Genomic DNA, 72,089 nt, shown 5'->3' with positions numbered 1-72,089 from the left:
GATGAAGAACTGGACTTTCATCACTGCTTTGGATACCTTAACTACAGTAGTGTCCTTACAATAAATAAATATTGTCTATTCTTCCAAGTGCTCCACGGAATCATTAATTATAAACATGAACTTTTAATCAGCAATCACAGCCGGGCTTCAAAGTTATTGTAAAAATACCTACTCCACAGGTGACGTGAATCAGCTTTGGATACTTAAAAATTCCAAAGATCTTTTAGGGTACATACAATCTAAGACTATATTTTAGCAATAATATTAATATATTTGACTTTTCCACACTATAGACAAGTATTCTTAATTCCAATCTTACAGACAAATTGAAAGACTTGCTCCTGTTTTCTTTCATAAAAAGGAATGGCCAACGAAGAAACAATTATCTTGTCTTACATGTCTTGGGAAGGAATAAATCCTACTTTGTAAAAATCTCTCTGATTGAAACTAACATTATTAAGATGCTTGATTTCTTTTGATTGACAATATATTTATAACGATAGGGGATGAGTTTTTTAACGATCAGCATTCCCATTGGAACCAACTGTACCCCTCTTCTTGTCCACTTTTTCGGGTATCATAAGGCTGGCATCATACAGGAACTTCTTAGTAAGAAATAAAAGAAGTAAGCAGTATCTTATAAGTCTACTTTCCGCTATATAAAAAATGTTCTCTTGCTAAATAATTAAAAAATTGGTGACTATTTTGAACGCAACTATCCCATCGAATTTGCGATACACGATACAACAGTTGAGTCTGCAACATATATTCTCTTTAAATCTTAAAATCGACAACTGGGAAATATACTCCGTATGCAGGCGCTGCTGATATGTTGCTACATAGAAAAGGAAAGTTCACAATTGGGTCGCTGAAATCATCACTTTGTTGGAAAGCTTTGTTTTGAACCGATCCTCGTCGTCAATTTCTAGATGCAGGACTAGATATGATACAGACTTAACTGCATCTGCTGTATCCTTTTTAATATTTTAATGAGACGACTGCGTTCAACATAGGCACTAAAATTTAAATTATTTAGTGCGAGAACATCACCTAAAAGCTGCAGGAGCTTCAAAAATCTTTATCAGGAAGACATTGGTGTTGACATAGTAAATGAAATTGATTCTTATGAAATTACAAACCAAACTGATGTTAATTATAATTAATGGTTAAATAGATTACCGTGCAAACAACTAGCACATTTTATAGACAAAGGTATCAGAAAAGCAATATACAAGAAGAGACAACTGTATTACACATACAATAAAAACAAATCAAAGCAAAACTCTGACAACGAAACCTTTTCTGAGCTTGTGGGGGTATTTTTTAATAAGATTAAAAATGTAAAACTGTAATAACTGATAGCAGAAAATAAGAATGATAAAAAGACCGATCAAAACGTTATTTAGCGTAAATATGTATTAAAAGATCAATTAAATATTGCGTTTTGAATACATTTCTTCTTTGCAAAACAAGCAATAATCAAAATATAGTGCATAAATAAGCAATTTGCTGTTTTAAATAATGAATTTTCAAACGGTTCGTCTTCTGACATTACTGATGCTGACGCATCGTCAGGTTGTTAAATATTTGTCCTCATGGTTTTATAAGGTCTACGTCTGATGTTTAACATGAACAATTTTAAATGATTCTGTATAGTGACTAGATCCAGCAGTACGATTCCACCTGAGATACCAATGAAGATGAATAAAGCTACAGTCCTGATCGCCTCCCCTCCTGGAGCCTCTCTGGTCGATCGCTTAGGTAAGTTGGAAAATAGTTATCAAAGGTAGTCTTCAGTTTTTTTACAATTTCTTTGACCTTTCATCAATCTCGTGAAGCACAATTTGAGTCTGTTTCTGAGTATTCGTTTTTATTTTGACAGTAGTTGACCTTGTTTGACGTTGATCTTTCATAGCTGATAAACTGTTCGTTGATAGTGATTCTTCCGACAGTATAATGTATGTCTTTTCGTCAGACAAAGTTGTTAACTGCAAAATCTTTATATCTTTTGTAAAAACAAACAAATTTGCATATTTTTTTATATTCATATCTCGCGTAAAACATCAATGAGACATATTGGTCAAAATGTTATCACGGAGTTCAGTCAAAACACTTACTACCACAGGCATAGATTACCTTAGCTGAATTTGGCAACACTTTTAGGAATTTTGTTCCTCAATGCTTTTCAGCTTCGTACTTTATTTGGCCTTTTTAACTTTTTTGGATTCGAGCGTCAGTTACAGATACGTTAACAGTAAATTTGGAGCGGGAATCCCTTATGTGTTCGAGGAAGTCGTAACTATTGTTGGTAGTGACGATGTGCTATATTTAAGTTTTGTAAGTTTCTAGCCTTAGAATAAGTCAATTCAAGTCTTATCAGAACGTGATCGAAAGTAGATACTTCTAAAACAAAACTTAGTATTTGTGCTATTTATGCAATTTATATATGGATCATACACCTCGAAAACCTCACTACCAGCGTTAGATGAACGTTATAGAAGGATCGCATCCTGGAAACACTAAGTACAAGTGGTTAATTAATTTTATCTAGGATTCATACAACTCGAATAACTCAGGACCAGTGGGATATGAACGTTATCTAGATGTAATACACTTTCTAACAATATCAAACTGAGACACAAGTATGCTTTATTAAGTAACATTAAGTGGGAACACGTATGATTGTCCAAGTAACATCAAGTAGGGACGCACGTGATAGATGCTTACTAAATGAGATTCCCCTTTTGCGCTCTCAGTTGTCACATTTTGTTACTTGGACTTTTAAGAAATCGTGAAACTTTATTTGTACGTTTTGGAAAGATCTAGTCCTTAAAAAAGTTAATTCAAGTCTTAGTTTCAATGTTGTATGCACGTTATCTAGGTTTCATATCCCTTGAGAAACTCAGGACCAGTGTTTTATGAACGTTATCTAGGGATCATACTACTTGTAAAACACAGTACCAGTGTTACAGGAACGTTATATAGTGGTCATACACCTCAAATAACTAAGTCCCAGTGTTGAAAAACGTTATTTAGGGGTCACATCCCTTGAAAAACTAAGTATCGGTGGTATATAAATTTTATTTAGGGGTCATGAAGAAAACCTCGAAAAGCTCAAAAACAGTGTTATATGGTCTTTAATGAGGGATCATGGTCCTAGGCAAATTAGAACCCGTGTTATATGAACTCTATTTAGTGGTCAAATCCATTGAAAAGCACATGGTCACTGTTATATCAATGTTATCAAATGATCATATCCCCGTATAACTCAGTAACAGTGTTTTTAAAGAACTTTATCTAGAGATCATGTCTATGGAAAAGGTTTCAGAAGCAGCGTTATATGAACGTTATCTAGGGGTCATTTTTATTGATAAGATCAGAAGCAGTATCGTATAAACTTAATGATTTTGCCATGTGATTATGGACTTTCCGATTAGATTTTCCTCAAAGTTCAGTTTTTTTGTGATTTTACTTTTTATAAACGTTATCTAAGGATCATACCTCTCCTCAAATAACTCAGTGTCAGTGTTTAAGAAAATTATGTAGTGAAATGCAATCCAAATAAAATTAACTAGACAATCATTAGCATTTATTATTCAGATAACTTTTATGCTCTTCATACTAGCACAGAAATAGATAAATAATGTGCAAATTGGGGGGGGGGGGAATGCTATTTTTGTAAACAATGTATTCCGCATTATAATTGATGTTACTTTGAAAAGTGTAAAAACTGTCAAACGGATAACATTGATTACGCCATTAATGTTTTGTGTCATGGATGAGCCTGATATATTCAGGTTAGAGTAAAATGATAGGTAACGTTATTTTAGACACACAACATAAAGAACACAACTGTTTTTGGTCACATCCATATGATAATAGCTTTATCGTTATTTTTTTGATATTTGATTTGATTAATTATTCGTAATCGTGTTCATATGAAACACCCTTTTTTACCCTTCCTCCCTGAAAAAAAAACCAAAAACTTAAAGTACGAAACCCTTACATAACCTTTGATAAGGAACAGGCGAGCTCGTGTATATGGCTTTAATTTCACAGATACTTTTAAACTGTAAAATTAAACGAGGTTCAAGTGTCCTCATTTAAATGACCCATCCAACTTTAGATCAAAAGACCTGACAGAACAATATATATATATATATCAATCGTAAAAATAAAAAATTATTTAATCTTAACGGGTCTGATTTCATGATTGTAATGATGATATTTCGACATTACTTATAACTCTTCAGTTTAAATCAACAACAAACAAAAGAAATCAATCATTACATCGTCATTTGAAAAAGAAATGCATTGCATTAATCCTGACATCACAACTAATGCAACGACGTACACAAAGTGTTTGCTGCTACATGCTGCTATATGTGTTAGGTCATATCCATTCCAATTCAATTACTCGACCACCCTGAAGGAGAAATATATTGAACGCTTAGAAGTAAATAACGTATAAGGAAAGTACCAAATTTAAGTAAGCCATAACAAAACTTAAAAACAAATTATGGTCGGGTCTCTTTGACACATTACCCATTTCCATTCTCAATTATATTTTATATAAAGTAATGTTAATTTTTTAACATAAGCTAACGAAGACTTGTATTGTTAATCGCGTAATTAAAATCACTAAGATAAGGCTCCAGCTTGTTTAGGGGGAACTAAAAAAATTCAATAACAAACACTAAACTTATAACGTAAAAAAGCTGATAAAACAAAATAGAATCAAAGTATAGATGAAATTTGAACAAGGAAAATGTGTTTTGCTCGAAGATTTTACCATTCTCAATGTAAGATGATTTCAAAAGCGTCAAATCAGCACATAAGGAGCTAGAAGCTCTAAAGAGCCTGCGTCGCTCACCTTGGTCATTGTGCATATTAAACAAAGGACACAGATGGATTAATGACTAAATTGTGTTTTGGTGATGGTGATGTGTTTTTAGATCTTATTTTACTGAACATTCTTGCTGCTTATAATTATCTCTATCTATAATGAACTCGGCCCAGTGGTTACAGTGGAAAACATTGTGTAAAAATTTGCAAAAAAGTAGTGATATAATGGTTAGCAAGACTAGCAAATATTATTAAAACTTCATTTATAAATTCTTTGAAATTATCATATGCTGATGTTTTATTTTGAAAGCATCTGACGAGAACCACAGAAGTGTTGGCTAATAAAAGAGAGGTAAACAATACCAAAGTGACATAAGAAATCATACTTCGAAAATTAACTGACAACGCCATAACAAAAAAAGAAAAATAAGACGAACAATAGTATACAAAACTCAAGCCTATCCACATTCTGCAAGTTATCTCAAGTGTTATGGACAAGTAACAACTCCTTTAAGTAAATTAGGACAATAATATCTTTTGCGTTTTTTATTATCAAATAGTTATCAAAGGTACCAGGATTATAATTTAGTACGCCAGACGCGCGTTTCGTCTACATAAGACTCATCAGTGACGCTCATATCAAACATTGTGGAAAATTGATTGATCATCGAATTCATATCTTAAAGCTTAAGGGATTCACGTGTCTTTATCTAATGGTTGTTAGAAATTGTTACCTACACATACAGATTTTATAAAGAGTTAAATGTTTTTAGGTTAAATGTTTTATTGAATATTTTTTAAATAACAACTTACTTTTTTCACATATGAATCTGAGTTTGTTGCTACATAAGTCATCCCCCCATTTGAAGTCTAAGTGTATCGTGATGCGAATGCAATTTTCTCCTGTATAGTTGCTTGGTTCTGTTGAATACCAATCAGTAAATGTAAATTTAGTCAGACTACTGACCCACATCCAAGTACCCTCATTCTGTATGTCACTTCCATCTAACCAGTAAGCTACAAAAGAGGGACGAAAGATACCAAAGGGACAGTAAAACTCATAGATCGAAAATAAACTGACAACGCCATGGGTAAAAATAAAAAGACAAGCAGACAAATAATAGTACAGAAGGCACAACATAGAAAACTAAACACTAAAAGTTATTCAAAGTTAATGCATGTAGAAAACAACAAACTATTTTCATATTATGTAGATTTATAAAGATGCAATTTAAATGCGATAAACATGATCAAGAACAATCAATGGCCACCTTTGTATGGTATTCTTATAATCAATGCAGATAAACAATTACAAGAAACGATGCGTATAAATTTTATTAGCGTATGAATACATATTTATTTATCGGATATTCATATCCGTACACTGCAGCTGAGCCAAACTGTTGTCACCATGTGTAGGAAAATACATGATTAATTATCATCAATCAATATTCGTTTTACCAAAATGTTTTAGCTTTTGAAAAAAAAAATGTTTTAGTTAGTTTGATTTATTTAAATTAGATTTATGCAAATGTAACAAATCTGGAATGGTCTTACAGTATGTGAAAAAAAAATAAGACCTTTACCGTTACTTCCTTTTGTGATTTGCATACACATGACCTTGCAATATATCTGGTGTATAAAAAAAATATTGACACCTTATGTTTGTGGCATAAAATCTTTGCCGCAAGTTTATTGTTTTCTGTTTAGTATTAAGATCCATTTTATTACATCGTGTGATCAATGTTTTTTGGCAATCGCCAATGACAGTCAGCAGGGTTAAAGAACATCAGTTGTTCGACCTGTTAGTCAAATGCGTTTTGTTTAAATATACTTTTTCACTTTTTTGTTTTTTTGGAAAATGTTGTTTGTTCTGTATTTAAACCCTTCTACGATGAAATTTGTTTTACGTGCACACGTATAAAAATTGCGGTTTTTATCCAACGCAATCATAGGTTTGAACGTAGTTTTCAATTTAGTTTATATATATATATATATAAATGTATGTATTCCTATTTACAAATGTCATGTCAAGTACATTGCATTCAATATACATACAATTGCCATATACAGCTGCTGTCATCTTCAAAAAGTCGTTTTCACAACTAGAACCGACTTCAACTAGCCTACTTCCATCATACTCGCACGTCAGCTATAATAACAAACATCAAATGGTATTACGATATTTCACTGGTCATTCACATCGCTTTATTTCATGTCAAGATTAGAATTTACATGCTTTCAAAAAACGTGCCAAACTATAAAATATAAAACAGTATAGTTAAATGCATTGTATACGTGAAGTGTGAATCCAAACATCGCCTTTCTTGTAGTTTCTAAGGGGACGACCATCATTTGATATTCTGGGGGGGGGGGGGGGGGGTGCAGGAGAATTTTAATAAAAAATAAATAACTCAGCCTTGATAATCACAAAAATAAATGGTTTGTTCTGTGGTAGTTTGAAAATAAATACCTGACTTGCAATGTATTGAAAATAAATAACTCAGCAGGTCTTATCAAAAGTATGAGATGGCACAAGATTCTTCATAAATGCATCCCTTTTCCCCAAACAATCTGGAAACACTTTCCAAATCTTTTAATGATAAAAGTATAAATATCATTTAAATATACTTGAAATGTCTGAAAAATTGGCTTCATTTAACTTGAGGTATATTATTTCAGGAATACTTACTTCACTTTTATTACAGGGCCGTAACTACATTGAGGCAAATTCCTCATGTAGGAAATTTTAAAACCAAACGCTTGTCTCCATATCAAATTGTGTTCAACGTGAGTGCCTTGCAAGAAGCAAGTTCTGTTTTTCCTCAGACGTAGTCCCTGATTTTTCGAGATCAATGTTTCTTATTTATTTGTCTTTTGTTCATTATTTGCCCTTCTGTAATCTGTTAGTGTTGCATTCATTTTGTAATTAGTGATTTTGTTATTAACTTGATCATGAGCAGCCACAGTTAACTACATGTATATGTGAATTACATTTTTGCTTTATCTTGCATATTGGTCTGATGATGTTGTCCCTAGAAACATAAGTCTTACATTGAATCTATACATTTTGCTTTGTCAAAAATTATTAAAACAGAAATTGTATTTTCAGATTAAGAAAGGGTCTGGGGAACATCCATAAAGCATGATTTTCATCATTTGTTCTATAGCTTCTTGTGCCTTTAGCAGTTCCAAAACTGTCCTCTTAGTTTACAAAACTAAATAACCCCTCCCAAGAATATCAAATGGTCGTCCCCTAAAGCGCGTTAGATATATTTTATATTTTCCTACACTATTGAGAATGTATTGTATAGGGAATGGTAATTGCATGTAAGAAAGTGAAAAGGTAAATGCATATTATTATTTTCCAGCTTACTCCCAAAACTATGATGCAATCAGTGCAATTACAAACTTCATTCCGTTTAGTGTTTTTTTATAAAGTTATCTGAAACAAAAATGATGTTAACTGCTAGTCGGCAATAGACACCATTGTGTTGACACATTTCAATTCGATAAAAAAAAATAAAATTATCATAGTTTTGATTTGGTCTGTTTTCGTCCCCGAGGGTACCACCCGCCCAGTAGTCAGCACTTCGGTGTTGATATGAATATCAATTATATGGTCATTTTAATAAATTTCCGGTTTACAAAACTATGTATTTTTCGAAAAACTATTGATTTTCTTATACCAGACATAGACTACCAGGGTCGTATTTGGCACAACTTTTTGGAATTTTGACCTCATTGCTCTTCAACATTGTACTTGTTTGCCTTTATAACTATTTTGATCTGAACGTCACTGATGAGTCTTATGCAGACGAAACGCGCGTCTGGTGTTTTAGATTGTAATCCTGGTACTATTAATTTGGTCTATTATGAAAGATCTGGTGTTCTGTATAACTTTTGTCTTAATTTATTTGTATTTGTCCACGGGAACAAAGGTTAATAATGAAATCATTGGATCAAAAAATGAGGTTTAAATTGATAACTATAATTTAAATATTCGATTGGTGCATTTTTTTTTTTTTTTTTTTTTTGCTTATTTGTTTCATCACTGGCAATCACTGGTAGGCGGTGTATTGAAACCTTGCAAACATATCAAACATACAACGTTTACGAATAATTGGTTACACGTTTACTTAGTTTAATATAAACTAGAAATTAAATATTATATTGTATGCATGTCTGATGTATATAAGTCTCATATTTTCAATGTTTTTTTATAAATGAAACTACATTTTTCACATCTTTCAAAATACAATAATAATATGGGGTGTAACAATGTCAGTAGCAATCAAGTCCATAAAAAAGCATAATACAAACCCTAGCTTCGTCCCACGTTTTTTCCTCTTCGCTAAAGTAGTAACATTTATCTTCGTACTTTAACCATCTGTTTGGACAAGAGAATGAAACTGAAAGTAAAGATAAAATACCTAGAGAAACTTGATCAAATAACAGGACATCGGTCCCCAAACATTCGTACGATAATTCAGAGCTTACGTCAGTCAGATGTCTAATCGTAAGATTTATACCGTTTCATAAAAAATGGTAGGATTTTTTCGTAGATTCGATCGAAAAGTTACATCGTCGTATCTCAAATGGTAGTGGTTTAAGTTGTTGGTATTTTGTTAAAATAACAGTATTACATTATCGTACACAACATTGAAGTTCTGCAGGATGAACCTAAGACATATATCCATGTTATTTTGTTTCAATCATTTGTACCTGAAATTTTAAACACCTGAAATATACGCCAATACAATATTCCTATATAAAAGTGAATTTTAATTTAACAAAAACGAACATCTTGCTTCCAATATTCCTAGTCTTTGGCTATAAAAATCTAAAAGGTTGATAACATATTTTAGGTAAGTAGCCAATTTTTAAGCATTTAATTTATGATTTAACAACATTTTTTTCAAATACCTACCTAAGAAAGTTTTATATACTAAGGGAATTATTTATTTAAAAAGAAAAGCCTCCGGCTAACTCAAAATCCATTGATCTTGATAAAAGGTCATCAATTCCTGACTTGCCCACGTTAAATTTTGTGATTGAAAAGACATCAGCAAAAAGCTTTATGTATAAGATGATTTATGGTGAATGAGTATTTTGTTCCATAAATTAATCGTTAATTGAAATTGAATTACTCTTATAACAAGACAGAATATGAAAGTTTGTCATATAAAAGCTTTTCATCCAACACGATAGACATCAATTATATATTATAACATCACAAGACCTTAAAAGACAATCTGATAAATAAAGTTAAAGCAATCAATAAACAATGCCATTTAGTGCTTCTTTGTTACATATTTGTTTATTGTTTTAGTGGTTAAGATTGTGACACAATGCTGACTGCTTTACCCTATTTTGACATTTTTTCTGTTTGTTTTATTCACGCATCTTTGTCAATATAATAGAATTTGATGCGACTTTCATACAAATGAAAGGTATTGTTTCTATAAAAAAAAATTCAATCCACCATTTTCCACATGAAAATGCCTGTACAGTCGTTTGATGATTTTTATTTTGACATTTGATTAGGGACTTTCCGTTTGAATTTTCCTCGGAGTTTAGTATTTTGTTATTTTACTTTTTGGTACCGGGAACATCTGTGGCTTAACATTGTGGACTTTACTGGTATTACAATACTCTGCAAACTTACAAATAGAAATACAAATTGATTAATTGCTTTTGTTTATGGCTTAAACTTTTATAAAAATACATGTTTATTGATTTTCTATCTATTTTTGGCTTCTTTTCAAAGGCAACCACCGGAATTGTCAACATATTCACTGTGGATTCATTAATATTCGTTGGATACCAATTCAATTTTCGTTGATTTCGTTGGTTTAGGGGAACAACCAATTTAAATGTTTAACGAAATACAAATTTTCTGAATAAATGTATACAGACTTTGCCAAAATTATGAATTTAAATATCCACGAAAATGCAAGATTTCCTGAATCCACGAAAATTGGTACCAACGAAAATAAATGAATCCACAGTATACCTACATTTTCATCAAATCGTATTAAAAAAGGAGATTATAATTATCTCCATTTCAAGTAAAAATAACAAATTTACCTGTATTTTGCTTTATCATTAGTGAATCTATTGAAGACTCATTTTTTGGGCAACAAGATTTATCTAAGTAGCAGTGTTTGGTTTTCATGTCATAACTAGCATAGCAACAATCCTGTATGGAGCACAATGACGCACAAGCAGCTGGAGACAATGTTATTTGCTTTATTCCTGATGTACTGGTAGGAAAAATTCTTCTGTCTTTTGTAGTAACAAATGTATGTTTTTGAACATTGAGTTCTGCAATACCCGATGAAAACATTACACACAAAAACAAAATAGAAAAATCAACTTCCGTTTGCGACATCAACATGGTAAAGAATTGTCAGATTGTATGTAATGCTCATTAGAACTTAAATATATCCCCGAAAGAGCATTTTGAAAAAACAGACACTTAAATGGATAGCAACCACTATAATAAAAAATATGCATGCACATATAATTACAAATATTATTTACTAAATGAAACACAAATTTAAAATCAATTGGAATATTCTCATTTAACAGTTGGTTTAACACATTTATTATTAATTACTAAACACATTTATTATTAATAAACCAGTTGTTGGCATGACACAGGTTATATTCTTCTCATATATGTTATGATGGTATGATACAAAACCCCTCACGTGGAGGATTGTGCCTGATATTCATATGATGAAGACATAATTTTTCAATCAGTTTAATTGAAGTCCGGAGCTGGCATGTCAGTTAACTGCTAGTAGTCTGATGTTATTTGTGTATTATTGTCATTTTGTTTATTTTCTTTGGTTACATTTTCTGACATCATACTCGGACTTCTCTTGAACAGAATTTTACTATGCGTATTGTTATGCGTTTACTTTTCTGCATTGGCTAGAGGTATAGGGGGAGGGTTGAGATCTCACAAACATGTTTAACCCCGCCGCAGTTTTGCGCCTGTCCCAAGTCAGGAGTCTCTGGCCTTTGTTAGTCTTGTATTATTTTAACTTTTAGTTTCTTTTGTATAATTTGGAGTTTAGTATGGTGTTCATTATCACTGAACCAGTATATATTTGTTTAGGGGCCAGCTGAAGGACGCCTCCGGGTGAGAGAATTTCTCGTTGCATTGAAGACCTGTTGGTGACCTCCTGCTGTTGTCTGCTCTATGGTCGGGTTGTTGTCTCTTTAGCACATTCCCCATTTCCGTTCTCAATTTTATTAAATCTAAAATGCATGAGCTAGTTATATAATTTCGCCCATTTAGTAACCGTGAATGCATTCTCAACAAAGTTCGTAGGCTGTGTAGTGTATAATTATTATATAACCGAAACGTTCTTTTTTATTTGTTGAAGTCATTAGTTCAACTCCGTTTTTCATAATTATCTATTAATTTTAACAGTGTTAACATAAAGGATTACGTGATAAGTGTACAATGTAATGCATTTTGGAATAATGTAATTAAAATATTGAGCTCGACTCATTGAACGGGGAAGATTATTCAGAACTAATAATAAATATTTTAAATAATAACATTTTCAAACTTCCTGACGGACTTCATCGGATTTAGTCTGAAGAATAAAACAGAATACAAACAAAAGACGAACAGTTTATTTTTGAATTTTATTTTGTAGATTTAATCAAACAATTAGTTCCTATAATACACCAGTCACTTTGAGTTATGCCTATCTCATAAGATATATTTCTTGTTTCTTTTTATTATCAAGGTTATATGGGGAGGGGGTATGTTTTTCTTCGAAGACATTGCTCTCATTCCTCTGCATCAACTGGAAATTTCTATTAAAACTATTTGTGGATGTGGTGATCTTGTCATCAACTAAAAAATAACAGTAAAACATCGTAATGTTTAAGTCGCTTTTTGATTTACCCTTAAATCCTACTTCGAAAAATACTATATATAATAATATGTAAGCAGCAAAAATTGCAATTTTCAAGATGTGTCAGTTTCAGTTTCACATGAGAAACGCAAAGCACACACACACACACATTGTTTTAATCTGCCATGTGTTAATAAGAGAGGACCGTATCATAGTCCTTGGCTTAGAAAGATGAGGCTGTCATTGACAATTCGATATTTTCCTAACAAATACAATTTTATAAGCTATAACTAGTTATCTTCAGTAATTTAAGGTAGGACTGGTTACATAAAACTCATCAGAGTTGCTCATATCATTTAATTTGTATCAAGGAGAATCAATGACGACTTTTGGACTTACTTTGAATATGATGTAAGCATACAACTACTATGGTTGAACGGCATTGCTTTTGGTTTATGTACACCAAACGAGTTTTGGTGTACAATATTGTTATTCTGATATTTATAATGAGTTATTATTTAGCTTTTATTATGTAAATAAAACATCTGTCAAAATTTATGAATTTGACAGTTATTTTTTATTCTTTAATGCAGGTGTTTATATACTTATGTTGATTTAGTCTCTTTTTGAATCTGCAAGCTATTCAAAACATCTAAATAGCAAGCCAGATTCAAAATCTTCGTGTGTAGGATTTTGAAAATCTTCTTGATTCACACTGTATTGGAAGTCATGCATTGACCAATAGCTATTCGTTTTTTGTGTTATTTGTACATATCGTCGCTGGGCTTCTAAAATGTTGTAAATTACAAATTTTTCAAGAAAAAAATATCTCACAAACAGGCTTTGAAAATTTTGGCAAAATGCATGCTTCCAAAATGTCGTATGTAAACTTGAACATTTTTGTAAATATCAGTGAAAAAAAAACTTTGACATTTCTGGATTATCCAAGAACTTAAATTATTTTCACAGAAATAAAGAAATGTACAATTATTTTTTCCCAAAGCCATTCTACAACGATTTTCAAGTTTTCATACAACATTTTGGAAGCAAACTTTACAAACAACTGACATTGGCAATTTTGTAACATGTCTTATTTCACACATTTTTATTGGTCTAACTGCATGCTATTTTGTAATACCAAAGATTTCCTCCTGCCCAGACCATTGGTGTAAAAAAGTATTTTTAGCCAAAAAAGTCATATACGACATTTTAGAAGCCCAGCGACGATATATCACGTTTTCGTACTCACTGTTTGTGTCATTTCTGAATTGATTACATCTTTATATACATATACCTTTTTTTCTCTATTGAATCAACCAATGACCAAATATTTTAATTTCTATAGAATAACAGCCCCACACTTCATGATAGGGTTGGGTTGGGGTATATTATCTAATTCTGACAAAGTCCTCAGTTTTACTTCCATTCAAAGGTAAAATAAAATCAATAATTCTAAACAGCACTGGTGAAGAAAAAAAAATTGCAAATGAAAATGTCACGGAGAAAAAATCAATAGCAACATAAATCTCTCTTTCATACTCAAATTTCATAATAAATTATTTACAAATTGACTTGTATTGTTCATATACCATAACAATACATGTGTGCCTAGCTTCGCGGAGTTACACTTCTACTTCTATTTTAAATGATTAATGCTTGCTAAAATTTATCCCTAGATATATAAGGGAGTTTTATTTTATCCTACAACTGAGCCACAGGGTGTTTTTAAACGAGAACAGACCAGAAAAGAATATTATACTTTAGTATGGTCGATAAAATAGGATGAAAATCTTGAAAATAATTGCAAAATATAAAATTTTTGGACGGTATTTAAGTCAGATAATGCATAATTTAATGTTTTCGTGTTTTGTAACACACTTCAAGCAACACGACACATGTTGAGCAGGATCTGCTTACCCTTCCGGAGCACCTGAGATCACTCCTAGTTTTTTGGTAGGGTTCGTGTTGATTATTCTTTAGTTTTCTCTGTTGTGTCATGTGAACTTATGTTTGTCTGTTTGTCTTTTTTCATTTTTAGCCATGACGTTGTCAGTTTGGCTTAGATTTGTGAGTTTGACTGTCCCTCTTTGTCAAGGTGTCAGAATTACCAAAGTAAAATCTCCCCAAAGTTGGTCTTTCGTTTGATCAATCCTGACAGTGTTCGCTATTTATATGAAATACTCATTTGTGTGGCATATGTGGCATTCTTATTTGTCTTTTTCAGATTCAAATCATTCTAATTTTTTTAGTTTCAAGTTATAGTTAGAATAGTTATCAAAGGTACCAGGATTATAATTTAGTACGCCAGACGCGCGTTTCGTCTACATAAGACTCATCAGTGACGCTCATATCAAAATATTTATAAAGCCAAACAAGTACAAAGTTGAAGAGCATTGAGGATCCAAAATAAAAAACTAACTACTCAATTGTGCGTTTAAATTGGTTTGTATTATTGTTTAGTTTTGGTGTTGTTAGTATGTGGAATACGAGACCCGTTAAATATGAAAAACAAATACATAAACAAAATCCATCAATCTTAAATAAATATGGCTTAAATCATGTGTCACAGATACAACAACCCGACCAAAGAGCAGATAGTGTCCAGATTTGAACATACCACCCAACTAAGAACATGAAATTCAAATTTATAAATATTGAAAAATCTTACAGGATCGTGTTTTACAGAGTCACAAAAGAAAGAAATTTGAATATTTTTTAAATACATATACAAATGAGTGGTATTTCAATTTAGTCAAACCAACTGACTAATTTTACTTTTTTTCAAAAGCTACAAACAATTTTGCAACATTCAGCTGTGCAATATCTATTGAAAACATTACACACAAAAACACTTTAGAAAAAGCAATGTTCGTTTGCGAAATCAACATGGTAATGAATTTTAAGATTGTGTCTTATGTTGATAAGAACCTAAATATCACTCCAAGAGAACACTGAGACCTTTATCTATGTCATTTGTAAAATAAAAAAATCCACCCTTTGTATTCTCAATTGATGGTGTGGATGTATCAGTATATCTACATATCCTTATTGGTGGCTTTTAGGAAGAAAAAAAATTAGAAGATTTTTGTCAAACTCTTTTATTTAATTAATATGAGAACGAAACGATGCCGTCATGAATATTTTATTTAAATATGTTATTACTTTAATAAATAAATAATCACCAACTATGGAACCAAGAAATTATAATCTAAAGAATCAATGAATCATTTCCCTTGCTTTTTTAAATTCTCTCTATGTGTTATAAAGATGGTTCATGCACATGAATGGACAGCAAACAATAAGATAACAATAAGCATTAATCATTTAAAATCTAATTATCAATGATATTATTTGAACTTCATCAATGAGTTTTTCTCAGCATATCTTGCATTGCAGAATTGTACAATAATAATGACTCCGAAAATCCATGATCATTCAGGTATATAAGCAAAGGAGGCTATTTTTTATCTAGAATTTTGGTATTCTAGTGCACTTTCCTCAGTAATAAAGGTGCTTTATTTAGTTCAGATGCCTGCTTATTCTAAATACAGGTAAAGTTTACTCTTCAACTCCAGAAACGTGTTACCAGTGATTTCTTTCTAACCTTTCAAATATTTATGATATTGCACCTTCATCATGTTTATGTTGATATCCAATTTACTACAAATGAAGAAAATTTGAGTGACGTTATCGAAAGACTCACTCAGCTGTATGTCTTATTTACAGTTGATAATCTGGTTGTCGTTTCGGCCATTTGCTCCTCAAATCCGTTCTTTTTTGCCTTTTTTCACTTTTTATTTGAGCGATATTGCTGGGTCTTTTGTAGAAGTAATGTGCATCAGTCGTACACAATTTACATTCTGGTTTATATGATGAGTTGTGTACAGAGATTGGTTATTAGGTCTTTTTACGTAATAAGATGAATCCGTACTGGCACTGTACGTAGTATGGTGGAACATTATTCAATTAATATTGACATTTGCTTTATTACATCTTTCAATAAATCCGAAAAATCTTGCATCTTTTGTCTTTTCATATTTAATTTAGTTGGTTTTTATGTGTGTGTTGTGTGCTTTTCTAACGATTCAAATCATTTCAAGTTAATTTCATACAATGTGCTGATATGTCAGGTTCTTAAGAGGGCTCGCAGATCTAAATCATTTTTTTTTTCTAATATAGGAGTTAGCTTTATTTTTCTATAAATGAACTTTATCTTATACTTAAAAGAAAAAGAAAATAAAAAATTGAGGTCACCCCTCATTTACGCTCACAATCTGCCTTCGAAAGAAGCATACATTTTTATAAATGTACTTTTTTTCTGTTGAACTAATAGGAGAAATAGAGGTAATATCGAAATAAAAAAATAACCTAATTACAGAAATCGCTTAAATTTTACAAGTATTTAGTTTATGTATAGCTTATTGGAAAACAATAATAAAAAATATAGGTCACCGATGTGCTTAAAAAGATATTTCAACTTTAATGCCAAAAAATGACATTTTTGGACCAAAGGGAGATAATTTGGAGCTTTTTAAATGATATAAACATTTTAAGTCATCTATGGCAAACAGAATTGATTTTTTTGGTTGATTTTTGTACCATATCATAAAGTAATAACTGATAGTGTAAAAAATAAAATTTGTAATGAAAAAAACAAATGTTTATTTTTTTATTTTTTTTTTTTTTTTGCTGAAAATTTGAACCCGCGAACCTCCTTAACAAGATAATTGATTGATTGTTGGTTGCTTTACGCCGCATGAGCACAAAAAGGCTATATCGCGGCGACCTCAACACGATAAAGGTGTGTAGTTATTTACAAATACGTTAAATTCTGCATTATTATTTGTGTACGTGTCGGACATCAGGAACTTGTAATATGGTGTTTGTAGTCGATTGATATTTGTCATAATGTGATATTTTGGTTGAAAGTCTCATGGCAAATCTCACCACATCTCTTTATTCTTAAATATTGAATAGCAGTGTTTAAACAAATTACTTGCACTGGATTCAACGTATAAAGTTATCTGCAATTTTCATTCTTACTATTATATACGACTGTTTTCAAAATCTTAGATTAAAATGTTCTTTTTTAAATGGAATTTGAAAAAATATCTACACGTAAAACACATTTTAGGTTATTATTTCATGTGGGAAATATTGTGTTATAAACATAATCTACAATAAACATGTATGCACATATATATTTAGGATATGACAGTTGTTGCTTTTGATCTTGGTCTTGCATTTTCCACGGAAATTTTTCTGATTTTCTTCTTATTGTTCAAAAAATATATATGGTATTCCTTCTAAAAGGGTTTTACATTGTCAGAAGACCAGTGTTTCGCAGCATTTATTATCAATGATCAGATCTACTATAATTTAGCAATGTGCCTAAGATAAAAAAAAAATATATCACGTGTATGCTAGCCATAGTTAAAGATGTTTTTCTATGCTCTTTAATCTTACCAGATTTAGTAAAAAATTTCGAGTCACGAGTTAATTATTCTCATTTGTTGGAGTTGTGCATAGCTACATTCATACAAAATGGTCTTAAATGTGATATAATGTCGAAAATTTAAACATCCACAAGTCTCTACCCAAAAATTGAAGGACGATATTTAGTCACTCATTCATTCGCTTTATCAACGTACAGGATTTTCGGGACAAGATACTCTTCCAAATTTTAGAATGACAACGTATATTTGCGGCTTCACCTTTACGCAATGTATAAACAAGTTGTGCTCCTCGAAATTAAGTACTGTCATGTGTCAAGAATGGTGTAGTCAGAGTGGATGTTTGTAATTTATATCTTAAAGTAATAACGATTCACACACACACACACGTTATATTGTAAACATGAGCAGCTCAACCAAATATGAAAGTCCAAGCATCTGGAATCCTACAACTAATACCATATTTGGAATGATCAGAACAATTGGTGCCGCATTGCAAACTGCTTTGTATGGAATAAGTCGTATCGTGTTCCATAATTGCCAAAGTTCGTTATGATAACGGGACCGTTCCGTCATGGTTTCATCAAATACGGTTCGCAAGATCTAAATGCAATTTTGACCAAATCGGTGAGAAGCAGCAACGACAAATTTCTCCGGATCATGCCCTTTCCTCAGAACACCGTCTAGGAAACACAAAACATTGTTTTGATTTTCAAGTTTTTGATTCGATACAGCAGAATCTGTCACGTCGTATTCACAATTGTTATCCGACTAAACAGAATCGTCTAGGTATTCACGGATGTTGCACGACACACCTAAATGTCGGGGGGATTAGCCGACCTCTCCGAATCTTTTCAGATTTGTAAAGATCTGTTACGAACGTTTACGACTGCATTCAGATAATGATATGACATTTTGGCTCTAGCTGAACTCTAATGGGAGCCATAGTCGGCACTGTGTTAACGCCACCCTACTGTACACTGCCGATCAACTCGAAGATTAAGATTGACAAAATGACAGAGTGTAATCAAATTCTTGATCGGACTTGGTTCCGACTTCTACTCGATGGCTATCCGACCGTACAAGACTCCAACTCGCATATTCACGACTCCTTAACATCTACTTCAGATCTTCAACCCAACTAATTGAACATTCATTCGATTATCTCGACCAATTCACTATCTTTTGAATGTGAATTCACATTACTATTAGACGTGTCACGGTACTTATCTATCCCAAATTCATGTATTTGGTTTTGATGTTATATTTGTTATTCTCATAGGATTTTGTCGTTGTTCTCCTCTTATATTTAATGCGTTTCCCTCAGTTTTAGTTTGTTACCCCGATTTTGTTTTTTGTCCATGAATTTATGAGTTTTGAACAGCGGTATACTACTGTTGCCTTTATTTACACGATCTTTACTCTACTAGCATGACTAGATGAACTACATTTATGTATATTTGGTTTTAATTCTATCTCGACCAGAAATTACGGTGACCTATAGTAGTTAATGTCTGTGTCATTTTGATCTTTTGTGGACAGTTGTCTAGTTGGCAATCATACCACATCTTCTTTTTTATATACAGACCACAACGATTTAATCGTAAAGGGGTTTAGGGATAATCGGATATTGGTCGAGTCTGTTTAATTTCAGTAAACAAACATCAATGTATTGAGGTTAATTATTTTGTCGGATTTTAGTTTTCAGCGTTGTCTTAATTGGACTGTTGTTTGTCTTATCGTCTTTTTATTTTTTTGCCATGGCTGTGTCAGTTTGTGTTCACACTTTATGTTTTATTGTTCTTTAGATTTCTTTTGTATCTCTTTTTAAAAAATTAACTCTCCTTGTATAAGACGGTCAATCTTTCAATTGTTTGTACAGTTTGACGTTATCTAGGGGTCGGCAATAGTCGAGTTTTTTTTTTTATATTTGATAAGTATAGCTATAGGATTGACCAATACATTATCCGATCTCTACTCGACCACCTTTGAACAATTTTTTATCTCTATTTGGTCAAGACACGAGTTCATATTACTGATACAAGATTCTATAGAATAATAACACTCATTACTTGCTTAAACACAGGTATCAATCAAATCTGTGTATTATTATCTCCAATATCTAGGATGCTCAAAAAGGTATGAAGGAGTAAATATTTATTCGGAGATAAATTGAATCTTCTATTGAGAAAATAATGTCTTCTTTTCAAAACAAGCCATGAACAATATATAGTGTATAAATGGGCAATTTCCTGGTTTATAATTATTTTTCAAACTGTTCGTCGATATGTTTCTTCTGACATTGCTGATGCCGACAAATCGTCCGGTTGTTCAATATTCTTTTTCTTGGCTTTATAAGGTCTACGTCTGATGTTCCGCATGAACAATTTCAGATGATTCTGTATAGTGACTAGATCCAGCAGGACAATTCCACCTAAAATACCAATGAGGATAAACAAAGCTACAGCCCCGATCGCCTCCCCTCCTGGAGCCTCTCTGGCCGATCGCTTAGGTAAGTTGTAAATCTTAAGATTTTTAACAATTTCTTGGACCTTTTCGTCGATCTCGTGTGGTAAAAGTGGAGCCGGTTTCTTTGTTGACGTTTTTATATTGACAGTAGTTGACGTTGTTTGGGGTTTATCTTTCTTGGATGACAAGCTGTTTGTTGATAGTTCTTCTTCCGACAATATGTTATCCGTCGTTCCGTGAGATAAAGTTGTTTGTTGTGAATTTTTCATATCTTCTGTAAACACAAACAAATTTGCGTATTTATGAAATTCATATTTTGGGATCGGAAAGATGAATCAAAATTTTATCAGAAAGTCGGGTCAAAACAGAACATACAGAACAAACTAATAGTATTCATTAATGGTGTAAATAAAAAAAAGTTACAGCATTTCATACGTAAGATAAATCCAGGTGCACGAACGAAGATGTTAAGTGTATAATGATTTGATTTATCTATATCAATTGTCTTAAAAATCCAAAGCCGAAAATAAAACAACACGCTCATCAGCCAAGTAGTCAGCACTTCTGTGTTGTTCAGGTCAAAAACATTAATTACTCTTTTAAACAAACAATATTTTTTTTAAATAATAGGGACTTTCTACACAAGGAATAGAACTTAGCTGTATTCTGGCAATACCTTTTAGAATTTTGGGACTCCAATGTTCTTTAACTGATATTTATGATTGATTTATATACGAGATTAGAAAACAATGAATATATGCTTCCAGGTTTTTTTTCTAGGATTTTTTGAAAATCTTGAATCTGATGAGAAGCCATCCGATGAACTGTTTTAGAGCAAATATCATGCTACAATAATTATACCTTCAGTGGATTTCTGTAAAGTTGGAGTTATTTGCTTAGAAGTTCTTCGTGTTGAATCCGTTGTAAGTTGGTCACTGGTATATTCTTGGTTGGTGCTTTTCCCTTCAGATTCAGTTGTTTGTCCGTTACCAGTAAATTGGGAGCGGGAATGTGTGATGGTATTCGATGAAGTCGTAACTATTGTTGTTGGTAATGGCGATGTTGTGATACACATCTGACTTGAATTAACAGCTAAAATATATGTAAAAGATGCATACACTTTTATAGGGTCTATGAATTTTGAATTTTTCTTTCTCTTTCTAAATACAAATATACAAATAAAGGTGTATTAAGAAGATTAGAACTAAATATACCTTTAACTGAGATGATTTTCATGAGCATGAATGTTTACTACACGTGAAACATCATTTATACAGAGGTATGGCAGTTTTCCAGATTTAGTGTTTTAATCTAGACTGGAATGATAATTTCATAGCCCAATGTGCAAATCCCTAAGAATTTAATAATACAATCAATAAATGTCTGAAGGAAATCTAAAATTAACATTTTGCCTGATTTTAGCAAATTCTGAATGTAATGTCTTTCGGGTACAAATTGCTGGCAATTCATTTTGTTCAGCGATGTCATTCGATGAAAACAAATTGACAAAAACATTTTAAATTTGCAATTGTGTACATGTATCAACAGCCCCCTGAAACACCAAACAGCAATTTTAGTTTATCAATTTGTTATTACCATTGAGTACTTTTATATTTTAATCATGTCTGTGAAACAAATACAAGGAAAATTGACCTTTTTTCTTTTCTGTGAGAAACTAAGGTTATAAAGGCGATTTTTTTTACACTAAAACATTAAATGTAAGTTTTTTTTATTCAATCTAGTTTTTCAATTGATTTCGAAATATGGAAAACATCTATTATTTTTGTTTCTCTATTAACTACTTATGACCAAAAAAATACTAGATAAGTGTTTGAGGATCATTCAAGGGTTCCATCTGTTACAGTAGTTGTTGACGTTCACAACTGGGTAGGTTTTTCTAGGAGTCTAGATCCAACAGTAAATATTTTTTTAATGTACTTACCAATTCTCTTGCACACAAAATGTAGAGAATTATCACAGTCTCCCTCATACCAGTTATAGTACACATATACACACGCAACTGAAACAATATAAACAAAAGTTTGAAAAGAAATATGTAGATATGACTATAGGAAAAAGTTGGGTTTCAAACATCAAACAGGCAACTGTACACGACTGGGGACATTCAAAATGTGGAGAATCACGACTCACTCAAGTTTTATGAATATAATGCCTTTAATGATAACAACAAGTATAAATTGAAAACAACGTTCAAACATATGATTGAGTTGGATAAAAACCGCAATTTTTATACCATGTATACGTGTGCATACAAAACATTTTTTTTATGTAAAAACTGATGTTCTTCAATCCTGTAGTCAGCTATTGCCAAATAAACGGATCACCAGATGTAACAAAATGAATCTTATTTTTGATTTATACCAAACAGAAAACAATAAACCTGCGTAAAAGATGGTATACCTCAAAGATAAGGTGCAAAACTGTGTACACCATATCCGGATTTCGACAATTAATTTCTCTTCAGTGATATATGGAAACGGAACGGTATTTGGATGGCCATATGATTTACTATGTATCTATACAAATAAAGTTCCCATTCAAGATTATTGTATTATTTTGTTGTTAGTCTAACTGTCAAACTTCTGCTTTCATTGTTACCAACACAACTAAAACTGTTACAATGTTTTCTAACATTGATTTCTTTATGTTATTTGGTCTCTTGTTTCCTTTCTAACACATCATAAAGAACTAGTTTGCTTTATTTGTTAATTGATCGGGTATTTTATAAACGACCGTTAGTAATATCGTGCTTTGGAATTTAAGCCCAGTTTGCTTTTTGTATTCTTTACAATGAATTTGTCTTTGAAGTTGAATTGAATAAAATGAACCCGCGCTTATATGAAAGACAAGAAAATTGTTCATATTTCTTTGGCACTGTCGATATTGATGTTGGAAAAAAGGGAGTATAAATAAAACTCCTATTCAAAATATTTACCTGTACCTTATGATAGGATTTGAGCAAAGGTAAAAATAATGGTGTCATAGTCGTTTTGATTAGAGTAGCATAAATTGTTATCAAGAAAGGGGTGTTGCATGTATGCGGAGGCAATGACATTGTTTGTCGTGCTATTTCAGTATCATTACCTTCTAATGGAAAAGTAATCCTCTCTATTTTCGGCAAATAATCAATAGGAGTTTCGTCTGACCAAATATGAACTAAACCTATTCCGAAACTTCGCATACCAATCCAAACTGGGACTCCAGCATATTGTTGTCTGAAGAATAAATATCAAACTCAATACATGATGCAATATAATTATGACAGTGTATGTTTACTAAATGAAAGATACGATAATAAATATTCTCAATTTATGAGTTACAATTTATGACAAAAATAAGCAAAGACCCATCAAAACAACATCTGATAAACAAATTTAATAATACTTTTAGATATTTGGATGATATTTTGGCTCTCAATAATGACGACTTCAGTATGTATATTAATGAAATTTATCCTGCTGAACTTACTTTAAATAAAGCTAATACTAACAATGACCACTGCCCTTTCCTCGATCTTGATATCTATATCACTAACGGAAAGCTGAATACTAAAATTTATGATAAAAGGGATGATTTTTCATTTCCTATCGTTAATTACCCGTTTTTAGATGGTGACGTTCCCTTGTCACCATCTTACGGTGTTTATATATCTCAACTTGTACGATTCGCTCGTGTATGTAACAATGTTTTAGATTTTAACGAGAGAAATTTATGTATTACTGAAAAATTATTACACCAGGGTTTTCGATATCACAAACTAGTCAAAACATTTACTAAATTTTATCATCGGTATAAAGACATCATTCGTAAATATAGCTCAACATGCAGACTTCTTATACGTTCAGGTATTTCACATCCAATTTTTTATGGAAATATTCTTTATAAAGCACAAAGGTGTCAGTATTCACCTCAGAAACTTAAAAAACCTTTGAATAGACTTATTAAGAAGGGATATAATTACGATACTGTTGTCAAGTCATTAAAGATTGCATATTTTGGCGTTAATATTGAGTCACTGATAAGGTCTTTGCGTCGGAACTAAACACATTTATTCTAAAAACAGTTGTTGGCATGACACGGGTTATGTTCTTCTCATATATGTTATGATGGTATGATACTAAACCCCTAACGGGAAGGATTGTGCCTGATGTACATATGATGAAATCATAATCTTTCAGTCAGTTTAATTGAAGTCTGGAGCTGGCATGTCAGTTAACTGCTAGTAGTCTGTTGTTATTTATGTATTATTGTCATTTTGTTTATTTTCTTTGGTTACATCTTCTGACATCAGACTCGGACTTCTCTTGAACTGAATTTTAATGTACGTATTGTTATGCGTTTACTTTTCTACATTGGTTAGAGGTATAGGGGGGGGGTTGAGATCTCACAAACATGTTTAACCCCGCCGCATTTTTGCGCCTGTCCCAAGTCAGGAGCCTCTGGCCTTTGTTAGTCTTGTATTATTTTAATTTTAGTTTCTTGTGTACAATTTGGAAATTAGTATGGCGTTCATTATCACTGAACTAGTATATATTTGTTTAGGGGCCAGCTGAAGGACGCCTCCGGGTGCGGGAATTTCTCGCTACATTGAAGACCTGTTGGTGACCTTCTGCTGTTGTTTTTTATTTGGTCGGGTTGTTGTCTCTTTGACACATTCCCCATTTCCATTCTCAATTTTATCTCAATTATAAGATGTACGAAACTGTTGATTATATACTGCTGTAAATATCTTTAAAAGTAGTACAGGTTTCCTTCATGCTGCACATTCAAAAAAACCACATGATTTTAGCATGGTCACTGTAAAATCTTTTCAACTCATAAATAGATCTAAAAACATTTTTTAATTATCTGGATATCATTAAATGAACGTATACATAACGACTGAAAGACCCTTATCATTCTGTAATTGCGTCATTGTAATTTTCAGCAAGATTAATTGATTGATAGATTGATTAATTAATTGATTGATTGAATGGTGTTAAATGCCACTTTCATCACTATTCTTCTATTTCTTTTTAGTCAGATTAATGGGTTAAAGCAGCCGTGGTGTCCAAACAAAACCACCTGCCAATTAATAGTCTTGCGCACCTGCCACCCGCGGGATTCAAACTGAGTGAACACTCGGCCACTGAGACCGCTGATAAGCATATATATGAAAAATGTAACAGGTTCGATAATAGTAATAGCATACGGGGTACACTTGTACAAACTGCTCAAAATTTCAGTCTAGATGTTATCAAAATGTTAGGATGTGCTCTTCCCTGTTCTTTGTCTGAACTTAAAGCGATCATTAATGTGTTCCAACTAATTTTGTAAAATAGATTTCAATCTTTTATTTCACCGTCTTATAACGAAATTTATACGATCGCGATATGCCGTAAATTCAGGTGGTATAAGTCTTTATATGCAAGGACAATATATTCTATTTGACAACAAGTACCTTAAATTATCTATATATTTGTCTTCGTCCTTGCTATGGATGCTGACAAGTGAAGCATTCAACCCCTGACAGATCCCAATGGCTCTTTCATAGTCTGCTCCGCCTTGGTTTGTCATTATAATGTATTCACTTTCACCATTAATAGACCAACAGTCCATTTCTAAGAAAAAAATATTTTTGGTCATTAATATACCTTATACTAGACTGAAAGAATATTTTATTAAAGATTTTTGTAATTTTAAACATTAGATATCGCTTTAATTTCAGTTTATTCAGAAAAAAAACAATGTAACTTTTGGACTATTTTAAATCGCGGTCTATTTCTGAAATTAATTCTTACATACTTTTAATTGTTTAACCCTGTATGATAACATTGCCCATGTGAAATTTTAAAATTGTTCGTATAAACATTGAACGACAAGAATATATGACGTATAAAATTTTCTGACGTCAGAAACGCGAATCAATGAATGTGTTTGTAGATAGATGTTTGTGTGTTCTGTTAAATTGTTCCTTTTCAAATTGTTACACGATGATGACTTCTGTACCCATATTTTGACAATTTTATTTATTATGTGTGTTTAGTTCACGCATCATTATAAATATAACGGAATGTGATGAGACTGTAAACAAAGTGAGAGGTTTAGCGCTATAAAACCAGGTTTAATTCACCATTTTCTACATTTGAAAATGCCTGTACCAAATCAGGAATATGACAGTTCTTGTCCATTCGTTTTTTATGTGTTTTGTCATTTGATTTTGCCATGTGATTATGGACTCTCCGATTAGATTTTCCTCTGAGTTCAGTATTTTTATGATTTTACTTTTTACCAGAACGAGAATAGTTTATGAAATATTCTTGAGCAGAATGTTTCCTCTGTTAGATAAAAATTCATTCACCAAATTATCTCTTAAGTTTTCGTCCGATTTATTTGCTCATATTGCTAATATTTTCTAGTGTGTAATATAATAAATATGAAAATCTTACCACATTTTGCAAAACTCCATGCACACAAAATTAAAATTGTAATCCTTATACATTCAATCATCTCAAAGACAAAGCTCCATAGCTTCTAATTGATGCAACTAACAACAACTATAATTTACTGTATTGAATTAGAAGGACGCGTTAGCATCCAATTATTGTTCGGTTGGATGTTGTTTTATTTTTAATAGTCAATTTAACCCTCCCATATTCTGCTTATATGCTTATCCAAATCAAGATTTTGTAATTCAGAAACTATAAATATTTGTTTTGTGTTCGTGTTTTGTATTTATATCAGGCTGTTTGTTTTTCTCTTACATTGTTTTTTAGGTAAGTTTTCAATAAAGGTATATGACATTAATCCTTTCAATATATCTGTCGGTAATTGAATCAAGCAATTTTATTATATTACGCATACAAGTACATGTAATCACAAAACTGGCATACTTGGCCAATATGTAATGTTTCTCAAAACCTGAGGGAACAGACACACTTTGCCAATTCAAAAATTAAAATCGAGAACACCCTTGCATTTTTCACAGCCTCGTTGTCAAATCTTAGATAAGATTACTATTTTAAATTGTCCGTAAAATTAACTCCGTATAATTGTTTGAAATTTATGTACATGTATTTATATTCCTTTTGACAAAAACTTGTAATCAATACAATATCGGAAATGCCAACAATTATTATTACAATTTTATGATGTTCTAAAAAATTCCATGCCGTGATTTTCAGCTGTTGAATTGAGAAAAACGATAAACATATTCTTTATTCTGTTTTAAAGGTGTTCAGCCAGAGAAGAAATACAAAGTTCCTATTTCCAACGCACAGAGGTGTCTCTTCACGTGTCGATCATTTATAGACACGCAGTTCTTGAGTACGACGGAAAGGACAGCACAACTGAAAACTCAAATATTATTAAGGAACATTTCTTTGTAGTTAGTAATGATGATAAGCACGATCATCATTTTTGTCCATGAAGTCCAAAATCAGATAAAAGAATACTTGAATTCCATATCCTATAATGTGTCAACAATGCACGAATATACTGATGGTTGCCAATGTCAATATAAATCAAGGCACTGTATGGGTGATGTGTCAAATGGACAGCAAGATTTTGGATACGACAGACTAATAAGGAATTATTTTGAGACTTCACACGCTAAAGGTAAATCAAAGATATCTTAATGATTTATCTATAGGTTTGTTCCCTAAGAGATAGAAAACTCATTCAACACGTATTGCACTCAGGTAGTGGACGCACAATAATTATAAAAATAAGGAGATGTGGTATGATTGCCAATACTCACTTTCGTCACCACGGTACACAGTTTTTATCATTGTGGGATTCCGGAAATAAAACATCCATCTTCGCCAGATTAGCTTACAATCTTTGGAGTCGAACGCACCTTGTAATGAGTGAGATTCTAACTCGCATCCATGAGCGGATTACTAGAGGTGCGCGCCGCCCGCTTACCTTCAAATCTGTTAAACATGAAAAACTATCCGAATTTCAACACAATATATAAAGAAATCATACAATAAGGTCAATTATACTGAATTTTACGCCGTGAAAAGACCCCCCTTTCCAACCCTTTCAAAATTCTGGATCCCCACACCGAACACATCTGAAAAAAATTCCAAACGTGTCGCTTCTGTAATCTTCTTAACATTTGCAGTTAGTGTATTTCCAATACTTGTTTATGCCATAGTATTTACAATATATGATCTAAATATTTATATTTTTCACTGTAGGGCCTCAAGATGCTGCGGGTGGATATGTTAAAAGACAAGCTGACTTAGCGATTTTAAGGAGGAAAGCAACAATTCAAACAGCTCATGATTTTTATAAATTTGCAAATGAAAACCTACAGGAAACTATAGAGATTCGTCAGTTTGTTTAAGGCGTGTTTTCAGATTCATAGACAACATAGATCGGAATCGCGACAGGTACTTTAAGTCCATACCTCAGAACAGAAATATTCATCAAATCATTTCAGAACGAGAAGGCTTACTTTCGGTAAGAAATTTGTCATGCTACAGCTGTGATAGCTGCTTGCTCAACATGGCTCATTCCTGTCAACATACAGAACTTGTCGGCTTAGTAAAAAATATACAAACAGAAAAGGAACGCGGGTGTGCAATTGTTGAAGATATCTCCTCAGATGACGATTTCGAGGTAGTTGATATGATCCGAAAAGGAAGTTTAGTTGCCTTATATACAGACGATGAAGGAGAAGACTTTTATCTAATGAAGGCAGGATCATGTCTAGAAAAACTGAAAAGTTCGGAAACTGACGATTGGCAGGGTCAGTACCCAGAAGGAACTACCGTTATTCGTGGATTATATTACAGAAAAACAGGACCTTTATCGTACAGTTTAATTAAACGTAAAAATGTAATTGTGAGTGTCAAATCTGTCTTATATGTAACAAATGATATTTTGACGGACTCCGTAATTGATTTGTCCTTGGCCATTCACGAAGAAATAATTGGACTGGCAGAGCAAAGCAGTTTATAACAGACTATTCTGAATAAAATTGAACGAGTTATTTTGTCTTTGAATTGCTCTTATATTTTGTATATTTCTTAAAAAGTAAACAAACAAACATTAAAAAAAGACAAACTAAAGAAACAATTAACGTAAACTGAAAGGGAAATAAACAAAACAAACATACAATCGAATTAAAAAACATCAAATTCAGTCTTTCAATGCCGTCGTTTTTCAACGTTTCATTTTTCCATGTAGAAAACGTCGTAATTCGACGTTACGTTTGGTGACACCAGTATCGTGCGTAACGTCTTAGCATTCTGCAATGTCGGAACTTTTTTATATCTTGGTATTTGAATACTAGTATTCGAATTTGACATGCACGGTCATCTCAGTATACCAGAATCTATGGCAAACGCGACGATTTGAATTTTGAAAATATCAATGTCCCCAATTTAGTACCAATATACCAACTTCCCCTGCACGTGGGATAAACATTTCCCAATTGATTCGGTATTCAAGAGCATACAGCAACTACTGAGACTTTTTAAAACGTCACCAGTGTCTGAGTAGAAAGTTGATGAACCAGGGGTTTGTCAAAAGTTCAATGGACCTTGTTGATAAATATTCCGTATCAATGCAAGTTCACAATATTACACGATAGTATTGAAGTATAGATTCTGAATACTGACGTTGTTTATCATTTTAATAACGTGTGGTAGAATTCCTTTTGTGTGTTTATGGAGATTGCTTTTGCTGTTAGGTCTGTTTTCGGTTGTATCACTTTAACGTGGCTCTGTACTTATACATCCCGTCATTGTGTTCTTGTTCTGTGATAATTTTGTATTTTAGCCTTTCATTTTTGCTTATATGCTTTTTATATAAGCCTTTTTGTGTTTTTGCATAAGATAAGATTGGGCAATACGAACGCTAAACAAATGGGAGTGAACTTAGGCGATCTTACACAGTTAGCAGTTAGTGTTTTTTCTAGTGATACGCGTTGTGTTGTTTATAAAAAGTAAAAATGAGGTGATAAATTACGTTCGAGGAATTTAAGATTGCAGCAACGACAAATGTGACATGTTTATAGTCATCTGTGATACCGATTTTCTGTTAAGGTCAATCAAATAATGTTGGCCCCGATGGAGTAATTCCACATTTCACATCTGTCCTATTAGGAACCGTTTGTTACATAAATCTTTGTAGGTAACTACCCTCTATCAAGGAAATCGCAATAAGAAAAACAAGCCCTGGAGTATTTCACCAGCGGGTAGCTTTATACACCACATACAGGCATGTCAAACATGTACCAAGACGTTGAAGGGTAAGCAGATTCAGCACAGCAAATGACCAATTACCATGCTTTACCTGCATTTAATAAAAGAACAGGTCAATAGTTACATTACATGTGTGTTTCATTATAACTCGTTATTATGATTAGCTAACTTCAATCTATGAAATCAACCTTTATTTCAAAATGAATGTAACTTTCATGATGACACGTGCTTCCACTATAAAGTGCATAAGTAAATAAAAGAAATACTTGAAATCGATTGTTCATGGTCCTAGCAAAAAAAATGTAATTATAAGTATTGAATAATAAGTAATTTGATAGGGTTGTAAATTAAGCGTTGACCATGCACATATTTTTAGAATGAAGCGCGTTTGCGCTTCATACAAAGCGTATTTCGGTCCACACTTTTACACTCCCATAAAACAAAAAGAAGCATCAATTTTTAATTGATGGGGAAATAAGGACGAGTCAGATTATATCTCTAATAGTTATCAGACCAAACAACATCAATTTTGACAGTATTTGTGTACGGACTGTATTTTAAACTATATCTTTCGATTATAGTATCACCATTAAATGTAATAAAGATTATTGACTTTTTTACTACCGTTTTATGATTGGTTAATTGTACCATAAACCAAAATTGAAAATTTATTGCAATTCCAACACACAGTACAGCATTGATATTCGATTAAGAATCGGTATTTTATATTTTCGTGTTTTCCATGTTATCGCTCTTTCTTTCTTATTATGCTAGTTTTGTGCATAAAACACAAAACGTTATAAATAAATGCAATTGCTAATGGTATAATGATTTTGAATCATCTTTGATTAATTCAAACTCAGACAGTGAAACGAAATAAGTAAGATATTTTACGCATGTTATATGCGCCTCTGGGTGCAGGAATTTCTCGCTATGATGAAGACCTATTGGTGGCCTTTGTTCCCATAAACACAGACGGTACTTGTTAAAAGTTCAATGTTTATAATATATACATACATAGAGAGAGAGAGACACTCATGTTTTATTGCAAGTATCACAATGATAACTATTTACAACCCCTTTATATACCAAGTTAGGTCACTGCAGGTCTGTGTAATGTGCAATGTATAATATTTTAGTTTTAAAAACCGCAATATATTTTTTTGCTTTTGCGACATTAGTTCTCATCAGCCAGTAACAAAAGGAACAATTTGATTATTTATAATTGTTAATTGTAACACATATCATTTGCGTCTATATAAATAATACACGATCATACACCGGTACAAATTATTTGTTTGTTCATTCAATGCAATGAGAACGCGGAGTGAGTTATCCTGCTTGGATGGCTCGACTAGAAATGCAACACCGCTCAGAGCAGTCTTTTCGTAATGAGTGTACATCAACAAAAATCAGGTACAACAACTTTCAAATAATACTCCTCTTCAGAAGAATAGCGCATGGTTGTCATGGTTGCATCATCATCTCCTTCCGGTTCCAATGTACACAAGAAACAGTACGCCATTTACAGTATACACAATGGCGGCAATGCACATCATCGCAAAAGAAAAACTCAGATGACTTTTTACTTCTCCTCCAAATATGGCAACAGTAATTATTATCAATGCTCCTGAAAAATCAGACAAGAATATATACTGTAAATCATTCAAGATCATTCAAATTGATATTTTTCTTATTCATTAATTTAACAAATTCGTCACGTCGATTTACAATGTCTTAGCTTAAAATTTACTGTATATACCCTGATGATTTTGTTTTATTTTATTTTTATCGAAATGTGTCTATATATAGCCTAACTTATTACTAATAAATAACAATGAGGTCTTAATGAGGAACATATAGGGTATGTTTACTTTTCTAATCGGTTTTTTATAAGTATCATCACTGCTTGGTGTCCACGGCATTTTAAAAAAAAGATACCACTTTAAAATGACTACCTTGCACGTATCTATAATACTAAAATTACGAGGTCCAATTTGTCAGCCGTCATCACGTAAAAACGACGAATCAAAGAATTCAACTTTATATATAACTAATATAGTACAAAGGTGTAGATTAAAAATTACACCACTCCAGGCCCTTTTGTTTTCCACGTAATTAATATTGCCAATAATTAAGAAGTTCCGGGTCGAGTCCGATACCGATACCAATAGTATATTCACCTGTTACCTATTACCTTATCTGTACGTTCCGCATCTGACAGGCGCACCAACAAACGGTGTATTCAGGATTAATATGCTATATACACGGGTTATATAATCTAATTAAGTCACGGACCCGCGATATCACGGGTATGTTCTAGTGCTATTTAAAAATCGCTTAGGTGTGGGGAAAACAAGTTAAATAAAGGCAAATAAATTGGCATATTGATTTTGTTTCATGGGTGGATACACCATATTTTACTTTCTTTTCTTTGATAATTTATTCACTGGACATCTTTAAATCATTGTAAATTTCAAAAAGAGGCCCCAGGCTTCAATAAAACCTCTCTGATATCATCCGGTATTTATATACGCAGCAGCTTTTAGTGCTTTGTCTAACTAGGTCCGTGAAAAAATGAAATTTGCAATGAATAACATACTGATAATTTATCTTTTTTATCATGTCAATCATCAAATACATGACAGCTGCGAATGTTTTTGATAACGTTATTTTAGCGAGCGTTTGACGAAAACCGAATTGAATTTCAGTTATTGCCATTTTGGTAAATTCCTTCTGGTACCTCACGGCGTCGATCTGCGGTCATTCTGTCCAGTGCAAAAGAAGTCATGTCATTGTTTTTCAACGGATGGTACGGTAAAAAAAAAAACAAATACTAGTATATGTTATGGACATGATAACAACAATTTTAACATGGCAACGAGTATTCATATTTTTAAACATGTTAAATGTAAATAAAGACACTATTTTGGATTTATGTAAAATGCATAAAAGTTTTTAAATAATTTGATTTGTAAATTTATATATTCTCTTGCTTGGGTATTTATGTTTTATGTCCTTTAGTGATCAGTTGGAACCCGTATTTGACTGTGATTTTTTTTTCAGAAAAAAATGATATATAACAAACTGACTTCGTGGTTTATCAACATGTAATAACTTTAAACATACCAGTAACAAAAGACATTATCATCGACAGCATGAGAAGTCGTCCATTATCAGTTTTAGATACACAGGCAAACCAAAACACCATAGCGATGCCAACAAACGATGCAATTAGGCTGAAACATGCAAATACTCTGGAAGCTATTAAAAATCCTGAAAAAAAAAGAAAAATTGAAAGACGGATTAACTTTAAAAATAAGATATCATGATGGTTCATTGATTGGCAATGGTAAGAAACTCTCCACAAGATACCAAATGGCATAGAAGTTGACTATGATCCAATATTGAAATACAGAATAGAATAGAATATTTTTATTCACCAAATCAAGGCCCAAGGAACAAGCATGCAAAAAATATCATTATAAACAGTAACATAATTATGCAATTCAGAGACAAGACAAGTAGATATGTAACATGTGTAATAAAAAAGGCTACAGGAAACACACACAAGAAAATAATAGCAATAATAAATTAAAGTTCAATTCTTCTTGAATAATTGATAGGTCTTTCCTTCCATTTTCTTTTAATTATACTGTCATAAATAAATATATCATATATATATTGATTGATAAATTTATTGATTAGTTGGTTGGTTGGTTGGTTTATTAGTTAAACACTTGATATAGGGTCTCTTGAAACAAGCGAAAAAAAAGAGACCTTGGATTCCGTATTAAACACATGAAACGGAAACATGTATTGAATGATTGATTGATTGATTGATTGATTGATTGATTGGTTGGTTGGTTGGTTGGTTGGTTAAACACGTTGGTTAAACATGCTGGTTAAACACGTTGGTTGGTTAAACACGTTTAATAGGCTCAATTAAAACAAGCGAACAAAAAACACCTTGGATCCCTTATGAAACACATTAAACGGAAACATTGATTGATTGATTGATTGATTGATTGATTGATTAATTGATTGAATGATTGATTGATTGGTTGGTTGGTTGGTTGGTTGGTTGGGATCCAAACACACATAAAACTGTTTAAATAGTGCCAAAACCACATAATGTGATGACCTTGACCTTTGACCTTGTGACCTTCGTCAAGGTCATTGCTCCACAAGGTCATTGCAAAAGACCCTATGGGTCAAGGACCTTTTGTTTAAGAGTTTTGCCTAAAAATGGCTTTTTAAAAACCATTAGTGGGAGTTATGTCCCTTACATGATGGTAAAATCAATATAGTCATAATGTAAAAAAAGTTGCGTCTTGAAGTACTCATCATTTTTCACTGCTTAAATTTTCTGTATCTATAACCGTTCAATAGTTATAGGGAAATGAAAAACTTTTGAAAATCTAAAATATGACCTTGACCTTTGACCTTGACCTATATTTTCAAGTTTTGGACCAATGAACTCAAATCTGAACACCCGCAGTCTTTACGACTTACGGTTCATGAGATTTATATGCATATCGAAAATTTAAATATTCAAGGGGAAATAACTCCTATAATAGGTCACTGGATCGCTTCGGTTCAAATTATTTGAAGCTGTAACTTTTGGCAAGGAACATTTAAAAAAAAACATTTGCCGCTAAGTCTTATATTTTATGAGGAGTAGTCGGATGTGATAGTATAATTTAAAACTATAATGCAGCTATTACGATATACTTAGTGCCTAAGTACAGAAACGCAACACATTGCACAATCTCGTGTACACCTTTTAATGAAAATACCTCGAAACATTCTTGGAAGTGTAAAAAATGAAAAATGTTGTCCTGTCGTTTTCTTTCTCACTCTACTCGGTCCTGCCTTTTTTATTGGTTTATCCGTCTGACTTATTTTTTTTAAGAGTAAAAATGAAATGATATTTATCTCCCTTATGACTAAATTTTATTTCACATTCTGTATTACATTTTTTTGTTGCTAACATTCTTTTACAGTAAAGATCGCTTATATTCAATTCTAAAAATCCATATTTTATATCTTATCTGGTTTTTAAAAATATCATTAATGTAGTGTGCGAGAGAATTAATCAATGTAAAATCTCGGTATTCAATATAATTTTATATTGACCAACGAAGCTGAGGATTTACAGTCATGACAGTAAACACACAGGTGCGTCAAGTTGGGTGTATGATACAGATTTTTTTTTTTTTTTTTGATTTTTTTTTTTTGCTGATTAAAATAATCAATGTTCTATATTTATAATACATATCTATCAATTCTGTGCATGTCTCACCTAGTTTCGAGTGATTTAAACGACCCAGAGATAATACCCAATTTTACTATCCATACTAAATCACTCGAAACTAGGTGAGACATGCACAGAAGTGATAGATATGTATTATAAATATAGAAAATTGAATATTTTAATCAGCAAAAAAAAAATCCAAAAAAAAAATCTGTATCATACACCCAAGCGCCTGTGAGTAAACACGGTATAAAAATAAATTGTACATAAATGTACAGCCGTAAAATGTCAAAATTGCTTATTATTCCTACAATTATATATTACCTGGGATGTCATGTACCAAATTTATACACCCGATGCCACCACCACAGGCTTGCCACAAACCCATATGATCCATACCGACACTTCCCGCATGCGTTCCTTCCCGATCAATGAATTGAATAGGAATGGCACCACTCGCAGACACCCATACTGGTGTTGCAAATCCGAGAATTAATGAACAGAAAGCAATAATTGTTGACAAAAACACGATCTTAATCACTGGTTGCAGTTTTAACCATGCTTCAGGACATGCCATGTCGAGTACAAATGTTTAAATTTAGAAATTCTTTGCGTCACGGAATTTCCCAGGTGGATGGAACATAATACACAATATGACAATAATATACACAGTCATTTAAACTGTCGTGTGCACATACCTTTAACTGTCAAAGACGAAAGGTCAATTACAGATACACAGAGTTAACTCGAATTCTTATAAAATCGCCAAATAAAGACAAAAACAAAAAATAGAAAAAGCAAAATTATTAAATAGCAAATGAATATCAGGAAATATATGTTATTATGCATAATATGTATAAAGACAGAAGAATTCGGTCTTAATTGACAATCTGAGAGGCTTCAAAGATCTTCAAATATTTATAAATTTCCATTTTTATTAGAAAATTATTGTTTAGTCAATTTCAGAAACAGTTTTATATGGAAATTGGACTAATTATATTTCTTAATGGGTCGATACTTTGGAATGGGATTACTTTCATTTATCATCTAGGTTAACTCAACTGTATGACGTAAGATATGGGTCGTTTTCAAAAAATGTCGAATTTTCAGTACACCCATGCTAACTTTTTTATTTCTAATGGAAATTTCAGTTGTAATGGTTTAAATGAAAGCTTGTCGGATTTGTGATTCAGAACATTAATAATAAACACATCTTACATCTATTTTGATAAGATTAAACTGCATTTAAGACCCATTTTGGGGGTATTTGTCTGCGTACAGTGTCAGAAAAACACATTTCAAATGATTTTTTTGCGATTTTCTGATCGCCTTGATATCTGCAAAAGGGACTTTTTAAGAACGTTTAATATTACTCTAACGAAAAATCGTAGCTTCTATATCATTGTATGTAACATATTATCTACAAACTAAATCGAATCTGCGTACAGGAGGTTCATGTCTTTCCTGTTACCACTACTTAAATCAGCCGTGAAATTATTTTCCCTATGAATATTGAATCAGTCAGTGTTGATCTCAAAAGTGCAAAGTAATCTTTACATTTAAAACGCCTCGTTTCTTGAACGACAGTGTAGAGAAAAGAAATTTCAAGACATTTAGTGAAAAAAATATAGCGTACTTTTTTTCATGTCTATGCTGTTACCACCAATTTTGATTAAATACACCAACAGTATACTTGTAAAAAGTGCAATAACGTGTTGGAAATCAAATTCACAATAGAAAAACATAATCACTTCACCAAAGGGAGTAGTTATTTCACAACAGCAATCAAAAACGAAGAAATTTGTCTATCCTGTTATGTCTATCCTGTTACTATGGTTGCTATGGTTACAGTAACAGGATAGACAATTGTAGACAAAAACGTCGTTAATTTTTTTATCTTAACATATAGATGCAAAACGAATGAAATATTTCGTTGTTTGAAGTCATCTTAAGGTTATAACGTTTTAATCTTCCCAATTAAGCATTCGCAGGTGCAATACTGATATCGGTAACAGGATAGACAAAAAGGTAACAGGATAGACTTTTATATAGTAATATATCAGAAACGTACGTTCCTGTTACCAATGAAATATAGAGAAAAGTAAACTAACTTATGAGGGATTTACTTGATGTTGGGTTTATTTGAAAGGGTGAAAAAATGCCGAACAATATATATTGCTATCTTAGACTTGCATTACTGGTGGTAATTTTTACAACCTTTGAAAACCAATTTTTAGAGGCATTTTTCAGTACAACCTGTTAAATTGGCAAATAATCTATTATATTACAGAATGAATAGATATAGAAGTTTATTCTCTTGAAAACCATCTAATTGTCTACGTAAAACAAGCTTAACATTTTATCTAAACCTTTTCTTAATAACCCAAAATTTCTTTTGAAAATGGTAACAGGATAGACAAAATAATGTACCACCAATCAAAAAATGTTTCAACATATTTTTGTATGACATCATTAAGATTGCATCTTTTAATATGTTGTTCTTAAAGTACTGTTTGTTTTGATTTGCTTATGTAGAGGGTTGTTTGAATAAGTAACTTTTAATAATATTTTCAATTTCAAAATTCGACATTTTTTGAAAATGACCCATATACAAAAAATCAACGAAATGTTGTTATTATACGACAATGCCTATAAATAGCTTAATTGATCATAATTCTATTTAAACGCATCTATATGACCATTCAATAAATCGTACGACAGTGAAAAAATATGGTAACCGAAGTGGGTTTTTTTTTTTTTTTTTTTCGCGTGGAGGGGGGGGGGGCTTAGCTGGCGAGCATGTAAGCAATGTATGATACATTTGTTAACATTAATTAGAAGGGACATGGAGGTGAGTGGGTGAGGAGAGCCTTCAAAGTATTGGGAATGAGAAGGGGTGTCCAGCTTTTTTTGACTTTAGAGTTTAGATTCATGGATTGACATAATTTGGCCGTGTTTGTGTCATAGTTTTGGCCGTTTGTATACTTATAGGTCATCGTTGGTCATCTCAACGGGATTTACTTTGTCACTTGAGCCGGTACGGCGAAAGTAAGAAAAACAATCGTGAGTTGAGATGACCAATAATATACGTAGAAAGGTCAAAGAGCGTATACAAAAGTCCAATCTGGGACTCGCGAAACATGTATATGACATCATTAATTTATATCTGAACGCCTCCAAATCATAATCTTTTTTTAAGAAATACAACGATATATACTACGGTAAAGGCCTTGTCAAGCTGATAAAAGTCTGACAAACTTTACACAGGGGAAAATAATCAATGGCGGATTTAATTTAGAGGATCAATGGTTTTTAATAGTAACTCCCCCTTTTGACTGGCTTGGTTGGAATCCTCTTTGCTTTTGAATGGTGATATATGGTTTGAACTCCCCCTATTATCCTGGGTTGGAATCCCCTTTCTTTTAAAAATTACTGAATCCGCCCATGAGAACGACATTTGACTTCAACTTGTAATATCAAATGCGAATTAGTTCAATCAGTGAAACCATGCAGGCAATGATAAAGATCCAGTTATTAGGTATTTGGGCCTTCTTTTACTTTAAGGGTCCCTATATTTTAAAGTAAAGTTTCATTCATGGTTACGGTTAGGTTAGGGGATGTTTTAGGTAAGGGTTATGTTTTAGGGTTAGGGCTAGTGTTAGATTAGGTATGGGTTAGGGTAAGGTTTGGGTTAAGAATAGTTTAGTATAGCTCTTTATGGGTTGGAACCCCTAACGTAAAAGCCTCTGTCACACCTTACCGGATAGCACGAACGGACGACTAACGGATGAAAATAAAAGTTGTCCGTTGACAAAATTGTTATCCGTTGGGAGTCCATTGATGTACTGACCGAATAAAACGGACGTGCAACGAATGCATAACGGACACACACCGGATATGCAACGTACGAGAAACGGAAACGTACCGGACAGAACGGATGTCAAACGTACATCCAACGGACGATTATCGCATAAAAAGGACACCTAACGGAGGCGTAACGGATAAAACGAATGAACAAGATAATTTTTATACGGAAGTCGACAATAATAATACATGTAAATCGAAAAAATATTCAAAATGTTTCTGTGTAACTGGTTTTGGTTTGTTCTTCAAAATGCCACCACAAGGCAGTGTCTGGCCTGAATAAGAGCTGCTTGATTGTGAAGACGTGCCCTTACTCTAAGATCGATTATGGGTCCTAATATAAGAATTCATGAACCTTAAGAAATCTGACACACCAATAATTGGCATTTCTGACGCGAAATTTTCAATTGGCATTCATCCGTTTCAGATCCGTTCATCATCCGTTTTATCCGTTATACGTCCGGTAGAAGTCCGTTTCTCATTCGTTCAACATCCGTTTTATCCGTCAAACGTCCTGTAGAAGTCCGTTGGTGAATTTATCTGCCAGACCTCTAACGGATGTACAACGGACACGAAACGGATATAAAACGGATACGAAACGGACGAGTACCGTACAAAACGGACGCCTACCGGACGTTCAACGGACATTTCATCCGTTGGACGTCCGTTCAAAGTTTTGAACATGCTTAAAATTTTCCACCGGACAGAACAGACGTCGAAGGATAAAACGTACACTGAACGAACATGCAACGGATATGGACGGACGTTTAACGGATAAGAACGGACGTCTAACGGACATGAACGGATTGAAAAAAAAAGTTATCCGTTAAGCGTCCGTTCGAGCTATCCGTTAAGGTGTGACCGAGGCTTTTAAGAAGGCCGGTATTTGAATGCTTACTAAGACTTTCTTTAATTAACAGTGAATAAGTCAATTCCGTTCCGTCGTATTCCGTTTCGCATTTGTAACAGGTACCCCTCTTTAATCCTTTCCCCTTAAATACAATTTTACTTTCAAAAAGCTAAATGATTAAAACTGTTCGTTCAGTTTAGTATACAACGGAGTTTATAATTTTTAAATTTTAATTCTTTGGTGAAATTTTCAAAATTGAAAAAAACAAACTTGTTTTTACATTTTTTTAAATATGGTAAACATTTTAAAACTTTGATAAAATAAAACAAAAAAACAAAAATTTAAATTTGAATTGATAAGTGTTACATACGGAAGCCCTGGAGTGCCATGCAAAAAAAAAATTTCAACTTGTGCGCACAAGTTACCAACTTGCGCGCGCAAGTTACTAACTTGCGCGCACAAGTTACTATCTTGTGCGCACAAGTTACACAACTTGTGCGCACGAGTTATAAACTTGTGCGCACGAGTTGTACAACTTGTGCGCACAAGTTGCACGTATTCTTATAGACATGCGCTGTTTTGCTAGAGAGACTATTTATGGAACGCCGTAGCTGCCGAATACAAACGTTTATATACATGAATGCACATACTTTTCAATGTCTGCACATGTTTTTTCTATGTATACACATACTTTGCATATATATGAACATAGTTTACTTTATATGCACTTATTTTTTATATATATATGCACATACTTTTCCTACATATGCACATCGTTTACCTTATATGCACATACTTTTCTATATATCTATTTGAACATAGTTAACCTCATATGCATATACTTTTTTTTCTATATATGCACAGACTTATTCTACATAGGAATGTACAAATGTAGTTCTGCATGTGAATACTTTACTCAGTATATATGGACATAGTTTTTCAACGTGAGAATTACAATTCATATTATGCTTTTCTGTTGTTTTTTCAAACTGAACTAAGCCAAAGGGTTCCAGTATCATAAAAAGAATGTGAATTAAGAATTTCTTAATGATGTATGTTGTTCAATTAAGCAACTTTTGAAATCATTTTCATATGAATGCAATACTATTTTGGCATGTATGATGGTATGGCGCTGTTGTCTTCATCTATAGTCACTTGTTTTAATGCCATAACTTTGTATTTTGTATGAGTCGTTTGTATTACATTTTAACACAAGGATTACAGGGGCGTAGCTGCCGTTAGGCACTTTAGGCACGTGCCTACACATAATTTTTTCACAAATATTTTTTTTTTGTTAAAAAAAATAATAAACAACGTTATATGTAGATGAACTCCAGTGAAGTTGTCACAACTCGAATTATCGAATGTCATGTGTACACTAGTCTCTCGTCCTTAGTGAATGGAATATTGGATAGAATTGAATGTTTTTTATGTGTGTACCTTATATAGAAACTATAAACTAGAACTTTGGTTCAGACCATTTCAATTCTATCAACAACAACTTGAATGAACCTCAACTTAGACACATGAGTTTTTTAATTAGTTGTTGTTTGTTTTCAACTAGCTTTCCACTTTGTCTTAACCCGACTGGTCAATGTTGGTCTTCCGTTTGGCTGTGCAGGATGTATAAATACGTAGTCACGTCTCGGGAGAAAGAAGAAAGACCAATCACAATTTGTCCTATATTTGTTAACCCTTTCGAATATAGAGTTCATAAGATACAAATATTCCCTGTGGACCCCCCCCCCCCCTTTTATTTGTGCTCTCTATTTTCAACCCTCGAATTAAGCTTTCGAATCTAATTAAAATTAAAACCTTGCTTTCTAACCAATCTATTCATGTACCGGACCGGCAACTTTCTTTATTTAATACGAAAATCTACAGTGCCGTTATACACATGCATGTCGTTTGCTTGGAGTCTCCGCCCGAAAAGAAAGAAATAGTCTAACTCCAAGATATCATATTCCTGCATCACGTGATTTTTACCTTGTGGAGCTTACATTTGAATAACTACCGAATAAAGAAAGTGAAACTACTATTCAAAACATAAAGTCGGAAGGCACAAATAAGAAAAAGAAAGTTTTTTTTTGGCAAAATTAAGGTGCAGGTAAATTCTCTCCGTGTTCAAAATATACATGAAATATTTGCCACTGCCCCTTTTCTGCTCTATGAATTCTAACCCTGAGTTTTCTATCTGTTACTCTATGCCAAGAAATCCTCTCTAAAAATTCCGGTCGACCCCCTACGGCAGTCATTAGTAGCTAAAGATTTGATTTCATTGAAGAAATTAATTTATGACCTTCATGTACGTGTCGCTTAGAACACAGCCATATACCAAATGGTCAATATTAATCATTCATGTAATTTGCTCTATGGGGTTTTTGCAGGATTTCAACGGAGGCAATTTCTTGGCATGGTTAGAATGGGGACATTTAATCTTATGCCTAGTTGTAGAGAGAATGACACTCTTTGAGGAGTTCGTAGTTGGTCTACTGAAAGGCAAAGTTTCTGCTCCTATCGGCAATAATCCTTCATTTTCCAATGCATGGCATTTTCAAATTTCCAGACCTTCGTCCTGTACAACACCTATTACAGGACTAAGCTCCCTGTTGTGTTTATTGTAAATAATCAATTATTTTTTTTTGTTATAAACTTGCATAAATATTTTACACTGGATGTTTAAAAATCAATCTATCAAATAGCTTCCAGTAGTTTTGAGTACTCTCAGATCTACGTGTAATGACCACAATTATTCAAATTCCTAAGCAGGTAGGGATTTTACAGTAGAGCGGGATATAAAGAAATACGTTAGTATGAACAGAACAGAACTTTTGCATTAGGCATTAGGCATCGACTATGTGTGTATATGTTTGTGTGGCTAGGGTGAAGGTTTAAGAATAAAAAGATTCATGGTTGATGTCTTTCTAGCCAAAAGGATAGTGTAATTATATAGTAATATCAGTGTTTACGTGCACGTGCCTATTTTATTAAATGAAGGATCGTCAATATGTACTATCAATTAAGTTAAACGTGTATATGTATCGATCATAACGGAATAGATTTGAAAATACTAAACAGGGTGTACTGCTTAATTAAAGGGATACGCGGATCTATGCTGAGCAGTACATATTGTAAATAAAAAAAATTAACGATTTGATTTTCCAATTGTACTGCGTTATTTAATTCACCATTCAGATGTTATGGTAAATTATTCATAATCCTTCGAACTTTTCATCATGTATATTATAATTATCATGATTAAATAACCAGAAAATTTGATATTTTTGTGCATAAAATTTTGCAGCCAAAACGCTGAATTTCGTTTTCCGTCAGGGGGCGCCCCCTGAACCCCCTACCAGGGCTTAGCCCTGGACCTGATGGGGGCCTTGGGCGGCCACCAGACCCCCTGCCGATTTGTGCCTACAGTTGAATGAATACCTAGCTACGCCCCTGGATTATTATCACTAATGGCGTGTTGAATTCAGTGGTTTTTGTCCCAACAATATAGTGATAACGGGTCACAAGTTATATTATTGCATTTCAGCTACCGCTTTACAAGCAGAGCCAAATACAATGAACGTTCCAACTATGTATTGGCTTCCGAAGCTACACAAAACACCTGGCAAATATAGATTTGTTTCGTCTTCAAGCCATTGTTACACAACTAAATTGTCTATTCTTCTTACCAGCACACTTGGTACAATTAAAAACCTGATAATAAATTATTCAAATAAGGCTTTCGAAAATAGTGGAATTAATTACTTTTGGAGTGTCAAGAACTCGTTGGAAGTAGTTGATAAATTGCATGCTTATATTGGTGATTTTGAATCTGTTCAAAGTTTTGATTTTTCTACCCTGTATACCACATTGCCTCACATTCTCATTAAGAAAAAATTCACACACCTAATTAAATGGGCATTTAAAAAGTCATAATGTGAATATATATGTTCAAACTCTTTTAGGTCAGTTTTTAGTAGCAATAAACAAAAAAACTATGTCAATTGGACATGCTTTGATACTATATATGCCCTTGAATTTTTACTAGATAACATTTTTGTTCGCTTTGGGGATTCCGTATATCGTCAGGATATCGGAATTCCAATGGGGACTTACTGTGCACCACTTATTGCGGACCTGTTTTTGTATTGCTATGAGTTACAATTTATGACAAAAATAACCAAAAACCCATCGAAACAACATCTGATACATAAATTTAATAACACTTTTAGATTTTTGGATGATATTTTGGCTCTCAATAATGACGACTTCAGTATGTATATTAAAGAAGTTATCCTGTTGAACTTACTTTAAATAAAGCTAATACTAACAATGACCACTGCCCTTTCCTCGATCTTGATATCTATATCACTAACGGAAAGCTAAATACTACAATTTATGATAAAAGAGATGATTTTTCATTTCCTATCGTTAATTATCCATTTTTAGATGGTGACGTTCCCTTGTCACCATCTTACGGTGTTTATATATCTCAACTTGTACGATTCGCTCGTGTATGTAACAATGTTTTAGATTTTAACGAGAGAAATTTATGTATTACTGAAAAATTATTACACCAGGGTTTTCGATATCACAAACTAGTCAAAACATTAACTAAATTTTATCATCGGTATAAGGACATCATTCGTAAATATAGCTCAACATGCAGACTTCTTATACGTTTAGGTATTTCACATCCAATTTGTTATGGAAATATTCTTTATAAAGCACAAAGGTGTCAATATTCACCTCAGAAACTAACAAAACTTTTGAATAGACTTATTAAGAAGGGATATAGCTACGATACTGTTGTCAGGTCATTAAAGATTGCATATTTTGGCATTAATATTGATTGACTTATAGGGTCTTTGCTTCGGAACTAAACACATTTATTCAAAAACAAGTTGTTGGCATGACACGGGTTATGTTCTTCTCATATATGTTATGATGGTATGATACTAAACCCTTAACGGGAAGGATTGTGCCTGATGTTCATATGATGAAATCATAATCTTTCTGTCAGTTTTATTGAAGCCTGGAGCTGGCATGTCAGTTAACTGCTAGTAGTCTGTTGTTATTTATGTATTATTGTCATTTTGTTTATTTTCTTTGGTTACATCTTCTGATATCAGACGCGGACTTCTCTTGAACTGAATTTTAATGTGCGTATTGTTATGCGTTTACTTTTCTACATTGGCTAGAGGTATAGGGGGAGGGTTGAGATCTCACAAACATGTTTAACCCCGCCGCATTTTTGCGCCTGTCCCAAGTCAGGAGCCTCTGGCCTTTGTTAGTCTTGTATTATTTTAATTTTAGTTTCTTTTGTACAATTTGGAAATTAGTATGGCGTTCTTTATCACTGAACTAGAATATATTTGTTTAGTGGCCAGCTGAAGAACGAAATTTCTCGCTACATTAAAGACCTGTTGGTGACCTTCTGCTGTAGTTTTTTTCTACGATCGGGTTGTTGTCTCTTTGACACATTCCCCATTTCCATTCTCAATTTTATTTAGTTTGGTTTCCGCACTCTGTCGTTAATTTGCCTTATCAAAAATTATTGAAATTCACACACAATGTTAATAATCACACAAAGTTAGGCCGAGTTAGAATTTTGGGCAGTACTTTTTTGGACAATTATGCCCCTTTATAACTTGGAAAATTGAAAATTTTAAGCGGGGGCATTCGTAATTTCAAACTTATTTTTTTTACAGGTTTTATGTTTTATTAGTAAAAACATTAGTAAGAGCTGAATGCACTTTGTCGGTGTGGGAATAAACTATAAACAATGAATGTAAAATTTCATAGAGTGAGACAAAGGTATTACTGTCCAGCGATGGCGAAAACTATTTCTATAGAGCTTTGTATTCGGTATTAAGATAGAATACCTGGATGCTTCATACTTTGTTTGTAATAGCCTTATGTTTGGAAATTTCCGTCTGTCATATGTTGTATGTAATAATGCAGTGGCTCAAATATATATATATATATATACAACTCGTCTAAACATCAACCCAACAATGGTAGATCTGTAAATTTGCTTTCGCAAATTTTTGGGTTTTCCCTAGCCGAGATTCGAACCCATGCTACTGTGATATCGTGACACCAAATCGCCTGCACTGCAGCCGTCCCGCTAGACCACACAACCACCTGGGCTCTACAATAATAGAGCTTTCGCTGGCCATGTGTTACCTTTCCACGTCAGTTTTAATCTAGCGGCGTACTACAGTACATGATATATAAGGCATGACGATGTTATTGTTACAGATCAGCTAAATTATCTATAGTAAAGGATCCTACAAATTAATGTAAGATACAGTAACAGAAAATAATTATATTATATATATATAAAACGTCTGAATAGTAGTCAACGATTTTCCCACGAGGGACCTGTATATATATAACTTCCTTAAAATATTAAAAAAAATAAACTGAAATGGTTATGTAACGACTTTTTGTAATTTTGACAATGCAAATGTTGAAACCAAAATAAAAATATGACTTGCAAATGCCAATAAATTTTCAAAGTCAATAGACAATTACTAAGGGGACAGGGCCAAATATTATCTATGGAAATGAGATGTTCTAATACTTATACAACTGCATAAAACATATCATTGAACCACCACTTGTGGTTCAACATAAACTAGACCTAATCACAAACTAATACATTGCGAAGCCAACGCCGACGCCGAAAAAATAAAATGTATAGTAAACGTATTGAAAAGCTTTTAAAAAGGTGTGAATATCAAATGATATGACGTGCTGCAGTTCTAAATTATGATTTGTCTGATTTACTCTGCATTTCTTGTTTTGCGTCTACATTTTCAGCATTTGGGGATTAAGGTGAGAGTGCAAAAACAAACAAAAAAGAAATGAAATTTTGCTAGTTATAAAGGAGCAGAACTGTGGTACAGCAGGTGACTTTTGCGTTTTATATTTTTTTTTACCTTTGTGTATGAGCTTTATCAAATTAAGTAGAGGCAAAGTTGAATTAGAGTGCTGCAAAATAAAATGGAAAGATGGAAAGACAGACGGTAAAACGGACGATTAAGGGTAATACATGTATAATGCCCCATACGCCTATCGGCAGGGCATAAAAAAAATTCCCCGTCTTTGGTCCTTTCTATAACACCATAATAATAGAAAACAATTCACATTTTGAGATCTTAGACTATACTGAATACTTTGAAAACACATTAAACTTGGTAAGGAAAATGGCAATTTAAATTAAGTTTTATAAGAATGTATTTTTCAACTTTTGACCCGTTAGTGGTAATAATCCATGTGTTAAAATTTAATACCATAGGTTATATGGTTCGCTACTGACCCCCTACGGGTCCATAGAGGGTTAGTAAAATCCATGAATTGTATTCACCCTCTTTGGATTTGTAGGGGGTCAGTAGTTAACCGTATAACGAATTTATCGGACGCTGGACTTTTTCTACGGCGTTTTGTTGAAAAATAAACAATGAAACACTACAACTTTAATAGATTACGTCGCCATTAACGCGTCATGAACCCCATATGAAACTTACTAACCCCATACGGTCTCATATGGGGTCACCACGTGACGGCGTTTAACCAATTACAACGTGACAATTCATCTGTGGTCCGATAAAAACAAATCGACTCCTTCAACGTTTTGACATAAAAACCAAGTGACTATAGATGAAGACAACAGCGCCATACCATCATACATACCAAAATAATATTGAATTCATATAAAAATGATTCCAACAGTTGCTTAATTGAACAACATGCAACATTATGAAATTCTTAATAAACATTCCTTAGGCTTAGTTCAGTTTGAAAAAAAACCCAGATAACATTAATATGAATTGTAATTCTCACGTTGAAAAACTATGTTCATATATACTGAGAAAAGTATTCACATGCAGAACTACATTTGTACATTCATATGTAGAATAAGAAAAAAGTATATGCATATGAGGTTAAATATGTGCAAATAGATATATAAAAAATGTGCATATATAGAAAAGTATGTGCATATAAGGTAAACGATGTGCATATGTAGGAAAAGTATGTGCATATATATATATAAAATAAGTGCATATAAAGTAAACTATGTTCATATATATGCAAAGTATGTGTATAAATAGAAAAAAACATGTGCAGACATTGAAAAGTATGTGCATTCATGTATATAAACATATGTTTGTATTCGGCAGCTACGGCGTTCCATAAAGTAGTCTCTTTAGCCAAACAGCGCATGTCTATAAGAATACGTGCAACTTGTGCGCACAAGTTGTACAACTCGTGCGCACAAATTAATAACTCGTGCGCACAAGTTGTGTAACTCGTGCGCACAAGTTGTGTAACTTGTGCGCACAAGATAGTAACTTGTGCGCGCAAGTTAGTAACTTGTGCGCGCAAGTTAGTAACTTGTGCGCGCAAGTTGGTAACTTGTGCGCACAAGTTGAAATTTTTTTTTTGCATGGCACTCCAGGGCTTCCGTAGGTTACACGGACTTTAAATGTTGTGTTTGTAATAGTCAAATATAGGTGTATATATCAACTTGTTTTTGTCTTTAAAAGAATTTATGATAAATATATAGTACATCTTTCACTTACAGATTTTGATAGTCTTCATGGCCTTATGGTAATTTCTGAGGCCCCTCATGGGGGGGTCCTAGTAATCACATAATCACCATTTTTTTGCCAATATAATCACATAATCATTAAATATTTGCTTATCTTTAGTAATCAAATAATCATAAACTAAAAATACAGTCCTAGGTAATCAAATAATCATGAACAGGGGCGGATTTAGGCGGGGGCGTGGCGGGCGTGCGCCCCCCCCCCCTAAAATTTGCAAAGCATGGGTTGTCCCCAGCTCAATAAAGTATCTGAACAGACGACGAAACATAATGTCTTCGCATTGCAATCTGTTTTATCATTCAAAGAAGTATATAAAACAGTAAGTTTAACAGAACCAATGTGATTACTAATATACTGACCTACGGTTTATCTATAAGTTCTATCATAAATATGGTATACTTCAAAGAAAGGTGTCAAACGCGGTACTGCGTTTGATGACACATCATAGGCTTTAATTGGCAGTTAAAGTAAAACAATTTATAAATTATAAACAATTTCTTTGATAATCGAAACTCCAAAACATCACTAACTCACTTTCCAACGAAGTAGGTGAAAGTGCCCTACCCGCGGTTGGGTTGGGTATTTCATCATTGCACAGCGAAGAAAACAGTCAAGGTAACTGGTTAAATTCTTTCTTAATGAAAGATAGAAATACTGGTTCAAGCGAAAGGTTAGTTTTTATTAATTTGTATCAATATTTAATATAACTGTATCAATATATGTTTCTCACTTAATTGCAACCTGTAAAGTTTGCCGAAGCATGCATAAACGATCAAGGCTCCAACTCGTATTTCCGTATTACATATAGGATCCCATGAAAATAAAGATCTCATTTTGAATTTAGTGGTTTGCTGTAAAAAAAAATGTACATAAAAAGTTTGGCACGACCTCCGAAAACAACAAAAAATAATACTAATAAAAAATTGTGAAAAGACAATGAAAAATCGCTGGCAAAAGTAGACCGTTTTTTTTTAAATCTAATATTGGTCAGTTGAGCTATTGTTGAGTCAATGAATTGAAACTCGCACATTTCTTGTTAATTATGGTGATTGTAGATTGACAGGGGTGGATTTATGCGGTTTTAGCTTGAAACTTTAATTTCTCGCTTATTTTAACACAAAATATTCGCCACGTTTTGCTTGCCAAACAAGATATCTACATTGCACCCTCTTTACAAGAATATTCCAATAATTTCGATAATTATACCTCCGCTCGGCGAAATTTTAACATTGCGCCCCCCCCCCCCCCCCCTAATCTGAAATCCTGGATCCGCCCCTGATGAAATATTTGGCTTAATAATCAAATAATCATTAAAAAAACGGCCAAGTAATCACATAATCAAAAACCCCATGAGGGCCCTCATTTCTTATGATTTTTAGCGTGGATAGATTTAATCTCCCAAAGGAAACAAACTAAATAGCTCATGTGTATTATCTTTGTGTCTAATTCTGCTATTAGACTCGTTAAATTTGGTGAAACTATCTGTTTGTTTAACAAATTATTGAAGTTTTACTGTATAAAGGGTCTATAAATTTTATAACCGTAATTTGTGATATCGAACAAAGGGACATAATCAACATACGAACGTCCTATATTTTAAACTCTATAACGTTCTACATAATGCCCTCGTGATATATGTCAACACTTCTTCTGACAAATGTTTCCCTCAAAATTTTACTCTAGGACATTGGTACGACCACACAAACTTTTACTTCAAATGATGACTAGCCGAAGAAGTTCATCGTCACCACTAGAAAAGGATCTATCTCCATTTTCGTTAGGAAAAGGTAAGATTTACAAATGTCCCAGCATAATAGAGGAAGTTATACATGTAGTCACTGAGTACTGTAGTGGGTGATCCTGTCGATTTTTTTACTGCACATTTCACCTTGCAACCGTTTTAGCTGTAAGCCTTTATATAGCTTTTATAACTTTCATAAATCGTTTTGCGGTCATTTACCTGTTTACAAACACAGGCACTTGTTTCTATCCACATGTCAACGTATATTTATGTTGATAGTGGGTCTTCCCATGGATAGAAACAAGTGCCTGTGACATGAACTATGTTTCTGTCACGTGGTTTCTGTAGCCATACCTGAAGTCAGACATATCACTGGTGAATCTAATTTTGTTTTTGATATGTTCTAAGTAAATGTACTAAAAATGTAGCTTTTTTTCATGTTTCATACATTCTGAGAAGACCTCTACTCTTTCTCTGATTATTGTGATCTATTCTATATTTTTCATGTGCTGAAACATAGTATGCTGCTACGTACTGTAGTAATGCTAATTCTGTAGTAATTAATGCTAATTCAGTAGTAATGCTAATTACTATTTAGCGATTTATAATGATCTATGGTATTCTTATTCCAGGCACAAAATGTCCACCTCTTACTCCTGGTGTGATGAGAATATACAGCATGAGATTTTGTCCATATGCACAGAGAACTCGACTAGTTTTACAATACAAACAAATACCGTAAGTACCAAGTTATGAAAGAATACAATATTCAACTTATTTCACTATTATATTCATTCTTTTTAGTTTTAGCTTTAAAATTGAGTCCGAGTCCGATGTCAGAATAGAAAAAGAAACTAAGCACACAATAGTTATCTCGTACCCTCAAGATGATATGTTGTTACCACAAGATAGTTATTTCGTTTCCTCAAGATGCTATGTCGTTCCCTCAAGATGTTATGTTGCTCCCTCAAGTATGTGAAGATAGTCATCTCGTTCCCTCAAGATACTTTGTCGTTTTCTCAAGATATTATGTCGTTCCCACAACATACAGCCCGTTACAGAGTAGTGATCGAATTCGCGTTTCTTTACCGTCAGAATAAGTTACGTTATCGACAAACTTATTTCAGAAGTGACATAATTTAATTTTCTTCATCGACAAAATATTTCATGTCCAACGTGTAAGTTTTCATTGTTTAAGTCGGAAGTTTTTTTAACACAGTAAAACATTTTTTATAATCAACCTCTGTCATTGGCATTTTCATTTTAACGGTAAAGGATCAAATACGGGATCTCCGAAATTTCTATCATTTGTTACGAGGAAATCATTATTCAATCGAACATATGTCTTTGTTCATGACACATATTATGAAATACTTTCGAACTGGCGGAAACAAAAATACATAATCCAGAATGTGTGTTCTGTCATAAACAATGGCTTCGTCGTGCGAATCGACGAGATCATGATACATGTAACTGATCTTAGCTGTAGAAACAGTTGGTGCGACCTCGATAAAATCTTTATCAATTTAATATAAGCGATAAGTATTCATGACTACAATGATAATGAATTTATTGGAGTCACATCCACTGTTTCTACTGTAAACATGAACTCTTCGGTTAGTGCAATGAAGACACTTTTAAAGATTGAGATTGTTGGTTTATTCTTTACACCTTCGAGGTATTAAAATTATTTCAGTGTTTATTTAAAGTTAAATTTATTTTCAAATCTCTTCTGTTTAAAATTGTCGAAACTTCCGTTTAAGATTTCTGTGGTAAGCTATCTATTCTATAGTTAGGACCATTTTATAATAAATACCCTTTTGTACAAGAATACTTTCTTTATAGAAGTATAGATCTACTGGTTATAGATTTTTTTTTATAACTTTCATTATTGTGACGACTCGCTATGAAATTCAGATTAATTTATAAATGAAGTTGTATATAAATTTTTGGTCATAGACACAAATCTTTTAAACAGTTCGACGAGTGCGTCAATGTTACAGTAGTCTGTTTACTGTAAGTTACTAAGCTTGGCCCGATTCATCTGTGATTTATGGAAACTAATTCACCCCTTTCTGTGACATTCATTTTTATTTCACCATCAGACATGGAGCTACATGCATTTGTAACTAAAGGAAAACTCTCATATTAAAGAAATTTGACATGATATACTGAAACTTTCTTATAATCAATTAAACGACTACTTTTCTTAGATATGTGATTTTTCATGGTCAATCTTTTTCATTGTAAACGGACATTTTGAGAATTTTTATTGCAAAAAAAATTGTGTTTTTTAAAGAAATCAACATTCAAAATTTAGAACTTCATGAACATGTACAGGAAGCTGAATTATTGCACATCTATGTACTACTTAAAATTGTACTTCGATCTGTTGCGTCCTTAAAATGTTCTGACCGTCCTAAGATTTAATGTACGGAAATGTTTCGGTAAATTAAATTCAAATCCGAATTTTTACTGCACGCGTAGTTGGGTGCGTTGTCGATAACGTAGCTAATTTTGACGGTAAAGAAGCATCAATTCGATCACTTCTCTGTTACGGGCTGTATCAATAAAAATATATTAATTAATAATATATCAATAAGATTTTATAGCTATGTTGAGGGAACAACCTAGTATCTTGTTGGAACGAGATAAATATATTGTTGGAACGAGATAAATATATTGTTGGAACGACATAATATCTTAAGGGATTGACATAGTATCATGGGGAACGAGATAACTATCTTGAGGAAAAACATAACATATTGAGGTAACGACAAAGTATCTTGACGGAATGAGATAACTATCTTTTGGTAACGACATGACATCTTGAGGGACGACATAGTATCTTGAGGGAATAACATATTACTCCTTTCTTTCATGGCCGCATTCGGCCACCAAAAGTTATGTGCTATTATTCAATGCTTATGTTAATTTCTTGTTACATTTTGTTTGTGTAATAATATAACTTAATGAAATATGATATAGTAAGCTGTAAAAGGTGTTGAAATAGCAAAATTTGTAAGGATAACAAACGTCCCGATTCATCCTGCAACAATAAACGTAAACACATTTACATCAGACACCCACCAATAGCAACCAGACTGACTCCTGGCTTGGAACGGACACACACAAATCTGGCTAGGTTTCATATATTGTGAGCACTCAACCCTTTCCATAGGCCATCACCAGAAACAGTTTATTTTATATATATCTTTATTCTCAATAGACCATATACATAGGTATAGAGAAGACATGCAATTATGTACAATATTTACAACAAGACAGAACAAACAAAATAGTTGCTAAGACAATATATGAAGTCCATTTTAGCCAGGAGCACATACACCTGTGTTAATAATCTTTATGAATTTACATAATTTAATCAATACAGATTTGTTTTTTGAAGACATAATTTGTTTGTATTTGACAATATTTGCATTTTTTAAATAGTAATGTGACAGACAATGCTTCCTGTTTTCTTCAAAGTATTTACATTCTAATATATAATGCAGTTCATCACCAATATCATTTTTGTTACATAGAAGACAAATTCTATTGTTTCTAACTATATTGTTCCATCTACCCTGTTCAATAGGGAGCTTGTGGTTTGTGGTCCTAAATCTAAACAAATCAATAGACAATTTGTTCCCAAGAATTTCAAAATAATCTTCTTTTCCAAAAAAATCTTTAAAAAGTTTATAATTTAGTGCTTTTGGCGAGTTTTCAAGTAAAGAATGCCAGACTTGTACATACTGATCTTTAAGTCTAAGTTTGATGAATGAAACTAAGGTAACCACTTGCAATTTATAAAAGATTGCGTTTCCCATACATTTGGGATACCACATTCGTTCAGAATAGTCTTTATTCTGAAACATGAAAAATTCACATTGCCATTAATAGACATGTGATAACACAATTTATATAAAATATATGATAGTTTTGTCTCTTTACCAGAGTTTTATTTCCCCCAAAATGAAATCAATCTAGTTTTTATGTCCAAGTCTATAGGATATCTCCCAAGCTCCCCATTAATCATATAAGAGGGTGTAGATGTTTTCAGACTTAATAACAATTTACAAAATTTGAGATGTACCCTTTCAATCATGTCGTTATTGCCAATACCCCATACTTCACAACCGTACAGTAGTATTGGCTTTACCATTTTATCTACTAAGTTGATAATTTTTCTATTGTTATATCTTATTATATTGTTCTCTGTTGTTTATTGTGTGTCACAATGTAAATATGTTTGTGTTGCTATAGCATGTAACTACTGCTTTGTAAATAAAGAATTCATTCATTCATTCAAATAAATCCAGCTGGCTATATATAGAAAGATTATGTAGACGACCTAGTCTTAACACTTCGTAAAGACCCTTGGTAGCTTTTTCTACATTAAACTGTTTTGTTTTATTAAAATTGCCTGTTCTTGTTAGAACTATTCCTAAGTAGTTAAATTCATCAACAATATCCAGTTTTTTGCCATTAAATAAAAATTGAAAATTACATGATGGTCGTCTCCTTGAAAAAACCACGACCTTTGTTTTATCAACATTAACTTTTAGCTTCCATACATCTGTGTAATCTTTGAAACAATCTAAAAGTTTTTGGAGTTCAGTTTCTGATCGGCCATCAAAACAGTATCATCAGCGTACAGAATGATAAAAAGTTTTAAAAAATGTCAAAGTTTTTCCTCAAGCTCTTTTGACACTGATTTTAGGCCCTCTAGGTTACAGTTTTGCAAAAAAGAGTCAAGATCATTTAAAAATAAAGAAAAAAGAAAAGGCGATAAATTTTCGCCTTGTCTAACCCCGTTACTACATGGGAAGAAATCAGATAAGGCATTGTTATATGAAATACATGACTTTGTACCTTGATACATATTTACAATTGCATTATACATACATCCATTCATATTGTTTAAAAGCATTTTGTACCACAGTGCATCTCGCCATATCGTGTCAAAAGCCTTTTCAAAATCGACGAATGCACAAAATAGTTTTTTCTTTTTTTAACTTTAAAATTTCGAACAATGTATGAATCACAAATAAATTATCGGTTGTTGAATAATCCTTTCTAAAACCACATTGTATAACACAATATACGGAGAGAGAAAAATTCAGTTGAAAAGGGCTTAATCGTTAATAACCACCACAGAAAATAACAAATAGATAAAATACACATAAAACCGATTTTAGGATATTCAGAGTATTATGACAGAGTTAAAATGACTTTCAAATGTGTTTAGGTTTTTAATGCTAATGTTTGAGACTCAAAGAATTTATCATTAATTATGTTTTATATCATATATTCTACATGTACCTGGACAATAAGTTAATATATATGTTGTGTACAAGTTGTAATGTTGTACAAATTATAATTTGTACAGAACTTTTGTACAAGTTATCAGTGTTTTATGACCTGCTGAACAAAAATGGATGATGCAAGCACACAGTATTTTGCTCCGCATATTTCTGTCAATTTTTCACAACTTCATGATACAGTCTTATACTGAGCATTGAAACAAAAACATTATAAGACCTCACAAGGATTTTGTATAGATATGAATATAGTATAAGGAAAAAAAGAAAATTAGAATTTAAACCATTCAGGTATCCTCATATCTAGTTTGAAGGCAAGGAGAATAGCACTAAATGTTAGGTTGACGTATATTTATTTGAATTTAAAACATTACCCTGGTACATTTTATAAGTTAAACCTGTACCACCTGTTACAAGAAGGTAGGTGTCAAAAAACTTATAACTTGTACAAAAACCCTGTATCTTGTACACAACATATATATCTAATTGAAAATGGACATTTTATAATCAAAGTGACAATAATGCCTAAGGGCTTAATCCTTTATCCTTCTTAAATTAGAGACATTGCTAAAAGAGTTGTTTTAATTATTTATCTTTCTTTATCTGGATAATAACTTGTTTATATTTGTCAACACATTATGTAATAATTGATCTTAGCTAATTGTTTAATTCTCATATATATATATATTGTAAAATGATTGTAAAAGATATAAGTTTGGAAGTCACAGGCTTGGTGACAAGTTCCAGTCTTGGAAATAAATTATATACTAAGTGGAATTGATCTTCTGTGTATAACTGCTAGTTTACGGTGCATGGTTATTTAGGTTTAACATTTAGTTGTGACCGAATCCTCATATCAGTCTCCTAGTTTTAGACTGGATTTCTTGGTCACAGTATTAACTGAAAGATTATTCAAAGCTCAATTTCAACTTATAAAAACACTATGTCCAACCAGACTTTAATATTTACAAATCCAACGGATTTAGTGAAAAGACGTCATAAACAGTCTGCAAAAAACATGACCTTACACAATGCCAAAAAGCAAAACTTAGTGATCGACAGGATATTTGACTAAAAGTTAATTCCCTGTTTGCTGTTAAATGACAAAAAGATTACTATTTTGTAGGTCAAATCCAAATGACAAATTAAATTCTGAATTAGATATACATGAAATAGGACCTATGACATTTAAAATAGGTAAATGAAACTATAACTAAATGATGTATGGTCTAAACATAATTAAGACAGCAATCCTGCAATTAAACGTAATAAAAGGTACATTGTTAATTTATAGATCAATACTATGGTCTTTTTATTATTTAGAACAAGTTTCTGAACAATGTAAAGTGCTAATCTCTAACTATATATAAAAGTTATGGGGAAGTTACAGAGAAGAAGATTCAATAAAAGTCAGTACAGAAAAACACTTAACTTTCAGTTCAAATTTTCGTTCTATATCACTGTATATTATTCATGAAAAAAGATATGTTATAATTTCTATTTTTAAATTGTTTTTAAAATACTTATTACATTTCAGACATGAACTTGTCAATATAAACTTGAAGCATAAGCCAAAGTGGTTACGTGAAAGATACCCGGCTGGACTGGTACCTATCCTGGAGAAAGATGGCCAGGTCGTGTACGAGTCCAGTGTTTGTAATGACTATCTTGATGAGATGTACCCTGAACCCAAATTGACTCCATCTGATCCCTTTAAAAAGGCTGAAGATAAAATGTTGTCCGAAACCTTTTCAAAGGTAATGCTATGTTAAAAATCTCTCAATCTTTTTTAATAGCATATTTGCTAGCTGATATATAGTTGTGCAAGGACACCAATGGACGATCCACAGTCAATACTGTTGTAAAAGATGCACAAACATAAAAAACTTTCCGTTTTGAATTTTCCTTGGAGGTCGGTATTTTCGCTATCATACCTTTTGTATTTATATATAAGTGTGCATGTTGTTATAACTCTCCTGTTATAGTGCGGGGACTAAAGGCAGATTTTTTTAATTTAATCTCCCCACCGAACACACACCTATATAATATATCATTTGAAAGAGGAAACCTTGTACTATAACAATATGCCTGTCGTCAGGACTTGATATAGTCACATTATTTTTTTCAAATTGAGGTCAAAGGTCATCTGTACAAATCTGAGAAAGTTTTGAAGGGTTTCAATTTTGACAATTTTTCTATTTCTTAACTCGACATTAATACAAACGATACTGTTTTGGCTTTAGTCATGTTTGTTTTTATACATAAACCTTAATCATTAGCCAAAAAAATCCTAAAACGACTTTATAAACATAACTTTAATAATCCAGTTTTCCAACCATACAATGCTTGTAGTTCTTCAAATTCACATGTGCAGCTATTGCATGAAACACCGTGATGTTCACCTCATCCAATTTTTTATTCATTGCAGATACAAAAGGCCACTTCCCTATACTGGTAAATTGAATCAAACTTTCAGTCCATGTTTAGGCATAATTAAGCACTGCATAAAATTTAGCGACTTTTGTCTTTTCTTTGTACTTGATGGAGCAATTTCCAACGGACCTGACGAATCGTACATGTCGCGGAATATTTACTGAAACTATCAATCAATTATTTTGATTTTCACAAAACGACTTTTCTGACAAAGTATATTTTAAGGGAAAGCGGTACTATTTATTCTGCCATAGGCGACAATACTAACATTTTCTAAATTTACCAGTTTTTATAATAAAAACCTGAATAAAACAGTTATGTGTGGTGTAAGTACTTTATTACTCTAGTTTAAAAATTGAAGCCAAATAGTTTCATGACCAATTTCCAACGGAGCTTGTTTATGTTATCCATGCCCACCGTCATTTTGCACCAAATTTATGACATTTTGGAAGCCTTTTCAAATAATTCTCTAGAAAATGTTTCAATAGGTTTTAAAATTTATATTGTAAATTTACACACTGCAGTTATTCATAGATAAATAATAAAAAAATATATTGTTACCTTACATCCAATCAAAGCCCTCCTAAGTTGACTTCCTTTACCTGTCTTGGGTACACAAAAGGCCAACCTAATGCTGGGAAAATGTAATAGTACCGTTTTCCCTTAAGTTTATAACCAAAAAAAAAACGTAGAATATAAACATATGTAAACAAAGACAGTATATGCCATATAATAGTGAACTTTAATCAAAATATTTGTAAATAATAGCAAAATGTAGTAAATTAATGTCATATATCAATTAAGAGCAAATTGTTGACTGATACACAAAATGTGATTGAAAGAAAGTGATTAAGTTCCGTGTTGAAATAGGTTTTTAGTGGAAGAAGACGTCAAGTCTTCTGAAGACTTAAGGGGCTGACCATTGGCATTGAGTCTCCGTATGCCGCATTCATTTCGTGTATTACAATTTCAAAACAACTTAGATTCCTGACACCGATTTTTACACATGATTAGGCATCTGAATCATTTAATTTGTAAATTATGATTGTAAAACAATCACTATCGTAAATATGACCCTTTTATTTATGTAAATTATTAGATTTCATCTCATCCACATGAACGTTATTTGTTTACTTGTAACGGATGTTTTAACTGTAGATATTTGTATTACGCATGCGTGAATTTGGTATCGGGACAACTCGCCCTGTTTACAAGTTCGCCCTTGAAGTTACGAATTTGCAATCCTGCAGACAAGAAGATTTTGTTTTTATATAAATAAAAAGGATATATAAAGTGTTGTCTTTATTCATGGTTTTCCTTTGTCATGTGAATTAGATGCCCTTCGTAACATACATGTGAACCTCCCGTTTAGGAGAAAAAACTCCCGTGTATGAAATTTTTCAGACGCCATATTTGATCATTTCTTACTACTGTACGGGTGTAATTGACACCTGTGTTAAATTTTACCTGAACATCAAAGAAGATGTATAATTATATGGCTTCACTTGACAGCTTGGGTGTCAAACATACTGGTAATCAACGATGTTTACCTCCGGCTAACTGCCGTTGTGTTATCAAAACGATGTGTATTGGGAATATTGAAATACTTTTTTGTTACTTCCCTTTGTTTTATCCTGTTTTCACTTATTTTGCTTTTAAAAATGTAAATCGTAAAAAGACTATAAATGATTAATATTTTAATCAAATAATCATAAAAGGATGTTGATTAAATGAATTTAAATGATTTTGGACAAATAAAAAAATTAAAATTTATAAATTATTTTAGCAATCTAGACCTCCTTTCAAGGATTAAATTGAAGTTTATATCATAATTTTGTTTACAACAGAATGTGTTTTTAATTAATTTACGATGTTGCAAATATATCTGTAGCGAGATATTGTATCTTCAGAAGAAGGAATTTACTTAAAAATTTAAACAGTAATGTTGATCTTATTAGACTATTTAAATACACTGTAAAACATTATATAACTTACCTGTATGAATATTTGTGTGATGCAAAATGTATGAGAAATGTTTTTGAGAAACACTTTTTAAAAAATAATATTCTGGTACAAGAAACCGAAGGTGTCATAACATTTAATTTCTAATTATTGTGCTGATTATATATATGTGATTATACTTAAAACATTGCTTTGTGATATTTTTGTGTAATATGTAATATATCTGTTGTATATATATGTTGAAGAATTGAATAAAGATAAAAAAAAAAAAATATACATGTGGAGCTTATTTCTTTCTTATTTGTCTATACATATACAAATGATAAGGAGATGAAGACATGAACAAAAATATATACAGATAAGATATATAAATATAATGATTCATTTGCTAGCAGTGAACACTCATTTGTCAAAAACAAAACAAAACAAAACAAGAAACAGATTCTTCTTATTATTTTATTTTATTCAAATAGAGAGGCAATAATGGAACTATAAACATTACAATTTGATGGAAATTTGAAGAAAAAACACAATTTCTACATCATTTGGTTACATTTATGACAAAATTTATGTCGATAAAAAAACATGATGTTTTGACCATTCAGTACTTAACCCTTTCCTCCATAATGACGCTTTTTGACGCCACCCCCTTTACTCCATAATGACGCCTTTTGACGCCTGTGTAGTACCTCAGTTGAAACACTTTGACTACAAAGTGTCTGCAGTAGACTCAATAAAATTTGTATCCAATATGAAAAGGAATATCATAGGAATATTCTACTTAAATTTATTTAATGAAATATTTGTTTTTTGCAATGCATTTTAATACTTTAAAGCCTATTTTCAGCATTTTATTGAAAAATTCTATTTTGTGTTCATTTTTTACAGTGGGTTGTGATGATCTTCCAGTTAGGTTACCCTCATTTGGAGTGTTGTTCCCAACCTGTTAAAGGTCCATCTTTGTGCATAATTCAAAATTGGAAATTTCAACAAGCATCTAATATTCTTAATCTGGAAAATAAACCCTGGTCTGCTAGCTTCATGTATATTTTTTCTACCGATTTAATATATAACTAGAATCATGCAAACAGACTTAAGGAAAAGGCATGTAAGTTCATCATACAAATATGACACTTTTTCTAGACAATCCAGATCTTGCAAAATACGTCGCTAAAAATTGTAACCTTTAAAATTGTTGTGCAGTAAAAACCCATATGGGAACTTTCAAAAGTTGGCAGGTATGTAACAAGTCTTACTATTTTTATGCTCCATTTATGGGCAATATGTTTTCTAGTCTGTCCGTCCGTCCTGCTTTTGGTTATAAAGTTTATGGTTGAGGTAGTTTTTGATGAAGTTGAAATCCAATCAACTTGAAACTTAGTACACATGTGTTCCTCTTGATATGATCTTCTTAATTACTGCCAAATTAAAGATTTTACCTAATTTTCATAGTCAACTGAACATAGAAAATGATTGTACGGATGGGAAATCCATGTACTTATGACCTTTTCTTGTTTGAAGAAAAAAAATACATTTTAACGATAATGGAACAAAGCAGCCTGGGTAAGTGGGGCTGCTTTTATGGTAATTCAAGTTACCTTTTATTCACCTTCTTCCACTTCAGAGCTATCAGCTCTTTGATTTACTCTATTCTTTTACATTGATTTCTTGGGGCTTTTTTCATATTTAGGTTCCGAAATTTTTATTAGTAACTAGTTTTATGAAATACTATATGCTTAAAATATTATGGTATAATTTTTATTACTGCTTTGAAGAAGAAACTAAAGTTTGTGTCAGAATTTCCAATCAAAATTACCTCAATTTTAAACAGTCAAAAGTTGGCAAAATTATAGATTAGAAGAAAATAAGATACTGAATAGAATATTTTGACAGATGAAAATAGCTTCAGAAAAAAATATTTCAATTAAATGTAACCAAACCTACACAAATTTTCATTTTGAAAAAGTGGGGTTGAAACTCTCCAATATACTACTATAATAATATATGAACTCTTACAAACGTTAATTCTTAATCTATAATTATCTGTATTTAAATTTAAATTGGCAATTGACACGTGATATTAGAACATTTATATTGAAATGAAAGTAAAAGGTGACTCATTAATGGTCCATTGGGCCGTGTGTATTATATATGTAATTATATTTTGTACAAATTTATATATTTATGCTGATTTACACATGTGACTACAATAAACAATTTACTTACTTACTTACTTACTTATCCTCTTTGCTCCGATCTGAGCATAAGGTCAATTTACTTACTTACTTACTTATTTACTTACTGCTTTAATAAGTGTTCGCGTCGGTATACCCATTCTTGGTGATACAAGTGTTCATTTTGATAAAAGAGTTCCTATTTATCATGTTTATAGAAGTGTTTTAATGTTGTTTCAAGTGTTTGTGTTATGACAAGTTATCATGCCGTTTAAGGTTCCCATATTATAACTGTTCCAATTGATGTTAGTGTTCGTTGTGTGTCAGTGTCACACACCTATTCATACATTTAGTATTGATAAATACTTTTTTTTCCTTCTAGGTTATAGCACTATATTATGAGGTTCCAGCGTCGCTGGCTAATGACACCTTTCCTGTTACCTTGAAGAAATATTTACGTGAAATGCAACGTTATGAAAACGCCTTAGAAAAAAGAGGAGACTTTTTTGGAGGTATGATGTAAGACGAGTCAAAACAATATACTTCCGTATATCGTGAAATTTTGCGTCAAAATAACATATCCGCGGTCGAATATCGGAACATGTGTGCGTGTGTCTAACTCTCCATTTTTCGGGGGAGATATTTTTACGCGTTTACCACACTCAAAATTTCACTGTACGTTCAAAAGCATTGTTTGGTGTCAATAAATGTGCATAATGAACACGGCGTGATATAACTGTATGAAAGGCCGTTCATGTCAAAAACCCGATGAAGTAACGCGTTAACATTTAACGCGATAAAATCACATTTAACACGATAAATACAGTTTTAACGCGTTTAAATACTTTTTAACGCGTTATTTTATTATTTAACGCGTTAAGAACAAAACTACAAAAAAATACCGAAAAAACTTTCTTCTTTCGCCATAACTACGATTTAAGGCGTCAGATTTTACTCGGAACTTACTAAATGAAATGGCCAAATGTGTCATAACTTTGTCAATTAACGCGATAAAGTTTATTGATTTTCAGCACATTTTTTTATATCATCGTCATTTAATAACTTATCGCGTTAAAATAAGAATTAACGCGTTAAATGAAGGTTTAACGTGTTAAAAAAGAGTTTAACGCGTTAAAAGAAGGTTACTGCATAAAAATATAAGAAAAATGCAACTTTAACGCGTGACAAGCATTTTTAACGCGTTAAATGCAACTTTTACGCGTTAAATGCAAATTAAACGCGTTAGATGCAACTTTAACGCGTTAAATGTTATTTTAACGCGTTAAATGCAACTTTAACGCGTTAAATGCAACTTCTACGCGTTAAATGCAACTTCTACGCGTTAAATGCAACTTTAACGCGTTAAATGTTTTTGTAACGCGTTAAAAACAAGTTTAACATGTTAAATGCAACTTTCACGCGTTAAAAACAACTTCTACGCGTTAAATGCAACTTCTACGCGTTAAATGCAACTTTAACGCGTTAAATGTTTTTGTAACGCGTTAAAAACAAGTTTAACATGTTAAATGCAACTTTTACGCGTAAAATACAACTTTAACGCGTTAAATGCAACTTTAACGCGTTAAATGTTATTTTAACTCGTTAAAAACAACTTTAACGCGTTAAATACATTACGCGTTAAATACAATGTATTTAACGCGTTAAATACAACTTTAACGCGTTCAATGCAACTTTCACGCGTTCAATGCAACTTAAACGCGTTAAATGCAACTTTAACGCGTTAAATGCAACTTTAACGAGTTAAATGCAACTTAAACGCGTTAACTACAACTTTAACGCGTTAAAAGAAGGTTACTGCATAAAAATATAAGAAAAATGCGTGACAAGCATTTTTAACGCGTTAAATGCAAATTAAACGCGTTAGATGCAACTTTAACGCGTTAAATGTTATTTTAACGCGTTAAATGCAACTTTCACGCGTTAAATGCAACTTTCACGCGTTAAATGCAACTTTCACGCGTTAAATGCAACTTTCACGCGTTAAATGCAACTTAAACGCGTTAAATTCAACTTTAACGCGTTAAATACAACTTTAACACGTTAAATGTTATTTTAACGCGTTAAAAACAAGTTAAACGCGTTAAATGCAACTTAAACGCGTAAAATACAACTTTAACGCGTTAAATGCAACTTTAACGCGTTAAAAACAACTTTAACGCGTTAAAAACAACTTTAACGCGTTAAATACAACTTTAACACGTTAAATGTTATTTTAACGCGTTAAAAACAAGTTAAACACGTTATATGCAACTTTCACGCGTTAAATGCAACTCAAACGCGTAAAATGCAACTTTAACGCGTTTAAAACAACTTAAACGCGTTAAATGTTATTTAAACGCGTTAAAAAGAACGTTAACGCGTTAAATACAACTTTAACGCGTTAAATGCAACTTTCACGCGTTAAATGCAACTTAAACGTGAGAGAGCCGTGGTGTAGTGGTTAGTGCATCGGACTACTAACACAAAGGTTCCTGGTTCGATTCCCGTTTGGGATGAAAATTTCAGGAACTCAATTTTCGGCTCTCCCTTGAAACCATCTGCGAGTATGGTCTTGAGGAATCGATGATAGTCCGTCGGAAGGGGACGATAAATGGCTGACCCGTGTTAAGAGAGAGCCATATCTCTTGCACGTTAAAGACACCCATGTAGATTTCGAAAAAGAGTAGGCTAATGCCGCTACAAGGCAGCACTCGCACCCGCAAAGTAGAAAGGGATTAATATAAGTTGTAAAACTTGTTTTCCAATCCACTATAAATAAATATGTTTAAACTAAACGCGTTAAATGCAACTTTAACGCGTTAAATGTTATTTTTAACGCGTTAAATACAACTTTAACGCGTTAAATACAACTTTAACGCGTTAAATACTACTTTAACGCAAGCTTACTTTTCATATGTATATATATGGACTGATCATGTTAATTAAAAGGCCATCTAGATTTACATTTGTCAACCTGTCTTCACGCTCAGTCTTGAATAAATTGTGTTTTTATGTCAGGTTTTTCAGATAATTTACTTGGTCTTTTTGCATCTTTTAATGTCTGTATCTAACATTAGGGTTTACCTTTAACTATGTTAGTTTCACGTATACTTACATTAGTCTCTACAAGTGAAGGTTTTTTTTCTGAAGATGGTGAAAACATGACATATTTTTACTATATCTATCAACCATACCTCAGTTAAACATTACAATCGGATATTGTTACACGGCTGCCAGTCAGATAACCGAGGCCTTTTAAAAAAAATTTCATTCGAGCATCATTGATGAGTCTATGTAGTCGAAACGCTAGTCTGGCGCAAATACAAAGTTTCAATCCTGGTATCTATAATGAATTTATCAGCTAGCAATTTGTGTGAATTGTTTAAAACAAGAGGCTCTTAAGAGCATGCATCGAGCTTCTAGTAAACCATGCCTTATAAGGTAATGAATCTGTGCCAAAAGTAAGAGGATGATCATTTGATATCCATTGGGGAAAGAGGATGTTATTCTTTATTTTTACTACTTACTAAGTCGGATTTTTTTTCACTGCGCAATCATTCATTTTCGACATTTTTACCTCTAAATGCTGCGCTGTTCTGTAATATGGCATGTATAGAGAACAGATTACCCACCCTTAAAATGGGCGCTATTAGTAATGCCCTACCTGTTAAGCTGAAAGAAACTGTCTCTATGTCCGTCCGTTTCTCTGTCCGTTATCAGTCCTGAATTTTGTTCAAGGTTATGATTGTCTTACTGATATTGTTTGACCCTAACCCCATTGTTTTATTTTGTATTTACATTGAGTCATAGATCAAATTTATTCGTTCATTGTATCTTTATTCGTTTTTTTAATATGTCATTTGATTGAGTAAAGCCATTTCAGTTGAAATTTTAAAGTGTGTCTTTCTACGTTTTGATATCACACCATTGTTTCAAGTTTGATAAAGGTTGGTGCCTATTAAAACGTTTTAACCCACTGCATTTGTTTGCACCTGTCCTAAGTCAGGTACCTTGTACCGTGGTTGTCGTTCGTTGATGTGCTTCATAAGTGTTTCTCATTTGTTTTTATAGATTAGACCGTTGGCTTTCCTGTTTTAATGGTTTTACATTAGCCTTTTTTTAAGACCCTTTATACCTTGCTATTCGGTGTGAGCCAAGGCTACACGTTGAAGGCTGTAATTCATTCCCGAGTGTGCTAAAATGTTATCGTCTTCATTGGTGTCATCTTCTTGTGTTTGTTGTGGTATGTTTTCATTTGCAGCACTTGTTTTTTTATAGTATGTTGTTCAAGATACCTGTTACAAATAGGACAATAGAACGTGTATGGTTTTCAGTTAACACATTGTGTTTGCTATTTTGAAATCTGGTTTGTTAAAGAGAATGGTTGAATCGTGAGAGGAAGACGAAATGTAATATATTCATTATCCCCCTCGTCTGTAATGTCCAAGACACCACGATACTCCTAAAAATGCGAACAGATCATAGTATTCGTTAGTAGCATTATTCCATAACTCCATCCATCGATGTTTTAACGCGTTAAACGATGTTTTAAACGCGTTAAACGATGTTTTAACGCATTCAAGGATGTTTTATCGTGTTAAACGATGTTTTAACGCGTTAAAGGATGTTTTATCACGTTAAACGATGTTTTATCGCGTTAAACGATGTTTAAACGCGTTAAATGATATTTTAACGCGTTAAATGATGTTTTAACGCGTTCAAGTAATGTAGCGTAGCAACGTAATTGCGTTGAATTTAACGCGTTCATGTGATTCATTATGACACATGTGGCCAGTGCGACGGGTATTTTATCGCGATAAACGTATTTTTTTACCTACGGGTTAAATGCCAAACTTGCTAATTGCAAAGTTTAACGCGTTAAATATATTGATTTCTTAACGCGTTAAAATCTTGTTTTAACGCGTTAAAAGATTATTTATCGCGTTTAAAGTTAACGCGTTACTTTATCGGGTTTTTGACATGATCGGCCTTTCATATAACTGTCCCGTCTAAGGCCCAAACCACGTATAATACGTGACACAAAAATTATCCGGTCAACAATTTGGTTGGATATGTGCCATAATGGTGAGAGCACAGCCAAAACTAAGGTATACAGTGTAGACATGAAACAATACAATTCCGATGTTATCATGGTATAATCCTTAGGTCTAGATAAGTAATCTGTAAATTTATTATAACTACTACAAATACATATTTTTTAAGTGATCAGAGTTGGTAACATCAGTCCCTGCAGCTATTTCGAAGGCGATCGATCTATAGCATTTTGTTTTCTATATTTTTTGCAGGTTCAAAACCATGTATGGTGGATTTTATGATATGGCCTTGGTTTGAACGCATTGGCGTCATATCTGTTGTGGCACCGGAAACGGATATTACAGAAGATCGATTTCCACTGTTGGCTGCTTGGATGAAACGCATGTATGAAATACCTGCCGTCATAAATACATACGTGAAACCTGAGCATCATACTCATTTCTTTAAAACCTTGCATGAGGGAAGTCCCGAGTATGATCATGGAGTATTACAAAGCAATTTGTAAATAATTCAACATTCCAAATACATAATTCTGTCAATTCATGTAGAAATTAGGATATCTTTAAATTAGTTTGCAATACAATAAAAACATTTGATATAATTACATTCAGTGGATACTTGCCATTATAATGTATGAACATTTGCCAAATAACATGAACCTTGATTTGATTTCAACCGAAATAAACGATGAAGGTCGGTTCATCAAATAAATCACAGCAAAAGAAATTTATTTTTCTGAAGAAGCAGAAACTTGTATCAGACAATTTTACGTTTATTGTTACAAGAACATAGACAATTGTGCCGCACAATAATCATGATAATTATGACCCCTATTCCTCATTTGTTGGAATATATTTTGTATGTGTAAAAAGCAAACTTGAATTTTATACGTGTTTGTAATTATATTTTGTATTCAGTGGTTTTAAAAAGTTTTATGTGTGTGTGTGTGTGTGTGTGTGTATAGGAGTGTGTGAAAATGAGTGTTTTAGAGTATTCATGTTTGAACTGCTGTTAAATTAATTGAAAATAAAACTGAGCAAGATATTATATACAAGTGTCTTTGTTTGTGTATGAAAAACTTTAATGCATCTTACGCTGAGTACTAACAATGTGTTTCAAAACTGATTTTAACTAAATCAAAACATTGCGAGAAGATTATTAAAAATGTGGCTGATTTCCATTACACATAATAATATATTTATCATGTGGTAAACTTGATAGCCACGTAAAGTGCATGTAGATACTACAATTGTAGCTGAGTGGCTGATGTTTAAGCATTTTAGAAATGTATTGAAACTAAAAACATTATCAGGGCACCAAAAAAAAAACTCAACCATTATATACAGAATGAAAGATGTGGTATTATAGCAAATAAGACAACTTTTCAGACGAGACGTAATGACGGAGAAATTAACAGCTATAGGTCACCGTAGGCCTTCAAAATTGAGCAAAGTTCATGCCACATAGTTAGCTATAAAGGCCCCGAAATCACAAATGTAAAACAATTCAAACAAGAAAGCTAACGGCTTAGTTAATGTATAAAAAAATGAACGAAAACACTGAATTAAAGGCTGGCACACATACAGAATGTGAACATTGGTGTAACAATACAACATAGGAACGAATTATAAAAATCAGTTGAAAAAGGCTCAACTCATCAGATAGATACAAATAGAAATAAATTTAACAAAACACAGATTGAACGTGGCCGGGATCTTGTAAATCCCAACAACTAAAAGACAAAAAGTATAGATCTGTGAGCACTCGTAGTTATTGGCAGCTGGGTCAAAGCCAATAACAACTAAAACAAGAAAATCATGCATCGAAGACTAAATTATCAATCAGTACATATCCAACATAAAATGGATTGAGTATAAGACGTCATAAGCAGTCGGAGAACTTTAACTTGTGCACATTTGAGATTGAAAATAACAATGAAGACTCAATATGTTTGTTATCAGGTGCTAAACATGCTAAAAATGTAAAAAAAAAAAAAAAACATGGTATTTTCAAAGAATTCTCTGAAAGTTAAATCAAGTAACGTGATAGTCCGGATAAGAAAAGAATACGACACATCTCACATGAAATATGTCAGCTGGGCGATAACTGCATAGGACAGATGTAGCGCAACTCGCAATACTAATGTAATATATAATTTTTATGACATGTTGAACAGCCACAACAAAATGCAGCATTATACTTTATCTCGTGTATATACGACGAAAAAAAACTCTGCACTCTTCGGGATCTGTTTAGATTAAAAAACACATTGCAGTATATTCTTTAAACATGTTCAATTGTTTCTATGTATAAATTTAGAGCAATAAAAAACTTCAACAAATTATACTTGAATTCAACAACATAATTCGTTCAAGTTCATATATGTGTTATACAAACAAATAGAATACTTAACAGTTTAATGTCTTAGGAGATTGGTAATGTCTTCATTTTCAGTTTGATTTCTTTGTCCTTATTTCGTTGAATACTACACAATTTCATTTATTTACTATCATAACAGCTGAATATATTACATTCATGACATTTACTGTGATATTTCATATCAATATTTAAAAAAATACAAACACAATAAGAAACAACTTTGTTGTTAAAGTAATTGATAACAAGTTAATCAAACAAAGTATTGAAAAACATTCACTGTTTTAATGTGCACCACTAAATTTTAAATCTAATTCTAATACGTACTACACTATTTTTGGCACCAATTTCCTTCCTTTATTATGGGCGAAATAGTACACTTTTTGTGAAGAGACGGAAAATAAAGTGTAAATTTGGCACTCTTTATATGTTTTTTTGATTTTTTCTTTTCCTCATTATCCCGATTACTTGCAACACTTTCTAAAAAGGATCTATAAGGGACGTAAAATTTAGTTGCCGGTTTCCGTCGTAGTTTACGAACTTTCTTTTTATTATTTAATCCTTTGTTAAGCGGAGACAAACTTTGAAATGTTGGTGTCGGTTCCGATTGAAAAGATAATTTTGTCATATTTGTTTCTGATCTTGCTTTTGGAAAACCTCCATCAGACATAATAGATCCACGTGACCACAGAAGATGCCTAGATGTCGATGGCGTCCTGATGCTTTCGACAGATTCCGCCCTATTTTGACCTAAACTAAATTTTGAATGGGCCAAGAAAGTTTCTGAAGATTCAATTCTGCGAAAAGCATTTGCTATATTTGGGAGCTTCTCGTTCGCTCGGAGTGATAGTGTTGCTTTAACTTTGACTGGTGTTACAACTTGATCCTGTTGAATCCTTGGAAGAGAATACAGTTTAGAATCACTAGGCGCAGATTTCGAACCGTTTTCGTTGCTATTTGGTTTGACCTTTTCACGTTTTACATCCAGAATTTGATAATATTCAGGTGAGTCAGGCGTGACGTCACCACCTCGTGATGAAGCAGACGACGATGAAGTTGGAGTTCTGCACTCAGCAATACTCTCTAACCCTCTGTTTCGGCTTGCAAATGGTTGAGCTAGGTAAGATGTTTGAGGTCTGATATCATAGAAATCGTCGTCTTCATATTGGTACGGTGTATATGCTAAATCTTCATCATCATCCCTTGGTAGGTCAATATGAGTATTGAAGGTTGCCATTGTTTTGAAATCATCCTCAATTTCGTCTGTGTCAGGAACTTGTAGAGATTTTGAAAACGGACGTAAACTTGGTACAGACTTAAATCTATTCGGGTTTCCATTAGTCTGACTATGTCCAAAATCATCAAACATAAAACGAGATTGTGTACGTGGTTTCGGTAACGATTCAAATGTGACTTTTGTCGTTCTTCCTTTCTGTTGAAAAGGTGACAAAAAAGACGTCACCGACAGTTTTTTCACTGGCGTTGAATAATTCATAATCGAATAACATTAACAGAACCGTGATTTACATTTTGCTCTGAGATTTCAGTTCCAACATAGATTTTAAACATAA

The 72,089-nt window shown here is 32.6% G+C and overlaps 2 protein-coding genes and 2 long non-coding RNA genes across 4 annotated transcripts; 1 reads left to right on the top strand and 3 right to left on the bottom strand.

Annotated features, from left to right (window-relative positions):
• Window positions 1-4,033: 4,033 nt before the first annotated feature.
• LOC143078296 (uncharacterized) lies at window positions 4,034-11,336 on the bottom strand. The gene is made up of 5 exons (XR_012979160.1): window positions 10,936-11,336; window positions 9,169-9,257; window positions 6,904-6,997; window positions 5,659-5,862; window positions 4,034-4,426 (listed from the first exon to the last, which is right to left on the bottom strand). It is a non-coding gene; the product is annotated as an uncharacterized LOC143078296 (long non-coding RNA).
• An 8,987-nt stretch (window positions 11,337-20,323) lies between these two features.
• On the bottom strand, window positions 20,324-26,283 carry LOC143080227 (uncharacterized). The gene is made up of 5 exons (XM_076255956.1): window positions 26,112-26,283; window positions 23,756-23,886; window positions 22,593-22,670; window positions 21,512-21,742; window positions 20,324-20,924 (listed from the first exon to the last, which is right to left on the bottom strand). Exons 1-5 carry the CDS (start codon window positions 26,267-26,269, stop codon window positions 20,452-20,454), a joined length of 1,071 nt encoding a protein of 356 aa, XP_076112071.1. The 5' UTR covers window positions 26,270-26,283; the 3' UTR covers window positions 20,324-20,451.
• A 5,608-nt stretch (window positions 26,284-31,891) lies between these two features.
• LOC143080226 (uncharacterized) lies at window positions 31,892-36,582 on the bottom strand. Its single transcript, XR_012979664.1, has 3 exons — window positions 36,449-36,582; window positions 33,997-34,143; window positions 31,892-32,497 (listed from the first exon to the last, which is right to left on the bottom strand). It is a non-coding gene; the product is annotated as an uncharacterized LOC143080226 (long non-coding RNA).
• Window positions 36,583-51,054: 14,472 nt separating this feature from the next.
• LOC143080225 (glutathione S-transferase omega-1-like) lies at window positions 51,055-69,196 on the top strand. The gene is made up of 5 exons (XM_076255955.1): window positions 51,055-51,240; window positions 51,827-51,932; window positions 58,056-58,275; window positions 63,470-63,599; window positions 68,394-69,196. Exons 1-5 carry the CDS (start codon window positions 51,111-51,113, stop codon window positions 68,645-68,647), a joined length of 840 nt encoding a protein of 279 aa, XP_076112070.1. The 5' UTR covers window positions 51,055-51,110; the 3' UTR covers window positions 68,648-69,196.
• Window positions 69,197-72,089: the final 2,893 nt, after the last annotated feature.

Source organism: Mytilus galloprovincialis, chromosome 6 (assembly GCF_965363235.1).
Source record: "Mytilus galloprovincialis chromosome 6, xbMytGall1.hap1.1, whole genome shotgun sequence".
Taxonomy (NCBI): domain Eukaryota; kingdom Metazoa; phylum Mollusca; class Bivalvia; order Mytilida; family Mytilidae; genus Mytilus; species Mytilus galloprovincialis.
This window is presented reverse-complemented; position numbering and strand designations above follow the sequence as displayed.

What these genes read in the sequence shown, in the direction of transcription:
- LOC143080225 (XM_076255955.1), top strand. Translation starts at nt 51,111, where the DNA reads ATGTTTCCCTCAAAATTTTACTCTAGGACATTGGTACGACCACACAAA. An exon ending in TCCATTTTCGTTAGGAAAAG is followed by an intron (nt 51,241 to 51,826) that starts GTAAGATTTACA and finishes TTCTTATTCCAG; the next exon opens with GCACAAAATGTCCACCTCTT. An exon ending in AAGAGGAGACTTTTTTGGAG is followed by an intron (nt 63,600 to 68,393) that starts GTATGATGTAAG and finishes TATTTTTTGCAG; the next exon opens with GTTCAAAACCATGTATGGTG.
- LOC143080227 (XM_076255956.1), bottom strand. Translation starts at nt 26,269, where the DNA reads ATGGACTGTTGGTCTATTAATGGTGAAAGTGAATACATTATAATGACA. An exon ending in TTTTGTGTGCAAGAGAATTG is followed by an intron (nt 21,743 to 22,592) that starts GTAAGTACATTA and finishes CATATATTTTAG; the next exon opens with CTGTTAATTCAAGTCAGATG. An exon ending in TTTACAGAAATCCACTGAAG is followed by an intron (nt 20,925 to 21,511) that starts GTATAATTATTG and finishes TTGTGTTTACAG; the next exon opens with AAGATATGAAAAATTCACAA.